The sequence below is a fragment of the Molossus molossus genome, unplaced genomic scaffold (assembly GCF_014108415.1).
Source record: "Molossus molossus isolate mMolMol1 unplaced genomic scaffold, mMolMol1.p scaffold_m16_p_13, whole genome shotgun sequence".
NCBI classification, from domain to species: Eukaryota; Metazoa; Chordata; class Mammalia; order Chiroptera; family Molossidae; genus Molossus; species Molossus molossus.
In genome coordinates, this window is record NW_023425348.1 from 68,558,833 (window position 1) to 68,630,921 (window position 72,089).

A 72,089-nucleotide genomic window follows, 5' to 3' on the forward strand; every position below is an offset into this window, starting at 1 on the left:
AAAGTGTCTGCAGGTTGGGTCCTTCTAGAAGCTCAAGGAGAAAATCTTTTTCCTCACCTTTCCACCTTCTAGAGGTCCTCACATTCCTGGGCTTACGTCCCCTTCCTGCATCTTCAATTATCACTCACATCTTGGCCCTCATTGTCACATTGTCTCCACTCTGCCTGACCCCTCTGTCTTCTTCTTATAAAGATCCTTGTAATTACACCGGGTCCACCTGGATAATCAATGATGATCTTTCTTTCTCACATCTTCAGAGTTCCTTTTGCCCTGTCAGGTACGTCTTCATAGTTTCTGGGGATTTGGATATGGGTGCTTTGGGGCACCGTTAGTTTAGTCAGCCTATGACACTGGCTTAGATTAAGAGATACTTATTTCATGTCATCTTGAAAAGCTAAATAGCATCAATTTAAAGAACAGAGAGAAACTTTGGATAAAACACTTGACAACCTTTCATCTTTCACTCACTCTACCCACATATTAGCTCACCAGGGTTACTATAAAATCTGATGTTCGTTAATTATCAACTTCTTGGCAGAAAGCTGCCTACTTAGGCTATAGTAGTCATTGAAATATAGTGAGAGATTCAAGACAACAAATGTTTGACTATAAATATTACAGGGTTAAAGGAGAACCATGATGATAACTTTAATTAAGGAGAAAAATAAACATTCCTTAAAGTTTATGGCTCAATCAAATTTGTGCTACATTTTTCAAAGCAGTTTCTAAAAAATGTGCTCAGATGATGATTTATCCCTATTCCCATATTTTAGGCTTTTGTTTTACAAAGCAATGAGAATACAAAGCAATTTTGCTGCAGCTTAGAGAAGTTTATAATTATATCTTTTGGATAAAGAAAAAATGTCTATCAGATCAAGTTCATAATCCAAGGTTGCAGGTGTTATAATCACTCTAAGGCCAGAGTTGAGAACCTAACAAGATCATAGAGAGATCAGCTGTCCCAGGTGAACATGAACTAGATTGGGATATTCAGTCAATAAAGACAAGAATTGAGAGTGGTTACAAGATTTATCTCTACAAAATCACTTTTGGCATGTATAGGGGGCCGATAAACATTATTGGCACATCTTATTACATTAGCAAAGGTACCACCCCTCTCCTAAGATTTAAAAGACATTACTTTAGGAAATTTTTCAAAAAGAGAACTCATACGAAACTAGAATTTTCAGAGAATGGGCTAGTTGACTTCATTAAATAGCATAACCAATTAAGTTTCATCAATTTCGAAGACATTAAACTTAACATTTAATATTAAAATGCCTACTGATTATTTCCACAAAAATATTTATCAGTGTCGAGTGTTTACCATGTGCTAAGAACTGTGGTAAATATTTTAAAAGCAAATATAAGTAAGATACCATTCTTATGTTCTAAGACTTCCAGAGCCCATCAGAAAGTCGTATCTAAACAAGCAAACCTCAGATTATACAAGACGGTGATATACACTCTGCTGGAGAAATCTATAGAGTATGAAAACACCTCGCCTCAGAACGGGCAAGGTGGCAGGGCCTCCTGTAGGTGCTGCTGGAGCTGAGACTCAAGGCAGGGCCTCCTGTAGGTGCTGCTGGAGCTGAGACTCAAGGCAGGGCCTCCTGTAGGTGCTGCTGGAGCTGAGACTCAAGGCAGGGCCTCCTGTAGGTACTGCTGGAGCTGAGACTCAAGGCAGGGCCTCCTGTAGGTACTGCTGGAGCTGAGACTCAAGGGGAGGAAGCAGTTGTCTCTGTAGAAGAGAAAAGTCTACATCACAATCAAAGGCAAAGAATGGCAGAATCGTTCCAGGAAACTATTGTGCATGGCAAGATAGAAGCCTGATAAGCTATGAGGACCACTAGCATTCGGTTGTGAATGATTTTTTTCCTGCTAAGTTAGAGAATTTGACTTCTATTTTGAAAGCAATCAATTCAAATTGAAGAATACAACCGTCATAGTTATGATTTGAGAGAAAAAAAATTAATCTGGCAGAATGCCAAGGCTGGATTAGCTAGTAGAGAGATTACATATGGGGGAAACGACTAAGTGAAATACTGTCTCAGTAACCAACTGACAAGTAGTAAGGATATTGATTTTAAAAATATGACTAGCAGTAGGCAAATAAAGATACGGTTGTAGATGCAAGAAAATAGGAAAAGCAAAGTGAAAGAGAGGAATTGGAGGTTTATTTTAGGCAGAAGATAACATAGTCACAAAAATGGGAAATACAGGGTTAAAAGGCACACTTTGTAGAAAGGATAATGAATACGTTTTTAGAACTATTTACTTTGTGTTCCTACAGGATATTACCATGGAAATGTCATCGATATAGTTGGATATATTGTCCTGGATGTCAGAAGGTACCTGAGAAGTCTGTGACATACATACATACATACGTACATACATACGTATATATGGTATCCAAAATAATTGAGGCCATAGGGGTGATTAAATTTCTTCAGGGTAAGTGAGGAGAGAAAATGATGTTGGATGAAGGCCCTGGAGAACACTCCCTTTCCTTTGGAAAAACATTAAAACTAAAATAAAGAGAAACCACTGAAAGGTCTAAATCCTGGTAAAACGGGAAGAAATAGGGGAATGTCTTTAGGATACGAGGCAAACATTATGGCAACCGTTACTCTCATTTTCTAACCCCAAAGTAGCAAAACCGATTGCCTGTGGGAGCGACAGGTAACTTAATGAGCAGAGAAGCCGGGGTGCAGGATAATGACGAGGGACTGTCACATGCCAGCAACCACCTTGTACACAGGCAGAAGCTGCTATCTGGGTCCTGCCTGTTATCGCCCTATGGGAATTTGGGTCAATGTTGCCAGATATTTGGCTTTTTCAAGAAAAGCTGAAACTTTATATTTTTATATGAACTCTGCCAATTTTTAAGTGTTGAAAGCCTCACAAAAAGTAGCTATGGGATTTTTTTCAGCCCACGGGCTGCCAGTTTGCAATTTTTGCCTCGGCATCGATGACAGGAATAATCCTGGACCAGGAGGCTCTCGGTTGGACCCACAATTGTAATCTTCCATTTCCATATTCATGAGTAGGCTCTCCCCGTAGATACCTGGATGAATACTTTTGACAATCTGTGCTACTCTATTTAAAGCTTGACAATGGAAAAATTAATAAGCAACTCGTAAAGACAGAGACATTCTAATCAATGCCTAAGAATGTTTTGTAACCTTTGCTAGCTACTGTCACATAGGACCTTGACTGTCTATAAATATGCTGAGCCTATTCAAACATGGGCACATTTGGGGTGAAAAGGGGTACTCTTTAGAGGTTTAAAATGAGATGTTTTGCCACCCTAAATATAAATACACATTACCAGTGTTGAGCTATCTATATCTTATTTACCCCTGTGAAGTCAATGTTCTTATTAAAGGGGACTCATTTTCTCAAAATTACTTAATCTTTCATATTTACCTCAAGGGTAGACCATGAGCATTTCAATATTTTTAAGTCTCACCTTCTAGTCATGTAATTTATCTGGGGCAAGAGCGATTTTACTGTGTATCAATTAGTGGTTTCTTTTGTTTAGGAATATATAATCCAAGTAACCTTAGAATAGGAAAAAAAAAATTAGGTCATGTCTCCTCACAGGTGGTGCATATAATTTTCTTATTTATAAATTGAACATCAAGTACTGCTCTTCCGCTGTATGTCAAAGGCCATTCAATTAGTAGGACTGATTTTCTCTGGCTTTATGTCAAGTTCTACTATTTGGCTTTGGGTTCTGAAGCAGACGACAAGTACATAAAAAAATGACTGCTTTTCTTTTTGTAGGGGATGAAATAGAATGATTTTGAATACATGAATAATAAGCCTTTTGTGCACCTTTATTCCTAAGATGGCATGCACACTTTTATATCCCACAATGAAGAGGTCAAGAAGGCACTCAACTTATATGAGCGTTGCTGGTTATTCTCTGCTGAATTATATTGGAAAGGCCTTGGGAAGAGGAAAACACAACATAATAATCCCACATCGGCTATTCTCCAAGGAATGTGATGCCAAAAGTATCTCTGCGCTGATTATAAGGAAAACTCCTCTTAGGATACTTTATTTGAAAGGGTTAGCCAGTAGCAGGGAAAGAAAATGTACTTAGAGCAAAAAAAACAGTAAAAGTAAATAAATAAGTAAAAAGGTTTCTTCTTACTGTGTTGTTACTGCAAGTGTGAGTCATGGAATTCACCAACTAAGGAGGTTTTAAATGTGTGTGTGGGACACCTTTTGAAATCTCATAAATATTTACCTATTTCAAAAGATGAGGTTGCAATATGTCCACGATAACTTTGGGTATAAAATGGATCAATGGCCTTTTAGTGCAGAAAATGGCCTTTGAGATTTTCCAAGTTCAATCCTTTCCCTCTGCTTGAACTTGAGAGGAGTTTGGTAAATCAGAAGACTAGTTTGTGGAAGTCAAATCCGGGGCCCCTTTTCCTAAGGTCAGTACATTTTCAATGATACATTTTTATGTTTTAACCACTCTTTTTTTTTTTTCTAATCCTCACCGGAGGACTTTTTTTTTTTTGCACTTATCTTCAGTTAGAGCTGGAAGGAGAGAGGGATGAAGAGAGAGAGAAACATCGACGCAAGAGAGACACATTGAGTGGTTGCCACCCACAATCCCAACCGGGGCTGAGGACAAACTGCAATCGAGGTACGTGCCCTTAGCGGGAACCAAACCTGGGTCTCTCTGGTTAGTGGGCTGACACTCTAACCACTGAGCAAGAGCCAGGGCCAACCACTGTTTATAATATAAATATTATTCAAATATCCAGGGAACCAAGGGAAGAAATCTTTGAATGTTTAAATTCACTTCCACATCATGAAGAAGTTTATTAATTTTAACATGATTTATCTACATGAAATGAAGACTTTTAGCCCTGGCCGGTTTGCTCAGCGGTTAGAGCATTGGCCTGTGGTCCAGAGAGACCCGGGTTCAGTTCGCGCTAAGGGCACGTACCTTGGTTGCAGTTTGTCCCCAACCCTGGTTGGGTTGAGTGGGTGGCGACCACTCAATGTGTCCCTTTCACGTCGATGTTTCTCTCTCTCTCTCTCTCTCACTCTATCTGAACAAAATATCAAAAAATGTCCTCAGGTGAAGATAAAAAATCAAAAACAAAAACAAACAAACAAAAAGAAATGAAGACTTTTATATTACCATTAAAACACACATATAAATATACACACAAATACTTTATCCGGTGTTGTTCATTCTCAGCATATATTCTGAACTACAGTAGTTATTTTGAGACTATTTGGTATTTATTTCTATTTTTGGTAATACCTGGAGGGATATTTAACTTGGTGCTTGCCTTGGTAAAAGGTTCCTAGGGACAAATATCTTTTAAGAAGTCCTGACTCTGAAATCTCTCCTAAGAAAATACCTCATCTTAGCAAAAGTTTGCTTTATTTAGTCATCAGATTCTCTCCTGAATTATTTAAAAGTCCTGGACTTGAGTTAAACACACACACACACACACACACACACACACACAAACTGGCAGTTGCAATTTACCACACAGCAGTCTGCATTTAGGTACAAAAGTGTTGCTTGAAAGGTATGATTGAGACTAGTGTGTACCTGCGTATTTACAAGGGTGTGAGTTTCCTGTGTCTGGCTGGTCCATCCCTAAGATGCCAGGCCACTTCAGAACTCCTTGGACCCCTTAAGGAGGAGCCAAATAATTATTTTTTTAGATATAAACTTGGTCAGTGCTCTCCATAAAATACTCACTTATTTAAGGAAGGAAGTCTATGATTACAGCTCTAGTCCTGAAAGTAGAAATTAAATTAATAACATAATTATGAATAGAAAATGTAAATACGAAATAATCATAAATCAATACAGAATTTTATGGAGAAAACTATGATTAAATAATAATAATCTCCTCATCACACTAGGAAAACTGCATAGTTTGTATCTAAATTAAGCATGATTATCTGGACAAACATGAGCACTATTAACTTGTTTGTTTTGGGATTTCTCTGTTGTGGCCTGATTTAGATTCATTATGTTGGATTATTCAGACTCCAGGATCATCTCCTTGGTCCCATGATGTTCCTTTCCAAGGGGGGATGTAATAGGTAGTCTGTAGGGTGGTCCCCAGGAATTCTTATCCCAGGCGTTCACATCCTTGCATAACCCTTCTCTGGAGAGAGTGCAGGCCATGACTCGCTGCTAACTAACAGACTATGACCAAGGTGAAGGAATGTGTATGGCTGTGTGAGCGTGATTACAATACATAAGATTATAATGCTCATCTTGCGGAGCCTTTTTTGTTTGGTTCATTCCTTGCTGGCTTTGAAGAGGCAAGCTGCTGTACTCTGAGCTGCTGAATGGGGAGCATCCACGGCAGGGAACGAGGTCAGGTCTGAGCTGACATCCAGCAAGAATTTTGAGGGCGTCCATCCAACAGCCTGCAAGACACTAAATTCTGCTCACAGTCCTGTGAGCTTGGGAGCAGATCTTTCCTATTTGAGCCTCAGATGTAACCGCCAAGCTGGCTGATTCCTTGATTGCAGCTTTGTGAGCCCCTGAAGCAGAAGACCCAAAGGAGGGGTGCCTGAACTCCTGACCCGTAGAAACGGATGGAATTATGTCTTTCGAACTGATACGTTTTTGGTAATATGGCTACTCAGCAATATATTACTAACACAGAGGCCTATGTTAGAATATTTGTTCCTCATATCAGAGTTTATTTGTTTAGTGATTTACTCCACAAAAGTTTGTAAAGCCCCTGTGATGTCTAAGGCTGCAAGATGTTCTAGTCAAAAAGGCGAAATAAATACTGTCAAGTCACATAGGTACTGTGATCGAGTTTGAGCACATCCAATAAAAACAAAGAAGAAAGTGCTCTGTTCAGTTTGACCAATTCAGTAAGAGAGAATAACATAGGCTGCTAGTAATAATCAAATCTAATAATTACAGGCTATGAATAATCTTATAAAGCACATAGAACATGATGGTAAATAATAATAAATAGTCATTGAGTACGTATAGTACGCCATGCTTTTCTTTCAAAAAATTTCTCATCCTGCACCCTGTTTTAGGCAATGCAGATGCATTTCTAAGCATTTTAAGTAAATCAATACATTTTTCTTACAATATTTCTCTTAGCATGTTCATGAAGAGACCAAGGGTCTGGCAGGTTTAAATATTTTCCATCGCCCCCGTTGAGCCAGTGGCAGGCCTGAGACGCTCTGGTGGTCTGGTTCACCTTCTTAACAGGGGCCCCCGATTTAGGTGCTGTGGTCTGGAATTCATGTTCGAGATGACCTTTAGTTAGTATGTAATAGATGGGAAGAACCCAAAGATGCAAATAGCTAGGGGAAGAGACATTCCAGCAGAGTGCACAAAAGGGGGAAAATCGTTAAGAGAGAAAAAGTTGACATATTCCAGGAGCCAACAGAATGCCAGTGGCACCAGACCTCAGTGAGCACTGACGATATGGAAGCGTCGGGTTATGCAAACTATTTTACTTTATTCTAAGTGGTGCCACACAGGAAAGGGAATTGGCTGCTGTGCAGAGAATGGTTTGGAAGAGACAGAAATGGACATGGAGAGGCGAATGAAGAGACAATTACAGTATTCCCCATGAGAGACAATGATGGCCCAGACCAGGATGGAGACAGGACGCAGCATGATGGAGAGACTCAAGGTCTATTCTCAAGGAAGAATGAGTGGATTTTCTGAAGCAGTTAGGATAAGGAAAAGGGAAGACTTAACAGTAAGAAGTTCATGGATGGATGATGGTACCCTAATAATTTACTGAGTATCCATTATGCACCAAAACTGTGCTAGGTCCTGTGTGTACTGTGGTGGTAGGTACAAAAATTCCTGTTTAATGGGCTTCTGTGAGAGAGAGAGAGAGAGAGAGAGAGAGGGAGAGAGAGAGAGAGAAATGAACAATGGAACATAACGTGACGTGATAAAACACAGAAGCATCCTAGTGCCATGGAAACATGGAAAAGTGAGTGATTCATTCCGCATGGTTTCCCAGGGCAGTCTGGGCTAACTCTCAAGGAAAGCTGTCCCGGGGAAAGGGTATTCGTGCAAGACCTTTGAGGTTCCTAAAGGAAGGGAGGGAAGGAAAGCAGAGGAAACCACCCAACAAGGGCACCAAGGATTTCTCTAAATAACTTCATTTGTTTATTTACACTTTCTCATTCCACAGAGAATTTGAAGTAATTCACTGAAGTACAAAACAGTACGAAATGCTTGGAGAATAAACACTAGTCTAGCATGGCTGAAAAATTGGAAGGCTGGTGGGAAGTAAACGTGTGAAGGAGCTGGTGGAGGATGTATTTGTGAAGATTTATGTGCAATGCTAGAAGGTTAATGTTCCTGCTCCTAAGATTTCATGGAGAACATCTTGTTAAGTACAAATGCATTAATTTGACTAAAAAGACTAATAAAATCCACAAACAAAAATAAAAACAACATACCATATATATATCTTTTTTACTACTTTGCAGAAGATCAAATTCTATATGTATTTATTTATTCAATAAATATTTAACAATATATTAGGACCTTATTAGTCATAACAAGATAAACATGATTATCGCACTTAGGGTGCTAACAAAGTAGGAAAGTTATCAAACTGATGAATTTAACAGAGTAATTAATTAGATTTCTGTAAAGTGCTAGAAAGGGAAAATTCAGGTTGCTATGACAATACTTAAAATGGAGAACTTAACCTAGTGAGGGAAGTCAAAGAATTGATAAGTAAGGTAATTAGGTCAAATGATGATGAATGCTCTGGTGTGTGAAAATGCCTATTTTATAAGGAAAAGGTAAGCAGCATTTGCATGTGTCTGATCATTTATTCATCCAACATATCAATTTAGATATGAAGCACTATGAGAGAAACAGGGACAAATAATGTAACACTTTACTTACAAATTCATTTTGCACTTAATAGTTTATAAGCCGTATTTTTAATCAAACACTAGTTCAACTACTCCACAAAACAAAACTCTGTAAATAGATACTTTTAAACATATTTTACGTGGAAGATAATACCAGGACCTTCTAAATGGGGTAAAGGGCCTTTCGGGGAAACTAGAAAGCAGCTAATAAAGGCACAGACCTCTCTGAGTTATGAGGGGAAAGCAATTTTATTATCAGTCCATTGCACCATAGGAACTAAGTTAAGGTTTCCCTTTTGTTCGATTTTGAACGAAGCATAAATAATTTAAATAACTGCAAGAACAATTTGAACAACTTCTCTCACTGTAACTCTCCTTTGTCTTCTTTATGTGCTAACTGTCCTATCACTCTTACAACCACAAGTGGTGGGGCTAATTCAGACACTTGTTCCCGGACAACTGAGACTCTGATATTCTCTCCTTGGAGACTCGGCAGCTTGTGGCCACCAGCATAAACCCCAAAGTACTAATGAATTCAGGTTTTCAGCGATATTGAATTATTCCATACAAAAGCCACAACGGGGTCTTCCCCTATGTGCATGAGCAATAGAAGAGTATACATTATATACACCAAGTATTAAAAGAAACATTAAGACAAGATAACTCTAATGTAAAGTGAATGTAAATCATTGCTGAGTGGGAAGGGACACTAGAGTGCCTCCCCCAATTCTGCTGAAAGTGACCTTTAACAGAAAGAGGATAAAGTGAGGCTCAGCAGGCATAATGATTTTCCAAAGGTTAGGTGCTCAGTGAATTGTTCATCTTACTCTTGAAGGTGAGTCTCATAGGCATACTACCTAAACTTGTCTTTAGATTACTTTAGGGCGCTATTCCCAAAAGAAAGGTGAAGTTTAGCAGGGGAGATAAGACATACATATAAATCACCAGAGTGTAAAGTGCAGTGTGGGAGATAAAGATAGAGTGATATTGATTATGTGGACTACTTTTCAATGGGAACTTATAGAGGCCCGTACGAAGGCAATGGGATTTGTTACACTGGGCTTCCATTCATGGCAAGGGAGCAATTGCTTTTGGCATAAAACATCTTTCAGTGTTTGAACCTCAGAGGAGCTGGCATAAAACTAAATATGTGCCAGGAATGGCTTTGCTGTTCTTACTTTATGTATTTTATTTTTAAAGGTTTTATTGGCAGCTTAAGCTCGATTCTGGGACTTCTACTTGACAAAAGTACTACTAGCTTGGCTGTATTTGGGACAATTTACTATGTGATAAAAATTGTCATTTGTAGATGCTTTTCCTGCCAATAGAGACTAAGGATTTCATTACCACCAAAATGCCTGTCTCACTATAAAGGTCAGAGACATACTGAAGTAAATGCTCTCATAGATTTAGCTGTCCTAAAATTGTTCCCTTACCACAAACTCTAGGACAGGTATTCTCTGAGGGTTCACCATTTATTGTACATAGCATGAACGTGGGGACTTGGTTATAGAAGATACCAACATTTTCAATGTGTGCGTTTTTCATTGGTGGAAAAAGATGGAGAGTTGTAACTTGCCCAATCTAGACGTTTATGGGCTAAAAGAGAGTTCATGTGCGGGGAGTGGGAGGCAGGAATGGGATAAATGGTTGCCCAGATCACTTCCTGCCGATCACTTCCAGCCCAACTCAGGAGATGGTACTTTGTGGAAACTAAATGATTAACAAGGCTTCCCCACAGGACCACCAACCCACCTGAACCATGACAGTATGTTACAGGTTACGATCTAGACTAGAGTAAGAGCAAATGTCCTCCGAGGCTATAATGACAATAGGAAACACCACAGAGCGTTCGAAATGACATCAGTGAGATATCGTACAAAAGAAAAAGAAACGAGTCAACGTGCTTTTGTCAGGATATTCTCTTTGTGCTGGGACTGTTTGGACTGTAGGTAATCAGAAAAAATAAAACATGGATCAGGTGCCTTGATGTTGAGGTAGAAGTAATGACGTCCCTTTAGCTCTCTTAGGATTGATTCCCTTTCCTCAAAAATGTTTGGACCTGTTTCCTTAGAACGGAAGAGGAGTAGGCTAATACATTTAGCTTCTGCACATGATAATAAAGCATGACCTAATTTGTGGGCATCTCTTGACATTTTTCTATATATACAATGGATTCCAATTATTCTAGGAATTGCTTCCCACAGATAAATAAGAAAAAACCTAGCCATGGAAAATGGCTTTGATGTTCCATTAAAAATATGGATTTTGACTTGGAGATAATGAATGCATTATCCTAAGACCACAAGTGAGTTAGTGACTGCATGTACCTCAAGGAAAAGGACACCATTATCTGAAATCAACATAGCCAGTTCCTCAACTCCAGATTCAGTGCTATAGATAGTAAGAGAGGATTCTGAATAGCCAATAGTCAACCACTAATGAAGAGAACACACACACACACACACACACACACACACACTCACAGCCACATGAGATACTAGCACTTTCTAAATCTTGATACTAGCACTTTCTTAACTTTGCAGATTAGTAAGTAACATCAGAGATGACTATTTCTTTGTCTTTAGATTTCTATCAAACATTACCATTCAATTACATTAATGTGGATTTTACAGGTGTATTAGTTTTTTACTGCTGCTATAACAAATTACTACTAATTGGCTTAAAACAACACAAATTTATTATCTTTCAGTTCTAGAGGTCAGAAGTCTGACATAGGACTCTGGGCTAAAGCCATGGTGTCATCAGGGCTGCCTTCCTTCTGGAGGCTCTAGGGAAAATTTTGTTTGTTTGCTCTTTTCAGCTAGAGGTCGGCAGTATTCCTTGATTCATAGACCTACCCCCAATGGTCAAAGTCCACAGCACAGCATCTTCAAGTTTCTCTGCCTCTGACGTTCTTTTCTATCATCCTCTTCTCCTTTAAAGGACCCTTGTGATTATATTGTACCCCTGGATAATTCAGGGTACTGTATTTTATTTTGAGGTCAGTTGGTTAGCAACCTTAATTCCTTCTGCAAATTTAGTCAGCCCTTGCTGTAACATATTGACAGGTGTAGGGCATGAAGACATGAACATCTTTGGGGAAGGACATTATTTTGCCCACCACAACATTTAATTGAATACTAAATTAACATATTTACATGCAGAGTATTTTCCATTTAAATTTACCTTGACAGAGACCACATCATCCAAGCTTCAGAATGTGTGCTAGTGCTGCATTATTATATGATTTGGAAACCTTAATCTATCAACACATCAACCAACTAAACCTCATCTACCTCTTTCTGAAAAATATACCTGCTCTGCCTGTAATATAGTCTGAGTGTATTGGTTTCGAATTTTTTCTTAAAGAAGATTTTGCTTCTCACCGATGGATTTGGTTGTCTCAGTAATTTTAAATCCATGTCTTCCTCCTTCCCCCACCCCATCTCTATTCATTAATTCTCATATTCAATAAGTCCACTGTGTGTCAGATCTCCTGCTAGCTATAGTATATTCAAAGACAGATAGAATACATAATCACTCCTGCTTAAATAAGATCTGAAGTGAAGATAGAGAAGGGGACTTAAAATTAAAGAACACCAATGTGGTTTAAAGTAAAATATTATGAACTATGAAATCAGAAAGAGAAGTCCTAACTCTGGTTGGCAAGGTCAGAAAACCTTCTCTGTAAATATGAACTTTGGACGTGGTGAGTGAGGACAGGGGGTGGTGGCGTTTTGGAGAGGGAGACCTACATGTCTCTTTTGCTCTTGATGCTTGTTCTTCAAATGTCCCCGCAACCTTCTGCCACAGCTTGATCCTTCTCCATTCCTGTCCCCATTCTCGGACCACCTGTCAAATCTCCATACCTGTTTTATTGAAAGAATAAGATGAGAACAGAGTCATGTCTTATTACATGATACATAAACTCCTTGTGATTTTTCTTGCTTATGTTTCCAAATAAATCATTTGCCCATATAAACCTAAATTGTAGATATTTCAGGTTTTATTTCATGTTTCCTTTTATAGATTTCATTGTGTAATGATGAGAGAAGAGACTTGGGAATCAGGAGGATTTTAGTGTGAATCCTAGATTGATCACCGACAAAGCATGTGATCTTGAATGAATTGCTTCATCACTCTCAACCCTTTATAGCAGGGATGTCATATGTTAATAAACATGTGACTGATTTATTGAGCAGACAGAACATGGTGGGGTTCAATTAGGAAACTTTTATTTTTGCCTTCTGTTGTACTTCCCTTATTCCTACAATACTTACAAAGATTTTATAGCATTAGATCATTTTAATAAGAATACATTTCATTTTGGTCATAAAGATTAAATTTCATCTATTTATAAAAGGTTTCCTTTAGACTTAAATCTAAATTCTAAACTTCAATCTCAATTTCATTTCATCTAGATTAGGGAAATAGCATGATTTCTCCTTTTAGTACTCTTCAATATTTTTCTACTCCATTTTCCTCTTTTTCACCCTTCAACTCCTCTGGGTTTAAGAAGAGGAGACAAGCCCTGGCTGGTTTGGCTCAGCAGTTAGAGCATTGGTCTGCAGTCTGGAGAGACCCAGGTTCGGTTCCTGCTAAGGGCATGTACCTCAGTTGCAGTTTGTCCCTGGCCCTGGATGGGTCGTGTGGGTGGCAACCACTCTATGTGTCCCTTTCACTCTGATGTTTCTCTCTCTCTCCTTCCCACTCTATCTGAACAAAATATCGAAAAATGTCCTTGGGTAAGGATAAAAAAAAAGAAGAGGAGACAAATTGGCAAAGTTAGTTTTATTTTTCTTGTCCTGTTTGAAGTTCTATCTTGACTTATACTATCTGCCATTTTCTCTGTTTTGACAAATGTTTAAATGCTTATGTTTTTGTAAGCCACAAATGTGTGGGTTGGTTGAATGCCCGCCACAGACTTTCACACTGAACAATTGCTGATATAAATGATGCATTCTAAACCTGGCCTGTCAAGTCCACTAAACAAGTCTGCCTCTTGTCCCAGGAGTTAACCTTACGGTACTTACAGTATCCCTTTTCATCGGTTAGTCTCAGTGATATGGCTGGAGCTGCTTATCCTCTGTGGAATCCCTCCAGCCCAAAGGAAGTCCTTCATCTTTCCCATGACTAATGTAGACACGCACAACCATTCTGTTGCCGCCCTCTCCTCTTGCACTCCATGGCACCTCTAGTCATCCTCCATCCTTCAGCATTTTCTGATGAAAAGCAGGCACAATTTTAATTTAGGACAAAATTCTAGAAGATACCTGCCAAGATATTGAGATGTTTCTCCCTGCACTGTACTCTCAAAACTGAGCTGGGCTTACGGGTTATTCCAGGTTATCAAACACCCAGGTTTAAAGGAAGATGTCTGTCTTCTTTTTCTCAGGCATCCCAGATGTCTGTGAGTTTTTAGTCCCTGTGTTCTATGTCTCTTGGCTTGTGGGCATTATAGAACCACATACCTCCTATATACCAGTAGGGACAAAAGTGGACTCACCCTTCACTAGGATGGCAACTCTCCTCCATCTGACCCTATATTAGTTGGACAAAGTGAAAGGAAGAAGGTTGAAGGACTGGTGTAGCCGCTTCTAGGACACCCAGGGTGACTGTTTAATATACTTCCTTTACTACCGCTTTTGGAATGCAGAGGGACACCTCCCATTGTCTGTACCTGTGTACTTTTTGCCAAAATTCTCAGACTACAGGAAAAAATTTATTATATCCAGGCTCATATATAAATTCCGTAGCACAGTGGCCTGGCACATTATGGGGTTTGGAAATGTTAGTTGTTCTTTTTTGTTGTTGTTGTTAATCCTACCCAAGGATATTCTTCCACTTTTTAAATAGAGTGGAAGGAAGGGAGAGGGAGGAGAGAAAGAACTATGAATATGAGAGAGACACATTGGTTGGTTAACTCCCACAGAACCCCAACCCGGGGCCGGGGATTGAACCTACAACCCAGGTATTTGCCTTTGACTTGAAATTGAACCCAAGAGCCTACAGTCCATGGGCCAATGCTCTAACTGCTGAGCCAAACTGGCCAGGACAGTTGTTCTTTTAAAAATTATTAGTGTTTTTATCTGAAAAGTCAATTGGGCATTTCTATAATGCCAACTACTTATATAACTTTTTAAGAGGTATTTAAACCTAACACATACTCTGTCGTTTTTTTTAAATGAGCAAGAAAGTAAAAAGAGAGGAAAAAAGGTAAACCTAAATTTTAAGAACTGCTTGGGGGAATGGAGAAAAGTAATACCTATAGGCACTGAGGTCTTTCTTTCTTCAGTTCAGAGAACCATGGGCCTCATTTGCCCTTGCTTTTTCCAGGAGCTAACTTGTAGCCCAGCTCACCTGCTTTTAGGAACAGGTTGATTCATTTTACCTTAGCATCCAGCTAGTGCATTTGAAATTGCTGATGAAAGGTACTGTCAAATCCCTGGTCTATTTTGATAATGATTTGCACTTGTAAGGCAATCTGCCCATTAGTGTAGAAAAGGAGAATTGGGTGAGCACCTTGCAAAATGATCTCTGAAAGCAAGCCTGGAGCCCCAGAGTCTGCTGGGCAGGAATTTATCCTCCTCTAGCATTTTGACTCAGCACACAAATGTGGGATGTGTGGGGGTGTTTTCATTCGGTGCCAGATTGTTTGCCTACACCAGAGGCTGTCCTAAGAGATTTGTTGTATCTGCCTTTGCTTACAGATTGCAATTTAGGGAGCCTTTATTTAAATGCTAAATTAGAGCACAGGGTTTCTCTACATTTTATCTATGCCTGCTCAGGTATAATCACCCACCAATGATCAGGGTATATCAAAATGTATCCAGCTGTCAGCCAATTAGATGGAATATCATCTGTCACTAACCTGCTCTTGGTAATGTACTCAACAATGGAACTACTAAATTAAAGGCTACTTGTGTATCACAATATGCAATGAAATCCTCCTTCAACCATCCAATAAACTCTGCCACTCTACCCCATATTTCACCTCAGAAAATGCTGTTATATTGAGAAAATGTAAAAACTATAATCTGAACTAAATTAGGTATGCATTTAAATTTTAAATTTTGTGAGTTTGAGTTAAAAAAAAAAAAAAAGACCTTTCTTTTTTTGAGTCATTTTCTGAGCTACATTTTAAAAGACATATGTCTTTGCCCTGGCTGGGTGGCTAAGTTGGTTGGAGTGTCATCTCGTACACCAAAAGGTTGTGGGTTCTTCCCTGGTTGGGGCCTCTTATGGGAGGAAACTGATTGATGTTTCTCTCTCACATCAGTGTTTCTCTCTCCCTCTCTCTCCCTGCGTCTCTCTCTCTCTCTCTTTGTGTCTCTCTCTTTGCGTCTCTCTCTCTCCCCCTTCCTCTCTCTCTAAAATCAATTTAAAAAATCCTCAGGTGAGGATTCTAAAGAAATTAAAAAAAAAAAAAAGATATATCTTCATGTGCTATGAGGGAAAAAATGAGGTACTACATGCATAGGGCCTATAACATTACTAGGCATGTAATAAGTGGTCAAGAAATATTCAGTGTCTTCTGACTTCAGCCCTAAGACAAGATTCACTTACCCTGTAGCTAGAACTGCCAATGAAGCATCAAAAAAAAAAAAAAAATAGATAGATAGATAGATAGATAGATAGATAAATATATAATATATATATATAAAGAGAGAAAGCAAGCAGTTGTTTCAGCTTTGGGTTTTAGGGCACCAGCATTTCCTTCAATGGCCAGTGCCTGGGGGAGAAGGTAGGAGGTGGCGGTTGCTGTTTCCAGCTCTCGTGTAGTTTCACTGAGATGTGTACAAGGGATGCCTCATCTACCTTACAGTCTTCTCTTCATGCCAGGAGTTTATGTTCATGAGGAAACAACATAAAGGGCTCTTTGTCTCTTCATGGTCAATTTTAAAGGTAAAGATGGTTGTTGGGGTTGTTGCCTCTTAATATTTTTAGGTAGACTTTTAAGAGCACTCGCACGATTAGAATTATGATCCTTTCATTCATTTTTCACTTCTTCCAGTTCTTTGAACAGTCAGATTCTTTCCTGTCTTAGGTCCTTTGTCCCTTCTAGAAGTTTCCTCTCTTGCAACATCCATCACACTTCTCCTATCTCTCTCCCGTCTTTCCAGACTCAGCTTAAGAATTTCTATTTATTTCAGAAAGACCTGTTCCAGGCTGATTACCCTCGCTCCCTTAGTCTCTTAATCTCAGCTCTCTGGTTTCTTTCTTCACCTATTGCGATTTTAATGAACATATTTATTGGTTTATTTGCTTATTTACCCTCCTAGTCCCTGCACTGAAACAAACTCTGTGAGTGTGGAAACTAGATCTGTTGTCTCAATATCCTAAAGCTAATGCCTCACACAATAGCATAGAGAAGGTGCTCAAAAATATTAATTAAAGCAATGGATAGCCTGACCAGTGTGGCTCAATGGATTGAGCGTCATCCCATGGACTGAGAGGTACCAGTTTGATTCCTGGTCAGGGCACATGCCCCAGTTGTGGGCTCGATCCCCAGTAGGTGGGGTGCAGGAGGCAGCTGATCTATTAGTCTCTCTCACATCAATGTTTATATCTCTCTCTCCCTCTAAAAAAATCAATAAAAAATATATATTTTTATAAAAGCAATGGATAAATATTTCCCAGCCTCAGTTTCTTCAAATGTAAATGGGGATAATTTAATAATAAATAATAATAATAATCCTAGGTGTGAGGTTTAAGTGAGATAAAAATGGGAAGGATCTAGCAGAGTGCCTGACCTAGCATTGACATTATCGTTCTAATACATGCGGTAATCTGTTATAGTCCAATAACTGTGCAAATTGGGCAAATTTCTTAGCCCTCTGGCCTCACTTACCTCATTTTACAAAAGAGAGTATTAGAGCCCTTCACCTATATAATTCCCTGTTAGCAAAGACAAAATCTATATCTGGACGTTTAAGCATACAAGACACCTTTTAATTAGACAATTAAAAATTATATGCCACAACATGCTAAAATATTTGAATTATTATGTAGTGAGAACATGAAACTCTTCCTTTTCTTCTGGGAAATTCATTACCATCCAAGAGAAAAGGGAAATATTTCACTGGTTGTAATTCTGTGAGGCTTACTAGCAATAAAGAGAGAAACTGGAAATGACACGATTTCTCTGCTGTGATAAAACATGTATAAAATTCACTGCAAAACAGCTTTTACCATTTATAAAAACTGCAACTGCTTCTCCCACATTTCTAGATTTTCTCTTTTGAGGGAGGGGGTTGGGAGGATCAATATTCTGATTTGGTACATTTAATTAAAATTGGAGGCTCAGGAGAATTGTCAAGAAAGCTCTCCTTTGCCAATGGTAACATAGCTCATTCCATTACTAGGCAGGGGGGAGGTTTTGCCTCCTTGCCCTGGTGTGACTTCTTGTTGCAACAGAACATACTGCAGTCCCCCAACTTTTGGGTCTTGTATCAAACTGCCAACCTGATCTTAATAACATGTCTTCCCAAGATGCCTTGGGGAGATGTGTTGCAAGACAAGATAGACTCTCTTGAGAACGTTCCTCCTTTATATTCTGTCCCTCTGTGACTTGGTGCATTTTGCCTCTATTTTCTACTGTTATAATAAAATGATGATGACAACAACAAAAGCTAACCATCACTAGTGTTTTGGGCACCGCATTAATGCATTAATTTATCTAGAATTTCGTCTGTTTTTTACAGAGGAATAAATAGGTTAAATAAGTTGTTCTGAATGATAATTAAGTAATAGAACCAGGATTTGAATGCAGGTAGTACGATTTCTATAATGTATGCTACCCACTCTATTTACAAATGTCCACCATCAGTGTGAACACCTGTAGTAATTACCCTCTAAAATGACCCCCCCCTTCCCCCCCCCCCACACACAATCCTTCAATTCTGGGATTCAATCCTTATGTCCTTATGTAATTTCCTCCTTCTCCCCTTGTATGAGGACTAGATCTAATGAGTTGCTTTAAATAGATACAATACAGCAAAAGTAATGAGATCAGGTTTAAAAAGTCAGTGACTTCCATCTTGTTCTCTCTCTCTCACTGTCTCTTTTTCTGGCTCTTCTTTCTGATGAAGCAAGTTGTCATGTTGCGAGCTGTCCTAAGGAGAAGCCCACTTGGCAAAGAACTAAGGGTGGCTGACAGCCAACAGCCATCAAGGAACTGAGGTTTTCAGTCCAATATCTAGTGAAGAACTCAATCCTGCCAACAACCATGCAAGTGATCTTGGAAGCGGATCCTTCCCTTATGAGGACTGCAGACTCAGTTAATACCTTAATTGTTCTCTCTTGTGAGATAACTTGAGCTAGAGAACCCAGTTATGCGGTACCTGGGTTTCTGACCCACCCGAACTCTGAAATAATAGACGTTTAGGTCACTAAGTTTTGCAGTGATTTGCTACATAGTGATAGATAACTGATTCAACGCTCTAGCAGTTAGTTATTCTTTCCTTCCCTTCCCCACCTCCTTCCCTTCCATCTTTTTGTCAATGTTTGCTGTGTGTCCGGCAGTATTTTCACATCTGTTGTCTCATTTAATTCTTACTACAACCCTATGAGGTATATATTATAATTTTTATTTTATAGGTCAGAAAACAGTCTCAGAGAAACCTCATAGCTAGTAAGTGGTAAAACCAGTGATAGCACCTCGGTCTCTGTGATTGCCTTATCTTTTATGAATTCATCATTTCTTCTATTAATTATTCCCTTTTTGAGTGATTTCTCAAACCCTAATCCTACAAACAGAGCTCATCACTTTCTTATCTATGTGATCTCTCTCTGCATCATTTAAATTAATGACTAGTAATAGAATTGTTGAGTGACTTTAATATTCTAGGCATTATGCTAAGGGCTTTGTTATCATTATCTTATTGTCATCTCATAACAATGTCTGAAACAGATTTTATCACTTTCCTTATTTTGCAAATGAAGAAATCGATGATTATAGATATTAAACAACTTATTCATAGTAATAGACCTATAACATTTGATGTTAACTTACTAGCTTTAATTGTAATATACATGCTGATTTTTCCAATGGACTTTGAGCTCCAAGAGGGCTTGCATTTTTGCAGACTATGGTACCCAACACAGAACCATCCCATATGGGTGATGAATAAATGTTTATTGAGCTGAAGTGAATTTTAACCTCAAGTACTCCATTCTGTGCATATGGAGCTCAAATTTATTCAGAGCAATATAAGTACCAAAAAAACCCACCTACTTTTGTATTTTAACTCATTCTGTACTTTATTGTGTGTGTGTGTGTTTGTGTGTTGTTTTGGCAATATGTTGGAGGAGAGAGTTGCATTGAATTATAGAAAAAAATTTGAGATTTATAGAAATCTGATAGCATTGCTTCCATAAAGTCTTTGGCTCACATAACATAGAATCACTCAAATCTTCTCCTTCACAATTTGTGTCTCTAGTTCACATGCTTTGCAACTAAAAGTGATATTTAGAATAGTGAATTCCCATAGTCTAAAGACTTTGTAGTTATAAAATAATTAAGTATATACCTTGAATACATTGCTCTTGCTCTAAGATTTGAAGGCAAGAAAACTGTATATAGAAGGAATTTCTAAACTAGGGTTCAAACCAAATGATTGCTTGTATATATTTGTAAATTAAAATGATGAGGTAACCATAAAACTTTTTAATTAACCTCCCACTTTTCAGTAAATTGAATAATTAATATAGTTTGTTTTGAAGGTTCTTATGGAATTGTTTCTAATTGCTTCATAACAATGCAACTTTTAAATTATCAACTTGATTAATTCATCCACTTTGTTAAGAAACATTAAATGAATGCTTACTAAAGCAAGACATTTTTTTTTTTTTGTAAACAATAATATAGAAATGAATGAAACATGGTTTCTATGCCAAGGGTCTTTCAGCATAGTGAATGAACTATATTTGCTATTACTAGTTACAGTAGCATCTAAGTGCAAAGATAGGTATATATTTTAGGAACACAGACAAAAGAGTTTATACTTTCAATGATAGACATATATCAAATAATATGTTGTATATAAATATTAATTCATTCATATGATTTTCATGTAATTCTACATTCTCTGGAATTTTCTTTAAATAAAGAAATAATTACAGAAACTACCAAATAAATGCAGACATGTTTAAAAGTTTGGGCTCTCCTGTAACAAATTCCTAGCAGCTAATGAGTCAGCCATAGATATGGCACATTTAATGCTCTATCTCTGTGCACTAACATTAGCACATAATCATCACACCAGGAGAAGTAAGAGTTTGAGAACCACAGGTACTTCGAACTCCCTAAATGTTTCTCAACTTCAGAAACACCTGTGCTAAATTACTTTGTGCATATCTGCTGTGATGACTCAAAGATTTTATAACTATGTGGGACTTTGTATTGCCAGATTTTCTTAATTTCGATTTAGAGAGAAACCTAGTGCTGCAGTATAGACTATAGAATTTATGAAGTCCAAATAGAATTACCCTCATTCCACAAGAAGCTTCCAACCTAATAGAATTACAAAACAAACTGACTTTTTAGACTAACAGTTAATCAGGGTCACATGATGACTACATTTTTAAACTATAATCCTAATATATTTTCTTTTAAGTTCATCTTATAAAAATGCTGTTATGTTCTTTGAAATAATAGGATAATTTTGTTAAGCAATAATCCTCGTATTTGTCTTACAGATCACAATTATTCCCTTTACTTTTGCAACTTACAATATTTTAACATACAACCCCCCATTTCTCATTATTAGCATCCTTTGGCCACTTTCTTGTCTATTGCTCTCTGTCTTTGAAGGCTTTTTTTCTTGCTGCATTATCTTTGCATTCCAAGCACTGCTATTATCATAGTTAACTTACATATCTACATGAACAGCATAAGTACTTCTGGTCTTTATAGATTCTTCTCCCTTTTAGTTTCTTTATTCTAGTCTCATAAAATACGATCAATTCTTTCTCAAAGATGTTTCTCCTTTTCACTTTTTCTTTCTTAGTTGTTGCTACAGCTGTATTCTTGTATTCTAGTCTCTTTCCCCTTAGATCCACCTCACATCACTTTCTCTATGTTCGCCATTCATTTTTGGCAAAGTACTCAAAAGATCACAACTGTATCTCATTTAGTCTTTTTTCCTTGATTATACTTATTACCCTTCTTTTATTATACAAGTTTATTTATTTATTTATTTATTTATTTATTTATTTATTTATTTATTGGTACGTGCCCCTAGCAGGAACCGAACCCGGGACTCTCTGGTCCGCAGGCCGACGCTCCAACTGCTGAGCCAAACTGGCCAGGGCTTACTATACAAGTTTTGCCTACTCATAGAAAATGTGGAAAGTATTGATATGTTAAAAAAAAATAGGCAAAAATTTATTTTCACTAGTTGCAATATTTGGTCTCCCCACTAAAAATATGGAATACCTACATTCCGTATTTAAATGTAAATTCCTCTTATATGTCTCTGGAAGGTTTTGTAGCCATCTATGTGAAGGTCTTACACACAGAGTGGGGCAAAAGTAGCTTTACAGTTGTTTGTATAGAAAATAAGACAAGAATTAATAAATAATATAAAATTAACTGTATCACACACTCATAACTGTAAACCTACTTTTGCCCACCCTGTATTCTTCTGTGTAGTGTTTCTAGATCATTTATTTTTACAGCTATATTAACTCAAAAGATTTTATTTGGTATTTCCAAACTGGTTATCATTGATTTATGATATATATATATATATATATATATATATGTGTGTGTGTGTGTGTGTGTGTGTGTGTATTTGTTAATTTAAAAATATTCTTACTCAACTCTCGCTGATTCTAGAAATTTTCAATTTATTTTCTTGACTTTTCTGGGCACATAATCATATATTCTTCAAATATCAGTAATTATTCTACCCCTTTCTTTTTAACATCTTATTAGATTTGGATAGAACTTCCAGAAAAGTGAGACCTAGCAATGAAAACAGTCTGCTTCATTGTCTTGCTTTTTGATGTCACTGAGAATGACTCTGGTCTTCCATTAAGTATCATGTGAGGTATTGTTTTATGATATTATGTTCATCACTAAATACCATCTTCTTCACTTTCTAAGACTTTTAATCAGGAGAAGGTGCTTGATTTTTTTTTTTTTTTTAATCAAATGTCTTTTTGCCATCGCCTGAAAGGGAAACGTGTTTTTTTCCTTTTAGTTATTTTTGCAATGTAATCTTTAATAATTTTTCTAATATAAAATGAATGTTCCTTGTCCCCACCAGCTTGTGAGTATGATTTAAGATATATTAATATTCGCAATCTAAAAGATGACAGCTCTTGATCAGGAGAACCTGCTCTGTAAAAGCTCTAACCTTGGTACACCCCACCCCAAATCTTCGTGATTTTGTGTTGTTTCCTGAAGGTAGTTAGTAGGTGTTCAGAAAAAGTTTAATCTCATGGCCTTCCACTCTGACCTCCTTATTGATGTCAAAACCTCTTGAGGAAGGTGTGTGGCCTTCCTCTCTCCTCTCCTGGTGGTTTCCTTTATAAGAAAGAGACCCTTTAAAGAAAGAAGTTTTCTTTGTTATGGATTCATACCACAGGTTCCCACAGATTAAAAATAAGGAAAGTGATAGAATCAAATTATTGTTATGAGAACAAAATAAGAAAATGTATATAAAGTTCTTAGCTTAGTGCCTGGCATATTAAAGTCACTCAAAAATTTTATCTGGTAATTATTTTACTAGTAATTATTTTAAACAATGCATAGAGAAGATATCAGACAAGAAAACAACTAGCAATATTTGTAGGATTAGGATTTGAGGACTGATTGAATTAAACAGGAGTGTTTGTACCTTGTGCTCTTGTCCAAGAACCCTCTGGGGTTTTGTTGTTTGTTTTTAATCTACCATGTGGCAGGGGAGGGCTAGGAGAGAAACATCTGGGTGCTCCAGTGTGAAGGCCCTTCCTCCCAGACTCATCCAAAAGGAGTTTAGCCCGGTGCTGGCGGGCTCCTTGATATTACCCCACCCCCTCATTCAGAGCCCAGCAGCGTCTCGCCAGAGGCCCAGACAGGTGTGGGGAACACGCTCCAGCTCAAATCGGAGCTTCACCTGGTAAAAGCCAGTAGAGGTCAGAACAAGGGAGTGAACTGCGCATGCGGGGCAGCAAGTATATAGCCTTCTGGGAACGCAAATTGGCTGGGGTAGCAAAGCCTCTTTGTAGCTGGAAACTCCTGGGCCCCAATCCGAGATCTGTGAAGGTCCTAGGCTGGAACACCGGTCTGCAGCTGTTTTTCAGGGAGCTGTGTGGTACCTAAAATTTGTCTAGAAAAATCCTCTCTGACTGTGCCTGGCACGTTTTCCTTGAAAGGCAGCCTCTCTGTTCCTGACCCATTCCATCTAGCAGCGATGGGGGACCTCGCTCCCCCACCCAATCTCCTTTATCAGGAAATAGTCTTGCTTTGAACACAGTCAGGGATGTCCGTGGGTGGGCCTGGGCTGGGACCTGGCCAGGGTGGGTGGATAATGGGATTTCCCAGGAAGGCAAACCGCGCATTTGGAGCCTGCAGGGTGTGTTATGTGACTTTGTCTCAGGTTCTTTGTCCATATTCCTGGGCCCAGTTTTGTTTCATTGATCTATATGTATGTTTTTATGCCAGTACCTATATACCTTTTAATTACTGTAGCTTTGTAGTATGTTTTGAGGTTAGGAACACTGGGTATAAGCTTTACTCTTGCACCCAAAGGAGAGGCCGCTGAGCAGTAAGCTTTGTCTGCTGTCCCTCTGGCCCTCAGGAACAACAGCAAGCCCCCAGTCACCTAAAGCTCACTGGGTCCCTTTAGTTTGTCACCATAGGCAAAACAGAAACCAGTTCCTTGGGCAGCCCTCCGAAAACTGAAACATTGAGGCAGGAGGTATCTTCCAACTTTTTCCCTCCCCAGGAAAAAGCCAGAAGTTGAGGGTTTCTTTCTTTTTTAAAATATGTTTTCATTGATTTTTTAGAGACAGAAGAAGGGAGAGATAGAAACATCAATGTGAGAGAGAAATATAGATCAGCTGCCTCCTGCACGCCCCCTACTGGGGATGGAGGCTGAAACCCGGAGATGTGCCCTGACCTGGGAATGCATCATGGAGCAGGGACCTCTCAGTCCAGGGCTCAATGGGGCTTTCTTCTCATTATGGGGGCAGGGACTATGGCTAGCAAGTGTGCGCTGTCCAAATTGCCACCTTAGTTCTCAGCAGCTCCCAAGCTGACACCTTTTCCTGTTAGTGCTTAGATCAGGCAAAACAGAAATCGGTCCCTTGGGCAGCCTCCTTCCCTGAAAGTATATTTCAGTCTTCTTTCCTCCCCAGGGAGAAGCCAGGAACTCTAAGTTTTCTCCTGATGGTGCCACGCTGAGCCAAGGAGAGGGACAATGGTAAGTGAGTGCCACGGATTTTCTTACCAGTTTTGATGCAGTTAATTTGGTCCTCATCGGGGGTGCAGGGACCTCTTCACTGGTTTATGGATATCTCATGCAGAGATTTCCTCCATGTGTTGTTGTTGAGTAGGTGTCTCCTGGAAAGGAGGATCTGAAGCTTCCTATTCTGCCATTTTGTTGACATCTGTATTTTATATTTTTAAGGTGCAAAATTCAATCCATATGCTTTAATTTAATAGTGTTAATTTATTATGTAAGTCCCCTGTGCCCTTATTTATGCTGTTTTAAAATAATTTTTCTGGTAATTTAGGAGAGAGAGATGCTAAATTCTATCTCAGGGATCCAGTATTTTCTTCTTGCATTTCAGGCTGTTTTTGATGTGCATATTTCAATGTTATATGCTTTTTAAAAAACTTATAAAAATCCATGAATGTATGGGCTTATATTACAAAACAGAATTGATTTATGGGAAATTTTTTCTTTTGCTTTTTACCTTGGATTCTAAGGATTTTGTCATAGATTCTACTTATTTAATATGTATGATTTAACCTTATTTTATTTTATGTTTACCTGAAACATATAATCATTATTTAATTTCAACCTTTCGGTATGATATTGTTTAGCTGTGCCTCTTCAGATTATTTATTTATTTGTTTGTTGACCTAGTGAAAATTTTGGTCTTTTTATAGAAAACTTTAAACCATATGTATTGAAATAATAATTATTTTATATATTAAAATATTATATAGTTAACAATCTTATATATTTTAAAATATATTTCAATATTCTCAATAGCTTTAGAAGCAAAACTTATGGTTGTAATTATGCTGGTTGTTTCCATAACTTCAGAGCATTTCCTAATCATTAAACTCACAAGTTTAATGTTCTCTTCGAATTCTTCTTATAGAAAACAAGGAGTTTGATAGAACTTTGCTTTGTCTACATCTCATTTTTATAAATATAACATTAATTTGTTTCCTTATACTATTATAATTAATTTTTTTTAGAATTAATTATGCTTTTATTAAATGAATATTAGTTATCTGGACAATTAATACTTCGAAATAACACTTGTAATCGCCATGCTAGTGAATCTGGATAGTCTGCTAAAATCCTTTCAGGGAAACAAACAAAATTATATGTGTGTGTATATATATATATAGTTTTTAAACACTAGACACAAAGAGTATAAATTCCTTTGTCTCCAGTTTCGCCCTTTCGTGTCCAGGTGTGGTGGTCAACTTCATGTGTCAGATAGACAGGACCACACAGTGTCCAAATATTTTGCCAAACATTCCAGGTTTTTCTGTGGCAATGATTTTGAGTGAGGTTAACATTTGGTCGGTAATCTGAGTAAAGCAGATTGTCCTTCCCAGAGTGGGTGGACGGGCTCATCCGATGTGGTGAAGGCCTGAGAACAGACAGATGACCCTCCCCGGGGAAGAGAGAATTCCTCCTGCCAGACTGGGGAATTTTCTTCAGAATGTATGTCTCCCATGCCTGATTATGCCTGGATGGACTCACAACACAGAGTTGCTCAGAACAAAGGTGGGCTCACCCGAAGTGCATGCTGCCCATGACCTTTCTAAAACACAACTTCAAGCAACCACCCCTTCTCTCTTTCTCCCTACCCTTCATCCTTCCGCTCCCCCCACTACATTGACAACATCACTAAATTTCAGAATTTTCTGCATTATGAAATCTTTTTTATTTTATTTTTATTTTATCTTATGAATTTTTATTTATTTTTTTGTTACAGATATTTTACCTTTTTACCCCATTGGCACCCCCCACCCCACCCCACCTCCGCCCCATCCCCGGCTTAGTTGTCCATGTCCATTGGTCATACATACATGCATATAAGTTCTGTGGTTTATCTCTTCCCACCTCCTCACCCCCCCCATCCCCTCTTCTGAGGGATGTCAGTCTGTGCCCTACTTCCATGTTTCTGGGTCTACTGTATTCCTCAGACTGTTATGTTCATTATATTCCGTATATAAGTGAGATCATGTGGTATTTGTCTTTTTCTGCTTGGCTTCTTTCACTTAGGATAATACTTTCCAGGTCCCTCCATGTCGTCTCAAAGGATAAGAGATCTTTCTTTCTTACAGCTGCATAGTACTCCATTGTGTATATGTACCAAAGCTTTTTTATCCATTCGTCTACTGGTGGACACTTGGGCTGTTTCCAGATCTTAGCTATTGTAAATAGTGCTGCTATGAACATGGGGGTACATATATTCTTCCTGATTGGTGTTTCAGGCTTCTTAGGGTATATTCCCAGCAGTGGGATCACTGGGTCAAATGGAAGTTCAATTTTCAATTTTTTGAGGTAGCACCATATTGTTTTCCATAGCGGCTGCACCAGTCTGGATTCCCACCAGCAGTGTATTAGAGTCCCCTTTTCTCCACACCCTCACCAACACTTGTTGTTTGATGATTTGTTGATGGCGGCCATTCTGACAGGTGTGAGGTGATACCTCATTGTTGTTTTAATTTGCATCTCTCTGATGATTAGTGATGTTGAGCATTTCTTCATATGTCTTTTGGCCATTTGTATGTCCTGTTTGGAGAGGTGTCTATTCAGCTCCTCTGCCCATTTTTTAATTGGGTTATTTGTCTTCCTTTTGTGGAGTTGTATGAGCACTCTCTATATATTGGAGATTAACCCCTTATCTGATACATCATTGGCAATGATGTTCTCCCATACAGTGGGTTGCCTTTCCATTTTGATGATTGTTTCTTTTGCTGTGCAGAAGCTTTTTAGTTTGATGTAGTCCCATGTGTTCATTTTCTCCTTTATTTCTGTTGCCTTAGGTGATGTATCAGTGAAAATTCTGCTCTGTATGATGTCCGAAATTTTGTTGCCTACATTTTCTTCTAGAATTTTTATGGATTCACGGGTTACGTTTAAGTCTTTTATCCATTTTGAGTTTATTTTTGTGTATGGTGTAAGTTGATGGTGTAGTTTCATTTTTTTGCATGTAGCTGTCCAATTTTCCCAACACCATTTATTAAAGAGGCTGTCTTTATTCCACTGTATGCTCTTGCCACCTTTGTCAAATATTAATTGAGCGTATTGCCTTGGATCCATTTCTGGGTTTTCAGTTCTGTTCCACTGGTCTATATGCCTGTTCTTGTGCCAGTACCAGGCTGTTTTGGTTACAGTTGCTTTGTAGTATAACCTGATATCTGGTATTGTGATCCCACTGTTCTTTTTTTTTCAAGATTGCTGTGGCTATTCGGGGTCTTTTTTGGTTCCATATGAACTTTTGAAGTATTTGTTCTAGTTCTATAAAATATGTCATTGGTATTTTGATGGGGATTGCATTGAATCTACAGATTGCTTTGGGTAGTATGGACATTTTAATGATGTTAATTCTTCCAATCCATGAACAGGGCATGTGCTTCCACTTTTTTATATCTTCCTCTTTTTCTTTTTTCAATGACCTGTAGTTTTCTGCAAATAGGTCCTTTACTTCTTTGGTTAAGTTTATTCCTAGGTATCATAATTTTTTTGGTGCGATGGTAAATGGGATTGTTTTTTCAGTTTCTCTTTCTGTGATTTCATCATTGGTGTACAAGAATGCCGTCGATTTCTTGACGTTAATTTTGTATCCTGCTACTTTCCCAAATTCATTTATTAAGTCTAGTAGATTTTTGATGGAGTCTTTAGGGTTTTCTATGTATAATATCATGTCATCTGCAAATAATGACAGTTTCACTTCCTCCTTTCCAATTTGGATATAATTAATTTTTAAAAATAATGTATATTTCCTTTTAATCTTAATTTTATCACATGTGCCATTTGAATTTGGGGTTCTATTTAAATTTAAAACAATTGTTTAGCATCTACTCTATTTAGTTTTACTGCTCACTTGCATTCCTTTCAATTAAAAAAATTCTGTTTTCAGATACATAATTTTGATCAATCCCTGGGCCATCTGGAGTCTGTCTTTAAGAAGGGTAAATGGGTATGTATTTCTTAGTCTTTGTTACTTTGATGGCGTCTTTCTCTTCTCTGCACATCTATTTTAGTCAAATTGATTGAGTTTCACATATGTCTTTCAAAATTCCATTTTGAAAAAGTTTTGTACTTCATTTTTTTCCTATAATATTACAGAAGGATCTGAAAAAAATTCTTACTTCCATTCTTATGTAGGCAATTCTGCTTATTTTTTATGAGGTTGGATATTATTCCATTCTATTTTTGTACTGTTACTAATTCTATTACGTCAATTCAATTATTTAAATTCTAATTTCTTCATTATTTTCTTTATCAATTCCAGCTCTCTTTTCATTTCATTCTATTGCATTTTATTCCCAACATCTATTTTCATGACTTTTTGATGTTATTTCAAAAATACTTGCTCCTTGCCCCACCTCAGTGGATTTATCCAAATCAAATTTGGACCAGCATCCAGGTGTAGAAATTATTTTTGGTCAACCTTTCTTATTCAGATGTTGGGTGACTCTCTTTCCAACAGATAACATTGGGTGGGAAGTTCTTGTGCAGGACTAACTCACATTTGCTTATATCCAGCTTCATAGTTTGGTTCTTAGAACTTTGAAAGAAATGGTGCATGAAATAAATAAATAAATAAATAAATAAATAAATAAATAAATAAATAACAAGACTAGAATCCTAAGTATATAACGCTTTTCAGTGCTTCTTTTTCTATATTCCCCCCTTATAATACTTGACTCTTAGGTTCTATACCTCTCAGGTTTATTGTTGTTGTTGTTGTTTTAATCTCCATAATTTTCTTGGAGTTGAAATCTGAATGTAGAAAATAAGATGCTGTGACAGATGGCACATAGAAACTTTTCTGGATACACATCTTGTTTTTTCTGTTGTTTTTTTTTTGGAGCCAGTGGAGAAGAAAGTAGAGACAAAGGATATTCTTGCTTACTTTCTGCAGGATTAGTGGACTATTAATCCCTCTTTCCATAAAATCTTCCATTCTTATAGTTTGTAGAAATCTTTCTAGATTTTGACAGTTGTTGAATGAGCAGTCGTCAGTCTTGCTACGAGATTTTGCTTTCATTTTTACTGTCTTTATATACGTTTTTAGTGGGAAATTGAGAGTGACTCTGTCTTGGAGAAGTAGCCAGTACTTTTATACCTCTCGCTTAATGCAATAATTTTGAATACCAAGGTCTTTTATAAAGTAAACTCACTTGCCCTTATCAAGTGATGTTTTCCACTGTTTTCCAGTAAACCCTTAGTGCACCAAAGAGAAGCAGTGAGGTGTGCTCTTTTCTTTATTGCTGTATCTTCTGTTTTTCTCATTGCCATCCTACCAACCCATTGAGGGTCAATTAATACATTCTTATGAAGGTTTACTAAACTCTCAAAATGTATTCTGGATACCACAGAGGGAATACTCTAAGTTCCTGTCTTTGTCTTCTGACTATTCCATATGTCTAATCTTAATTCCATGATTAGAATTCTCTGGCAACAGGATATATGCATTATGCTATATTTACTTATTAAATATTCTGAGAATACCCACAGTACATTGCAGTAGACTTTTTGAGGCTATTTAAGATAAAAATGTACTAGTTCCAGAGAATTTAAAGTCCAATAAAAAAAAAAATCCTTTGTAGATGTCTCCACAAATACTCAAAGTACTGCACTAAAAGATAACACATTATACATTTTATGTGATATTGTAGAGTCAAAGAGGGGTAAATAGCTTTTTCTGCTTTTAATCTGGCAGTGGCCTTAATAATGAATGAGGGAGGCGATGGGTTCAGAGGTATTTACGGACTGATTATTCTACTGAGAAAGTGCCTTGATCAGTTGCTTGTCGCATCCTACGCACATGTTTGGAGGATGAAAAAGAAAGAAAAGATCTTTGAAATTCACTAAAGAAAAGATGAAAAAATAAGCTAGGATGTGGTAATGTATTAGATTTATGAAGGGCAGCAATGGTTGTGGTCCCTGAGCTAACATATTTTAGGTGCAAAGACAACCAAGCTGCTAGTGGCAATATATTTTCTTCAAAACTAGCTTTGCCTGCTTCCTAACACTTGATAACGATGTTGTCCAATTAAGGGAGCAAAGTGATGCTGAATCACATCTGAAATCTGAATGTTGCTCATGAAGTGTTAGATTTTCACCTGAATTACAAATGTGTACCTGGATTCCATCTTCCCTTTATTGCAGTCTTGCCTGAGTGACACATGATAATCTGATTAATTACTCTAATGTGTCTTCAGCAAATCTTAATTTCACAGTTTCAGAATATATAGGTTGACACCGTCTAACAGCTGCACACCTAGTTATTGAGCACATGTGATACACTGCATTCACTATGATAATTCATGCAATGAAATCAGGGTGTAACAAATTAAAACACAAATGCTCAAACAACCGCAACATAAACTAAGCATGGTGCCTTCTTCTAGACTCCTTTGGACTGACAGCATTTGAGTCCTCCAATTTTATTGTTCCTTTTCAAGACTGTTTTGTCTCTTATTCCTCGAGATTTCATATAAACTTTAGGATCAGCTTGTTATTTTCTATAAAGAAGTTAACTGGAGCTCTGGGGGTTGCATTGATTCTGTGTATCGATTTTGGAAACATTGCCATCGTAACAATATTAAGTCTTCTGATACATGAAGAGTGAATTTATTTATTTATTTTTGTCTTCCTTAATTTATTTCAATGGCATTTTAAAAATAATCCTAACTATATTATGTTGCTGAAATGTGAAAAATCTAAATCTCTGATACACTGCTGTGTGGAGTACAACTGTGCCATCATTTAAAAAAACTGGCATCACCTAATAAAGTTGGACATTTGCATATCTTAAAGCCTAACACTTCTACTCTTTGGTAAATATACACATAAGTGCAACGTAGGAGATGTACAAGAAAGTTCGAAGTCATAGCATTGTTTGTAATAAACAGAAACTGGCAAAAACACTGAAGCCCATCAAAATAGAATGGATAAACACATTGTGGTATAGCCATACATGGAAAAACCATGGAGCAGTAACAAAAAACACAACAACCAAACAACTGTTTCAGTTAACAATGTGGATAAAGCTTAAAATCATAATATTGAGCAAAAGACAAAGAGACAAAAGCTTGCATATAAGATTTCACTGAAATGATGAGGGAATTTTATATTTGACAGAGAAAGTAGTATCAATAATGAAATAAGCTTCTCAATAAATAAGTGTTGGTTACATGTGCTCATATTGTAAAATATAAAATTAGGCATCTATATCGCAACATACAGAAAAATAAATTTTGCGTGAGAATTTAGGGCCTAAATCAGAAAAATAAATACATAACAATTTAGAAAGGTATTAGAGAACCCCTTTATGACATTAGATTAGGAAAGGATTTATTAAAATATATACACATATGTACATATTTGTACAGAAACTATAACAGTAAAGAAGGAAAGAAGATGCCTTAGCCAGTAACTCAGTGGTTAGAGCATGGCCTGTGGCTGAAGAGTTGCAGGTTCAATACCCAGTCAAGGGCACTAACATTGGTTGCAGGTTCGATCCTTGGCCCTGGTTAGGGTTGTGTGGTAGGCAGCCAATCGATATGTCTCTCTCACATAGATGTTTCCCTCTCTTTCTCTCTCCCTTCCTCCCTCCCATTCTATCTAAAAATCAATGAAAAAATATTCTTGGGTGACAACTTAAGAAAAAAAGAAAAAGAAAGGTGATAAATGTAATCACATTAAAATGAAAAGCTTATCTGTAAAACCGAAAGACTGGACCAAATGAAAAAAGCCATAAACTATTAGGAAATATTTGTAATTTATATGACTGATGAACAATGTTATACATTGTATAAAGAATTTTCAGAAATAAATGAAAAAGATTAACCAATACAATAGAAAAACTGACAAAAAGTAGAAACCTGAAATTTATAGCAGATGGAACTAAAAATAGTCATATATGTATTAAAAATGTTTAACATAACTAATAATTATGAAAATGCACATTAAAATAGTTCTCACTCATAATACTGGCAAAAAATAAGACCTGTAAACATCAAGCTTTTACATGGGTGTGGGAAAATGAGAACCCTTATATGGTGGTATGTTGAACATGGAAATTAATTTGGAACTACTCAATGATATTGAAGGACATGCATATATAGCAGTTCAGAGCCTTATGTCTTATTTGACATGCTTTTATATGTATGCACAAGGAGACGCATACAAGAGATATTATTTGAGAGTTAGTCACAGTGACAGAGAAGATACAACCAGAATATCTCTTCATCAGAAAATTATGTAACAAGTTTGGTTTAGTCATATTGTGAAATACTATAGAGCAGTCATATTAATAAACTAGAGCTACATAGATCAATGTGGGTAAATGAAAAAATATGATGTAAAGAAAAAAACCACTTATAAACATTTTAAAAATCCTACCAAACAATGAAGTCTATTTTTGAAAACATATTCTTAGTAAAAGCAAAATTTAAAAGTCATGGGAATAATACATGTCAATTTCTAGTTTTTAGGGCCTATGTTTTGGGAATTATTCTGGGTCCTCTTTTTCTCACATCCAACCCCCTTTCTTTAGGGAAATTTCTTAGCTATGCTCTAAAATATATTCATCATTCAACAGCTTTTACTACCCTCACTGGCCTAAGACAGTATCATCTTTTTTTTTTTTTTTTGTATGTGCCCCTAGCAGGAACCGATCCCAGGACTCTCTGGTCCGCAGGCTGACGCTCCAACCGCTGAGCCAAACCAGCCAGGGTGACAGTATCATCTCTGGATTATATCAGTTTCCTCCTAGCTGGTCTTCCTGCCTCCACCCTTACTCTCTTTCTGTCTATTCATAACATCAGAATGGTCCTTTTAAAATGTAAGTCAGACGAGGTCCTATCTCCTCACAGAACCTTCCAGTGGTTCCCCTTTTCTCTAAGAGTAAGTTCTAGCGGTGAATTAGAAGGTCCCTGTGATTAAATTCCTATCGTCTCTCTGACTTAGTTTTCTATCTGAAAGCCTTTTCTTCCTCTGCCGTAGCGCCAGCTTGCAGTTCTCAGACCGTGCAAGCTAAAACTTGGCCTTGTTTTTGTTGTTGTTTTTTGTTTTTCAAACATTATTCTACTTTCTTAGCAAATTTCAATTATATCACACATTGTTACCAACTATAGTTCTCATATCATACATTAGATTCTCAGACCTTATTCATCTCAGAGCTGAACGTTTGTACCTTTACCAACCTCTCCTACGTCCTTCACCCCTAGCCCCCGGTAAACACTTTTCTACTGTCTGTTTCTGAGTTTGATTTAAATTTTTTTTTTTTTTTTTTAGATTTCACATGTAAGTGATGCCATGCAATATTTATCTTTTTATGCCTGGCTTATTTAACTAGTATAATGCCCTCAAATTCTATCTATGTTGTTGCAAACAGTAAGATTGTTATTTCCTTCTTTTTACTAACTTTGGGCTTAGTTCTTTTTTATCTAGTTCCTTGTAGGGTAAAGTTCGAGTTTTTATTTGAGAATTTTCTTTTTCTTAATATAGGTACTTATCACTATGAACTTCCCTCTTAGAAATACTTTCGCTGCATTTTATGTTTTAGATGCATTTCCATTTTCATTTGTCTCAATATATATATTTTCTTTCTGTTTTGATCTCTTCCTTTACCCTTTGTTTGGGACCAGCCCCTGTGCCAGCAGCCACAGAAGCTGGCGCAGCAGACATGCACACAAGCCCCTTCCCAGGGAGTTACTGGCCACTTGGAGTGGGCTCAAGTGAAAAGGCAGAGAGGTGTTTGCTGGCTTCCCCATCCTCCAAGGGGCATTGCCATCAACCCCTCCACACGTTACATGAGAAGACTGACCCTCAGGTAGCAGTAATAGGCCTCTTTCAGGAAAAGACTGTGATGGGCATTTTTTCCTTCCATTTCTGAGCTGGGTTCTGGGGTACAGCTATGGTGAGCCCGGGTGAGCTCCTTAACTGTCTCTGTTTGCTGTATCATCTTTGGGTCTCCTGGACACAAGCCCTGCTGGCTTTCAAAGCTAGGTGTTCTGGGGCCTGCATGTGGGAGTCTTGATGTGGGATGCAAACACTTTGTTTCTCAGGGGGAAGCTGGGGTTGGGAGTTCCCTCCTAATCGTGCGGTGCTTTGCTGGGGGTGGGATTTACAGTGAGAGTATCTCAGCATTTCTTTACCATTTTGATATGGGTATGCTGTTGACCTGATGTGTAGGAGTGGCTCAGCTTGTTTCTGGATTTCATTCGGGGAAAACTGCTCTGTGTGTCACTATGGATTCTGTGTGTCCATGGCAGGAGGTGAGTTCAGGAGGCTACTACGTTGCTATCATGAATGGGAAACCTCCGTACAGTCTGTTTGTCTATCCCCTCTGCCAGGAAAGTACTATCTCTATCCATTAAGCTCACTTCCTTCTGTCTCAATTATTTGCTCTTTGCTCTAATATCACCTTTCAATTAACAGCTGTGCCCTCCCCACCCCCACCAGCTCCCAGACTCTCTTATTCTGCTCCACTGTTTCATTTTTTCACAGCCTTGGTCACTCTTTCACATAATATGAGATGTACTTATTGCTGGTTGCAATCTGTCTTATCTTGCTCTGTGTAGAGCTGTGGAAGGTCAGTAATCTTTGTCTCTTTAGTTCACTGATGTACTTCAAATACAGGGACTGTGTCTAGCACCCAGTAAGCATTTATTAAATATTTGTTGAATGAGTAAATTAATATTTGAAGAATATTGGCTATTATTGAGGAGAAAGGGAAGAAGGCTAAAAGGGATGTAAAAAGGTGTGTCTTTACCTGTAACTATATGAGAGAGAGAGAGAGAGAGAGAGAGAGAGAGAGAGAGAGAGAAGATATGGTGAAATGTTAAGACATGACCTGCACTTACCACTGTGCAATGAATGACTCTAAGCTTCTTTGATCTTTTACAAAACTGATAGAGTTCTTTTGGCCAAAGAGTACAGGTCACTATTAAGATTAATAGAACACATTTCTGTCTATCTCTTTTTCTCTTCTTGTTTTTTTGGTTTAAATGCTTATTTCTTTCTTGCTCTGTGTGTGTGTGTGTGTGCATTGAACCAGGGGGATCAAGGAGTTTTATTTCCATCCTTAATGAAATTATGATGTTATGATGTTTGGTTTCTCAGGAAATCAATGGAGGCTTTATAAACTTTGCCTTTTAATGTAGCTTTATATAACCCACTCCACTTAATGATTGCCCTAAAAATTTATATACATGAAAATATTATTCTTTGAGCAAATATAGTATAAATCATGGTTAATATCCCTTTCTTGTCTAAATTCCTTGGAGGAGGGGGAACAAAGAATGACTCTGGAATTATATACTTCTAGCTATTTCATGTGGCCCAGGCATACATATTTAGAAGAAAAAAATCATGTTAGAAATGGTTCATGCCCTTGGCTGTTTTGCTGATGCAGCCGTGGTCATTGGGAAAAGTATGTGACAGTACTAGAAAGACCGACAGAAACGTCCCAGCCCAAGCAATGCCTGGAAGAACTGTCCTTGAAGGCTGCCACCCGTTAGTTAATGGGCATTGGGTACATACCAGGCCCTGTGCTGTGTGCTTTATATACATATTTTTTAATAACCCTGAAAGATAGAAAACATTTTAATGTGAATGTGCTGTTATCTTCATTTCAGAGGTGAAATTCACAGAAGTTAAGTGACTTCTCAGGTTTTAAAAGCAGTAAGTAACAAAAGCCTGATTCAAATCCATGTTTCTTTTTTTGAATGTATCTTTATTGTTGAAATTGTTACAGATGTCCCCCCTCCCTTCCCCCATCGCCCCCCTCCACCCTTCTCCCACTCCCAAAGGCTTCACTGCACTACTGTCTGTGTCCTTGGGGATACATACATGCATATACGTTCTTCGGTTAATCTCCCCTCCCCAAGCATGGAACAGACTGACAAATCCATTTTTATTGACTCTAAAGACCACACCCAGTGGCACAAGGTAATACTTTTATTTCTGTCCACTTCAACTGTTTTAACAATGGATTTCAGAAAACTGTACATATTCTGTTTTGTGACTATGAAAGAGAATATTTCTCTTTTCTTCTATATAAAGTCTATGGTGACCTGTGTTTTTGGAAGGGAATTTGTCCTCAATTGACTATATAGTAGCACCAGAAAAAATAAGAGGCTTGGAAATTACTAGCTCATTAATTGATTATGTTAGGGTTAGAAGCTTGGTTTCCTCACAGCTCAGACAAGGAAAAAAAATTGTTTTGAAAGAGAAGTTACTGAGATATTTTTTAAATCACAGTTCAGTTTTGGGTTTTCTCAGTGGTTGTTGGTGGCCACATACTCTGGACAATGAAAGAACACCATTTTTAGATTCCCTCACTGCCTATGAGAATTCTTCTTAGGATCACAGGAAATAGACATGACTAGAACTTGAAAATTTATTGTTCTCAAGCATAAGTAGAAATTTGTACAACTTTAAACATTTACCATAAAATCATGTTAGATCATCCTATCACTAGAGGGGAAAAATCCTTTTTAAACAAAAATGTGTTATATGCACTATGTATCCTAATTCTGATATTCTTATCTTTTAATATGTGTATTCCAAAAGGAAAATTAAAGATTAATTTCTTTCCTTATCCTCACCTGTTATTTTAATTGATTTAATTGATTTTAGAAAGAAGGGAGGTAAGGAGAGAGAGGTTGGAGAGAGAGAGGGAGAGAGACAGAGAAACATCGATGTGAGAAACATCGATCAGTTGTCTTCCAATGAAGGACCCTCCATCGATAAAACCCACAACCTTTTGGTGTATAGGATGACATTCTGACCAACTGAGCCACCCAGGTAGGACTTACAGATGATTTTTATCACATGGATGAAATTAATCTGAACCAAATGATGCCCGAACAGACTGAGCTGTGCTCTAGTGTAAAAATGATGCTCTCGGCATCATTTGAAGGGTACCTAAATGCCTAAGGCTTAGATGATTCTACACCTTATTAAAATGCATTAAAGTCCTCTATTACACTATTAGTTTGTATTGGATAATTGAGGAGAATTGTTTTAAAACTCTATTGAAACAAATGCAGGGCAAGATTCTTAATTTATTGGGTTATTATTTATAAAGTGCCTATATTAATTTATTATTTTATTTAGTTTTTTTTTTAATTCAATGATACTTTTGAAAAATTTGAGGCAGTTCATAGTAAAAGATATGCAAACCAAAAGGCCTTTCTCCCTAAGCATAAATTACATGTTTCAATGGTAGTAATATCTCTGAATAATGGACAGGAGGTAAGTAACCAAACAGGAGCAGTCACATGATACTTAATACTGACACCAAAGAGCAGATCTCAGATTCATTTTTTTTCCTCTGAGGGGAGAAGATACTTTTTTTTAGACAGTCAGAAAGCCATTTTCCCCACCAAAACCCACCTTACCACCACAGCATCTGTAGAATAGAACCTAGAAAAGGCAGGACGTCTTTGAATGGCTGAAACAGACACAAGCCATTTCTATGTGATAAGCAACTGACAGCAGATAATCTCTAGATTTGAGAGAAGGCAGTAATACCTTTTATCATTTTTATCATTGGTAAAAATTTGACTTAAAGACAATTTAAGTCATGGTATTTGCATCGATAGATAATGTTCTACAATTTAAATTCAGATACACGCACAGAAGATTATAATGTTTGGGACAAAATATTGTGACCTTGACTGGGTGCTATGGTAGAAGAGAGACAGGCATAAACCAATCTGATAGAGGTGTCAGAGAATAGAAAAATCTCTCTGGGAGAAGCAATAGCAGAGGTAAATCTTGAGGACTATCTTGAGTAGAATTTACTTAACAAAAAAGAGTAAATGCTTTTGAGACAAAGGGAATTTTGTGTGTAAAGGGAAAGCATGGCATATTCAGAAGAGTGAAAGTTGTTCAGAGTGGTAGGAGCCTGTCTGGAATGGAGGGGATTGGACAGATAGGAAGCTAGGGAAAGAGACAAGGGTCAGATTTAGGAGGGCACTGAGTGCTATGTTAATGTGTTTGAGTGTTGTTTTTTCTTCTTCTCCCCTTAGTGTGGTATCAGGCTATAAAAGAATTTTAAGCAGGGAAATGGTATAATTATATTTTTTATTTTAGAAAAATATATTTCAAAAGCATCGAGAATAATGGATGTATAGGTATTGGGAGAAATCTTTTGAGTGTCTTGTAAAAATTTCAAGGTGAGATGGTGAAAGACTGAAGATAGCAAGTGGCAAGAGAGAAATGGAGATAGGATGGAAGAAATAGATACAAATGTTCAAGTGACAGGATGTAAAAGTCGATCGACGATAGGGAAAAAAGAATCTTAGAGAACAAGGAGGACTTAATGATGCTCATGAACATAATGATGTGCAGACCATTCTGCTTGGTGTTTGGGGAATGATAGATTGGACTGTAATGGTGCTGACTTAAATTGCTGTGGCACATCAGATGAGGATGCTCTGTATGTACCTACAGATACGACATTCGTGAGAGCTGCACAGGAAATACAGATTTCAGAGATGGTTCTTGGGTATGAATCCGATAACTCAGAAGAATGATAAGAAAATGCAAAGGTCCTGGCAAAAATTGGGGGAGTAGGGAGTGGGCTCAAGGAAGAGAATTGGGAGCATTACTAAAAACAAGCCTATAGGGACAATTTGTTACACCTCACCGAAGGAGGTCACTGTCTCCAGAATTCACATGCAATGCATTTTTAACTCATCAGCTTCAAACTAAAGGAACAAGAGCTGAAAGAAAATTGATTGGTCATGAGTGACCACGTATCTGAATATTAGAACTATATTAACAGTCTGGGTATATTAACCAGTCAGATTTTTAGGATCAGCTGAAGTTGCTGGGATTAAGGACATGGGGGAGAGATGAGTACGAGGTGTAAGGCCCACAAAAGCACTTTTGAAAGATGAACAACAAGAGTTGGTAATAATTTAAGGGACAAGAAAAAGGAACAGAAGGGTTGGCACCTCAAAGAGGTGAAAAGATTTGATTTCCCTTTGCATTAGCTCAGGAAAGGGTGCTATTGGTCCAGCACCACACTCTGGCCCTTGGTAACAAGCTGTAGCCAAGAACATGTAAAACTGTTGTTTGAAAAACATCTGGGGAGAAATCATTCCATAGTATTCTAAGAAGCAAAATTACGGTAATATGCCTGATGTCCTAAATCTTTAGAATTTTATCATAATAGAGAAAATGCGTTTTCGTCAGTGTTCTGTTTTCAGTGCCCTGGAAATCTCCCGTGTGGATCTGTCTTCTCTACTCAGAGAAGAGAGTTCTTCTGATTTTATTACATTATGATTTCACCCCATAAACGAGGATTCATGATTCAGATAATAGAATAGTCATCTTTTCATTGAATCTATGACAGCTGAACTAATACACTATATATGTTTTGTGGTTTCAAATATATCATATCTGGTTAACTAAACCAACTATAAAATTTACAGGCTGAATAGCATCATAATTTCAATTGATACCAGACAGATGTGCGTACAAATTCTGGGCCAGGTGTTAAAGTTCTGAAATCTTGGGCAAGTTTCTTTAATCACTGATACTCAGTGTCTTCATGTGAAAAATAGTTGTGTAGTAGTTGTGGGAATACAATAAAATAGTATGTATATGTAAAGGGTTTAAAAAAGCACCTGGTTTACATTCAAAAATTATGATTCTTGTATCATTATTAATCAATTACTAATAATAACAATTAATAATTATCATATCATTATTAATGGTGACTAGTACAGTATGATAAAGATAAATGGCTTGCTACCGAGTCTTCCTTTTTCTTCTTGTTATTTAATAAAGACTTTATGCCTGTGGATATTAGTGATGCCTTCCCTTAATAAGCAGCACATGAGATTATTTTTTTTACAAGCCTTCATAAAAATGGAAAACTTAAGTTTTGCATTCTAGTTCAAAAGCATATGGGAAAACAGTTTCAGAAGCTTTAAATATTAACAAGAGGAACACGGCATAATGATACAGGGAAAAAGTGGGAGCATGAATGCTCAGAATTGCTTTTAGTGGGAAAAAGCAGCCAGCATTTGTGGAGAGCGAAAGCTTTTTTTTTTTTTTTTTAAATAGATCCGAGTTTAATTGGCAGGACTTGGCATCACTTACAGGAAAATATGTTTTATTTATTTCAGTTTAAATATATTTCAAACACTATTTTAAAATAAAGTTCTGCCAATTGATGGGGCAGCTGTTAAGTGGTTCAAGATTTAATGCCCTAGTTAGCCTTTCACCTCCGAGGCCCTTGATCTATCTCCATGTAATTACGCTCCTACATTAAATGAGTTTTATGGGCTCAGCGAGCCCTGGGTGGAATGTGGACACTTCATACTAGGAGGCCATCTTGGACCATGGGCAGCTTCAGCATGGAGTGGGAGCACATGGGTGTTGTGAGTTCACATGGGATCAGCAAAAATAAATACCAGTGATGAAACTGAACTTTTTCTTCCTCTTCTTAATAGGGCCAACCTGAGGCAAAATTATAACATAGATATAGAATGTTTTCATTGGGATTCCATCTCTGTCTGTTTTTCCTCCCTCTCTCCTCTACGTTCAAGGAGATTGGAAATGCACACATCTGTGAGATGTAATTTCTCACTGGGGCTCCCCCACCACAGGGCTACACCACAGACTTAACCATACTCCAGATTTAACTACTATTTGCAATTCTCTGTGCCATACAGATCCATAGTCTGCCTTTCCTTGGGCTGTTGCCTCTGCTTAGAATGACAGTCCCTTGTCCCTTGTCCCCAGGACTCCCTGATGAACATACTATTATATCTTTCAAAAACAGAAACAAGAGTACCTTCTTGGATGACACTCCAGGTGGAATTAGACAATCCAGGCAGATTAGCCTCATCTCGGCCCCTCTTTATCCTGTACAGGTTTCTGCTGTTGTATCAGAATATCAGTCAGGATGGAGCAAGTCATGGCACCTTGCATGTCTGATGTTGTTGGTGGGCGACTTTCCTTTGCACGGCCAGTCACTCAGGGACCGAGGCTGCAAGAAGCTCTGCTATCTTAGGTGGGCGCCAAATTTATAGCTGGCTGCCTTGATCAGGAAAGAGAAAGTGTGGAAAACTCCCGTGTACTTCTACATGCCCTGGACCAAAGTGGCAAAGTCACTTCTGTTTTTGGCCTGGCGGTCAGAATGGACCTAACTACAAGGGCTACAAGTTAGGACAAGTGTGGGCAAGGCATCGGCCTGACCGCAGGAGGCTGGGAGATGCAGGCATGTACATGAACTGGGCGAGCATCCCTTTCTCATACAGGTGAGGACACTGTCACAAGTGAGAGCTCATGTTTACATGACTGCTTTCTCTATAACCCCTGTCTTATGTCCTCAGGGACTGGAAATGTGTCCTTGTACCATCGTCCCCTATTGTCAATACAATTATTTCACATTAGAGAGTTACTGTTAGAGAGCTGGCCCATCGGAAAGAGAGAAGAGAAGAAAATCCTTCACACGCATGAGCTCATTAAATTCTCACAGAAGGATAAGACAGCGTTGCTCTCTTCATTTCACAGCTAGGACACGAGGGCTCAGATTTCTTAAATGAATTATCACAGAGTTGGAATTCCAACTCAGGCTGACTCAAATATATGCTACATTTAAAATTTTGAAATGTCTCATTACTAAAGGAGATATCTGGAAAGACGAAAACAGAAAGAAATGAATTTCTCATGGTTTAATTTACTCTGTGAGGAGGGGGAAGTTTGGTGTGCGTGACAAAGAACATAAGGGGAGGCTTTGAATCATCATGTCAGTGTGGCCCTGTCCGGGGTTCCAGCGCTCCAGGACGAGTCCGTGTTCAGTGTTTCGACAATCTGGCCTTTCTCTTTGGTCCACCTGATTGTGAATACAATCTCATGGGGCTTTGGAGAAGGAAAACGGAGCCCCGAGGTTTGTCAAGTGCCTTGGATCATGTCTGGCACCAAGCAAACACCCCACATTGTGGTTTCTGTATCTGCCTGATTTTCTTCCACCTTGGCTGAATTAGACCCTTTGCTCATTGTGCAAAGCGTATACAGCTTTTAGGCTCACATGCAGAAATATCAGAGATGACTGTTCCATCTGAATGGGAGTATTGTAAAATATACATCTGAAGGGGCTGTGGCATACAGGCGAGGAAAGAGATTCAGATGTGGCTTCTTCAAGGTCACGAATGTGACAGTAACAGGAGTAGTCCCAATTTCTACTTCAGCATGCTTCCTTTTGCTGAGCAGTGAGCAGGTGTTCAGTGATAGATACTTGTCAGTGATGGATTGATTAAGAATATTAAATTTCTTCCATTTGGTTGTGTGTGTGTTAGGGGTTGTTGGAGTCTGCATGGGGGGAGGAGAAATCTCATTTGAAGTAGATTCAGCCTATTTGGTCTCTATCTTTAGAAAAATACTCCTCTAACCAATGTTTTCGATAAAATAATTGCACTGGGTTCATAATCAATTCTGACTCTTTTCAGCAACTGTTTTTTTTTCCCATGTGAGAAGCCTGGTGAGCATTTCTATTCCATCTTGAAATAATATTTTCATTTTCAAGCCTAAACATAGTAACTAGGGTAAAGCCTTAGTTTAAACTTAGCTGCTAATAGCCTGGGTTGTTAAATTTGTCATTACAATAATTCTTTTTTTTTCCTGAGTGCAAAACTACCGCAAAGATGAAACAGTCTTTTGTTAGATCCAAACCTATTGCTTTAAGCCATATAATTTCCCCCAAATAAAAAGGGCACCATAGCCTATTTTACCTCTTGTTGATAGATGGCATAGTTACAATGTTTGCATTGAGGTGGAGGGAAGAGTTGGCAGAAATTACATTATGTGATGGGATTCTAACCAGGAATCTCTTTCAAGGGGACTGATATCCTTGTAAGGAGGAGGGCATATATTTTGCATAGTTTATCATGCACCATACTGTGACAGGAAAGTAAAAGACTTTCTTGATATTATTTTCTGATTTACTCTGCCCTCTAAGTGTGAGCGTAAATTTATAATAAAATCATCTTGAAACATAATGCTTTCTCCGACTCCCTTAAACTTGTGTACGGTCATAAACATCAAGTGCAGTCAAAACATCACCAGAGAGAAAGATAGGTAGGAGGTTAACTCATTTGTCTCCTTAATTTTTTCCAGGATCACATGTAAGTCATCCAGGCAAGTGACATTTTTCTTCAACTCAAATAGCTCTCACCTCTTTTGGTAAAGTGCCTTCCCTTCTCATAGGGGACATCCCAATGTTCAGAATATTTCTGTAGGGGTTTGGATAACAAACCAAATGGGAAGGTTATAATATGCAAAGGTGCATCTGAGGGTCTAAGACTGCCTCAGGGTTGCAGATTCTCAGACATTATTTTCAAACAAGTGTTGAGGATGGGCTTCATCTGTTTCAGTAGGGGTTGCTCAGCCCTATTTGATACCTTTACACCATCCCTCCCACACCAAACTCTGTATAATATGAAAAAAGATTTGTTCTCTCATAGCTGTCCCTCTCTCCTGACCAGCCTTGGATCCTTTAGTCTATTATTGTAGCGACTCTATCTCTTACCCCTGTGCTCTGTGATAGACTCAGAGGTGACCTGTCGAGATCCCCCTAATTGGAAGGACTTGCTGACCACTGGAGGGCATGCCACCCTGTAGCAGCACTATTTACAATAGCTAAGATCTGGCAACAGCCCAAATGTCCATCAGTAGACGAATAGATAAAAAAGCTGTGGTACATATACACAATGGAGTACTATGCAGCTGTAAGAAAGAAAGATCTCTTATCCTTTGAGATGACATGGAGGGACCTGGAAAGTATCATCCTAAGTGAAACAAGCCAAACAAAGAAAGACAAGTATTATATGATTCATTTATTTGTGGACTATAATGAACATAACAGTCTGAGGAATAGGGTAGTCCCAGAGACGTGGAAGTGGGGTACAGAGTGACAATGCCCAGAAGAGGGGTTGGTAGGGGAGAGATAAACCACAGAACTTGTATGCATGTATGCATGAACAATGGACATGGACAATAAGGCTGGGGACAGGGCGGGGAGGGTGGGGGAGGGGGGAATCAGTGGGAGGAAAAGGAGAAATATCTGTAACAAAAATAAATTAATTAATTTTAAAAAATCAGCTTCTGCTTTCAGCTCCTTTAAAGTCGGCTCCACTGCAGAATCACCTTGCCCAAAATATCACCCCTGCCTGGGTAATCCTTCTCTATTGACTGAGCAAGGCAAGTGTATCCAGGATAGCTAGCCATCTCTGCCTGATGTGATGCCATGGAAAAACCCCAGTGGCAAATATTGGCTCCAGGGCTCCCCACCAGGTTCACCAAATTTCTTATTTCTACACTTCAGAGGAACTCCTCTGTCTGCTGAATCCTGCATCCTCCCTCTTCCTTTCATTAGGCTGATTCCTAATAAGCATCTTTCACCACACACTTCATGTCAGCATCTGCCCCTAGAGAACTTAACACTCTTAATGTATGTACTCTTCGATTTCTCTATCTTCCATGCCTGATTAAGCCTTACTCAGATAAACCCAATTATTTTTGTCTTTTTCCAAGCAGAAAAAATTGGTCTGGAGAAAAACACACAACCATGCGGGTTGACTTGAAATCCAGGATCATCCGTCTCAAAGGGGCACTCAGCCCTGCCCGCTGACCCTGCTCTGCTTCCTTGCCTATGCTCTCTGGGATACTCTTCATTTTTGTTTTTTATTTCTCCTCTAATCTCAAAACACCAGCACCCCTTTCTCTTCACAGTTTGGTGGGAAAGATCTAGAGTCTAGATTCTAGACGATCTCACTTTATGGTTTAGTGAGATGGAAAGATGCATCTGATAATGCTTTTCTGTTCCCTCCACCAAACTGTCTACATCCAGACCCAAGCTCTCCCCTTCCCTTGGGGCGAGGAGTCCCCGTCCTTTTCTACACCATTCTGCTTTGTATGTCCTTCAACCTTGCCTTCTTGAGGACTTTGTTTCTGACGTGTTCCTCTCTTTCTCTGGCAACTGGCTGATATCACCAGCATACTAATACCTGTATTACAGCAGACGAGTAGAATGATGGACAATGCACAGGAGAGGTTAAAATTCTGAGCTCTTTAGTCAGGCTGCCTGGGTTTAAACACGGGCTCCCGCGATCACCAGGTGAAGCACGTAACTCCACCCTTCCCTGTCTCCCCTCATCTATAAATTGGGGATTGTAACAGCATTTACCTCATAGGGATTTTGTGAGGATTGCAAATAAAATCAGGAAAGGCATTTAGAAGAGAAGCTCGCACATCGTAATCACAAAAGAAATAGTAGGCAGGAATAGGATTTCTCTCCTGTTTCAACTAACATCCACACAAACCAAGAAACGCTTTTCACCAGTCTCCTGCGAGATCTGATTCCATTTCTCTGTTCTTCACAGCAGAACTTACAGGTTACGCATCTCTCTACTTCCTCATGTCCCGTGTTCTTCTCAGAGCGCTCTGGTTGGGCTTCATTCGCTACCTCTTCCCTGTCCGCTCCCTGCTGACTCCTCTTTGAAGAGCCAGCAACCACATAGCCAGATTCAATGCCATTTTTCTGCTGCTTTACAGGATTCCTCCGTGTGTTTCGACTCAGCATCCACACCATTCTTTTTCCAACACTGTGTTTTTCTCTTATCACTGTGATACCACAACTCCCTGGTTTTCCAGGCACCTTTTGGAGGGCACCTTCTCTGAATCCTTTGCAATATCCTCTTCTGTTCACCCTTTAACAGTTGGTTTTCCTCTTGGCTTAGCACTAGGCTCTCCTACTTTGCCTCAGTTGCAATTTTTCTTAGGTTATCTCATCTCTCTTTGTGGTTTTCACTATCATTCAGTGAGTGGGTGACTTCCCAATGTAAACGTTTCCTGTTCTGGCTTGTCTACTTGGTTGCAAATATTTACAGCTTGGTATCGGCACTGGGATGGCTAAAACAAACTCTTTTATTTTCCTCTCCACGTAAACCCGTTTCTCCTCCTTTCTTCTCCATTTTAGCAGGTGGTAACACCTAGTTATTCAAGTCCCAAACAAAATAATCTTGTTGGTTTTTTTCTTTGTAGCACACCTACATGTCATCTGTCAACAAATTCTGTTTCCAAAGAATAACCTCAGGTAGTCCATTTCTCTGAATCTTTACCACCTGCGTCCGAGATGTTATCTTACTTTCTAGAATCCTGGCAGGGCCTCATCACTGTTTCCTGTGGTATTTGCTGTGATTTGTCATTTGAATTTAGATTTACAGAAGTCAATTGAGGAAAAATTTTTACCGCATGTGTAACCCAATGATAGGTTTTATTAATCATTAAATCAGGTCCTTGCTTACAGTTAATTCCATGTATATCAGACAGGTGGAGTTCAGGTTCTGTCTGCTCAAGGCTTCAGGGCAAGTGATCCAAGCTTGATTCTCCAGGGAATCGGGAGCCTCTGATAATAGTCTTCTCTTTCCCCTGGCTTCTATTTCTAATGTTCATGACTCATTTTGTGAGTTCCTTAGAGGTTCTAGCTAATTGCAGACACTCATATCTTGCACATGTTTACTCGGTGCCTGGTTGTGGTAGTATCCTTGTTTTCCACCCTATATAACCAGGCAGCTCCCTACTCTTTGTTTCTCCCTACACAACTGCAGCACTGTAATTTTCCAAGAGGTATGTCACCTCATCTCCCTGCAGAAAACCATTTTTCTTATTATCAGGAGAGCTCATTCATTTGCCCTGTGCATTTCTGGCAGGAGAGATTAGCTCTTGGGTGAGAAATGCAGATTCCCCAGGGAAAACCATACGGATGCTTTCCCAGTTATTATTTTAACTGTTTGCTCAATCTCAACCTCACTCATAAGCAAACTGTACTGACAACAATATTATTATTATTATAAAAATTTAAAGTAATTATTGAGAATTCAGAATGTGCAGGCAATATACTAGATATGTTACAAACATGATTTCATTCCATTCTCAACCCTACAAGGAGATTTTATTATTATCCACCTGTTTCATAGATTTGGATGATAAACACAGAGGGCGTAAGTGGCTTGGTCCTGATCACACAACTAGTGCCATGGGAGCCGGGGTTTTAATACAGACGGTGACTCCACAGTCCACACACTTAACGACTCCAAAATTCTCTCTTGCATTGTCATTTCTTCTAACCATGTCCTAGGCCGTCCCCTCTGCAGGTCTATGGCTGGTATGTCTTCAAGGCTTATGTATAATTTTTTTCCTGTGTGCTCATTGGTGAGTTGATTTTTCTTTGTAAACAGAGAATCCAGATGATATTTACAAGGCAAGGATGATTAGAATAATAGAGAGCATTGGCTTTTTGTTTTTTATTTATTTTTAAATAGGTTTTTATAGATTTTTTTAGAGTGAGAGAGAAACATTGATCAGTCACCCCCTGTATGCCCCCCACCAGGGATCGAGCCCACAACCTGGGCATGTGCCCTGACTGGGAATCGAACCAAGACTTCTCAGTCCATGGGATGACACTCAGTCCACTGAGCCACACTGGCCAGCAGAGAATGTTGTTTTTTTTAGATCACAATATTAATCATAGAAAATATTTATTGACATGTGTTAGGCATAACACACAAATTTGCACAAATTCTTTCCACAATACCAAGGAATAAATATTTCATTTAAAAAATAAGGACATTAGCTGGACTGCTGTGACTCAGTGGATTCAACATCCTCCCATGGACCCAGAGGTCCTAGTTTGATTCCCAATCAGGGCACATGAAGGCTGGATCCCCTGTGAGGGGGCATGCAGGAGGCAGTTGATCGATGTCTCTCTCCCACGTCGATATTTCTATGTCTCTCTCCCATCCTCTAAAAAATCAACAAAACATATTTATAAATAAATAAATAAATAAATAAAATAAAATAAAATAAGGACATTAGTTTTAGAGTGGTTAGGTGATTTATCCAAACTCACAGAGATAATAAGTGGATGCAAATGAAATCTATGCAAAATGTCCACAATTCATAATATTTCTACTGTGTTCAACAGAAGTGTCTCAAAAAGATGGCACTGAAGAAGGACTTGAAATTATGGAAGGTTCAGTAGATGGAATCTATTTTAGAAATAGCTATAATAACAATCACATCAGTAGTAGCATCCAAGGATATCATGGGAAGAAGAACCAGCATCTACTGAATTTCTGGGAGAGCTGATGACCGTCACTCTGTAGCTCGCTATCCAGATGAGTATTGCTGGTTAGTGAGGCACTTTTTCACGTGTTTGCAGTGTGTTTTTGTCTTACTTATTATTTGCCTTCTGTAACACATCTTACTGGATCTTTTCAAGGACATTTACAAAATATAGGATATATCCTCAATTCAATGAATAGTTATGTACTAGGTGCAATAGCAGGATTTTTGCAGGGTTCAAGCAGGGGTGGGGAATCGTTTTTTTGCCAAGAGCCATTTGGATATTTATAACATCATTCTTGGGTCATATAAAATTTTCAACTGAAAAATTAGCCTGCTATATTTGGTCGGTCTAATTTGGTGAGGGGTGTGATGTTAGCTGGTATTGATTTCGCAGGCTTTATGTGGCCCTAAGGCTGGACGTTACCCACCCCTGGTTCAAAGCGTGACAAGAGTATCCAAATTCTGCTTCCTCCACTTAATGTCTAACCCAAGGCAGGATACTTAATGCCTTAGATTCTCAATTTTCTTATATGTAAAATATGATAATGTCTACCTCATAGGGTTGTGGTAAGGATTAAATGAGGTACCCTATCACAGCACCTAGAATATAGCAGGAATGAAATAAATGTCTTTTTTTTTTTTTTTCTTACTTGCTTATTTTTAAAGAGAATACAATACAGGAAGGAAATAAGACAATTCATTGTAGTGGTTCACAAGAAAATAAATAATGTCACGCATGACTCATTTTTTTATAGATTGAGGTAGTGGACAAATAAATAAATACATGAAACCTTGGGATTACAAAAAGAATGAACATATTGTGTTACACTCACACAATGGGATACGACAGCCATAAAAAGAAACAAACTGTTGTTACATCCAGTAATCACATAAAAGAATCTCAAAATATCATGCTGAGCAAAAGAAACCGGGCACAACAGAGTACATACTATATGATTTCATTTATATGACGTTTTATAGCAGACAAAACCATTACTATAGAATTCGTAACAGTGGCTGCCTCTGAGGCAGAGGGACTTGCTGGAAAGGGGCATGACGATATTTCCTGGTATGGTAGGACCAATCTATCCCTCAGTTAGGGTGGCAGTTCCCTGGGTCAAAACTCACTAAGCTGAATCCCTACAATGTACACATTTATATATGTAAATCAGAACATTTTTAAAAAGTACACATGTCTATGGTGATGTGAAAGTGGAAGAAAGTAAGGCTACTCGAAAGCGTAGGGTTTCTTTAAAAGGTTCATGTAGAAGGCAGAATGACTGAGGGTTAAACGGAAGTGGAGAGGGTGTTCAGGTAAGAGAAGAATGGGGAAGACATGCAGGAGGAAGAGTTCGGGGTAAAATGGAGGGAGGTATTTTTTTGAGATGATGTTTGGGGCCAGATTATAAAAGGCCTTACATACCAGTCTGGAGGTTTTTCCTAATTCACTGGGTGAGAGGGAGGGCCACAGGAAAGTTTCATAAGAGATGGGTATGCTTGAAACAATGTGTTAGAAATTACCTGCCGACTAAGTTGGAAGCAGAGAAAACATGCATTGGGCAACTTGGCAGAGATAAGTGGAATAGAGACCATGTAGGGGAACCTATATCATGCTATTCAGGAAGGAATAAAGTGCTTCTCATGGCCTACAGGTAAGTTTTCTGGTAAGCAAACTGATCAAGTGTTTATAGTTTGTGAGATAGCAAGTATGTCAATGGCTCTAGCTAGTTTTACTCAACAACACTGACATCTGTCTAGTTTTGAACTCTGAGAAAGGAAAAATGTTCTCCAGCATGTGATGATGCAGACGTATTACTGTAAGTCTAGCTGGATGACTGCCAAGAGATCTTACAAGGTAGTATCTTTTCCTGGTGAAGTTGCTGTACATCAGGGTGTGGGCATTATGTACACACTTACAGACTAATTATTATTTTTTTATATCTAAGAAATCAGATTTGGATCCTGACTTTTCTAACTAATTTTACAGAAAATTGGTGTTTAAACAATACCACTTTAATTGAATACATATATGTATATCAATATCAGAGAGTACAGCACCACACAGGAAATATAGATTGAGAAGGAGGAAGGAGTAGGGAAGTTTGAGGATTCTCCCGCGTAATCAGAGCCCACTATGGAAACAAGATACCATTCTCCTTGCAGCTAATGCAAAGACTATTTATGATTCCCCCAGCCACCCTTAGAGAGGCCCCCTTCAAACTTTAAATAAGAAACTAGCGGTGCAGGAACAGGAATTGTGCAACATCCATTCTAAAGTGCCTGGTTCGGTGGCAGCCACGTCCAGTGTAGAGAGACAGCAGTTGTAGAGTCCCTGCGCTGGTGGTATGAGCAGTCAGAGCTGAGGTCTGCCCCATGAGGCTGTCTGTGGAAGCAATGCTGTTTTTACTTGAATAGTTTTGCAGTATGATTTTGCTTGTCATTCCTGCTCACAAAGCCCACTCTCCAGCCATGAGGCTGTCCATCTCTATGTAGTTAACCCTGGGTATAATGGAGATAGTGTTAATGTCAGTAAGTAAGGAGATAAAGAGTTTCTCTGCAATATCCACATTTTTTACCTGCAGAGAAATCACAAATCCATACAGTGTTAGAGCTTGAATAAACTTTAGAAACTTTTCCCACACTTGCTAAAAATTGAGTTTTAGCTGTATAGGGGACCGTACCTTAATTATCTATCTTTATCTCCCTCCTTGCCCGATGCAGTGCTAGGCATTGGCATATACTCAATAAATGCATTTTGAGTGAGGAAACTATCTAGTTCCTGCGTGGCAAGTCCCTGCCAAACTACCTTGCCAGGTCAGGTGCAATCACTCCAACATGCACAGCAGTTCTCATTAACTGATCAAGTTCATGTTCTTTCCAGCCAGTCTTATGTATGACCTCGGAGCTCTTCCCAACATAAAATCACCTGGAGTTGGCATCAAATTCACCATTTTTGAAGAAGTTCAATATTGTCCATAGAGATGAGAAAACTGAGACATAAAGTGTTAAATATTTTGAGAAGTGTCTCATGGTTGGTTAGTGACAGAACGGGAATAAAATTCAAGCTTTTGATTCCTAGACTAGTATTTTCCTCTTTTTCACATTGCCTATTCATTTGTAATGGGTTTGGGTAGTCAAGAATCTCTTTGTCTTTGAAATTGAGAAAACTAAGGGATTCATATATTTAATGATAGATCTAAGTGAAAGAGAATCCAATAAGCTACATATCTTAATAAAATAATGTACTTAAGGGGCTAAAATTTTCCATAGTGTTATTGGCATGTCACTATAGATAATTAGGAGGTTATAAAATTTTTTTTTACCAAGTTTATAATTCTCCTTCTCTGGAGACTGACAGCATTTACCTTATAACCATGCTTGTACAACATGACCTTGGCTACTGTTGATTGGAGAAGGGATACATACTTGGGATAAGCTGGGCCAGTCATATTTTAGGATCTTGGCAGTTTTCTCCCAGAAGAGTTATTATACAACTGGCAGAATTATAGAAATAAAATCCTAAACCTCATTGTTGATTCTCTGGGGGTTTCTAGTCTTCCTATTTCCTGATAATTTGTTGCTCAGCCCACCCCCCCCCCGAATTACATTATATCCCTAAAAATACAATTTTTCTCCCTTAAATTTTTTGAATCATTTCATTACTAATACTTCTCTCGAAACAAGCAAAAACTTACTAACTCATACTTTTAAAACCAGCTTAGTCTCTGGGTCTTTATTTACCTTTTTTTAAAAAAAATCTGAACCCACTCCTTTGGAAGTGTCATCCAGTCTCATGATCTACGTGGGGATGATTCCAAAATTTAAATCTATACTCCAGGCCTCTTTCCGGATCTTCAGGCTCATAGATTTAAATGCCAACTCATCATTCAGATGTCCAGCAGACATGTCAACTTGATCGTGTCCAAAATCAAACACTTAGCCTTCTTTCCACCGTTCTTCCAGTTCGCTTAAACTTCATCTGCGTGGAGCAATCTTTGCTGCTACTCCTCCAAACCTCACATCAAATATGTCAACAAGCCTTTGAGCCTACCTTTAAAATGTGCCCCCAGTCTGATGACTACTCTCCAACTTCACTGCTTTTATTCTTTTATTCTAGCATCACTTCTTGCTTAGTTTCTCCAAAAGTCCTTTTCCATCTTTGTTTCTGTTCAGGCTCTGCTCAGCAAAGCAGCTAGGATGATGTTCTGTTAAAAAATAAAAAAAAAAATCCACATCATGTGAGACAGATAAAAGCCAACGTCTCCACAATGTTGTTTGCATCTCATTATCTCATCTACATTACCTCTTTGACATTATCTTTTACATAGATCCCTAGATGAATGATTTGGGGGCAAATTACTGATTCCAGGCCTCAATTTTCTTATTTTTAAAATAGAGATGATAATGGCCACCTGCCTTATTGCATTGTTATGGGGATAAAATTAATTATTTTAAAGAAAATATTTAGAATGTTGCCTGGCATATGGTAAACATTGAGTAAATATCAGTTCTTATTAGCAATAGAATGCCAGAGATCATGTCAGCATGATAGCAAAACTACCTTTTTTAGCTCATCCTAGGATCTTAATAAACATTAGTCAGATAAATCTATTTTTAAATATATTTGGTAGCCTCTGTTTATAAATGCACATATATGCATTCTTTTGCCCTGTTAAACACATACTGTCGAGCATATGCTCAGGGAGTGGCATGGTGGACCTACTAGTAAATTACTTGTTTTTTTCTTACCAGTTTCACAGAGCCCACGATTTAAATTTACATCTCTGGAAAAATAATCACAGATCACCTGTCAGGGACCTCTGGGCTTGCATGGGAATAGTAAACTCAAGAAACATAAAGTGTTTTTATGCGAAGCATTCACTGTGTTGTGCTGCTACACAATGGCTGTCCCTCACCACCACTTTGTGTGGCCTAAGACGTATGTAAAAACTGACTTTTTCTCTCTCTGGTTTTCCACCCTTATCAGTCACTAGAAATAATCTATCTTGAAAAGATGAACAACAGGCCATGGAATAAATTAGCATAAATAAACGAAACCCAAACGTGATGAGTGTTAATAACAAGGCCCCCGCTGGAGCTGACATTAGATGAGAAACATCCAGAGTACGAAGGCTCTGGGCCTAGGGCAGCTCTCCTGTTTCTGAGAAATGAAGGCAGCTCATGTCAGCCATTTACGGGCACTAGCTACCTTCTTGCAGGAAAAAGGACCAAATGTAGCCAGCGTATTCACACTTGTACTATTTCCTTATGAAAAAAATCCATAGCTCCCTTAAGAAATAAAATTAATATTAAATATTCCATTGGCTGAATCCCATGCAGACACTAATGGGAATCTGAAAAGAGCCCTGCTTTTGGTAAGCAGTCTTGATCTTTGTTTCTTTTCATAATGTTAAAAAGAGATGCATCTTGTTCTCATCTCTTTCTTCCTTAGGAATCTATCTTATATCCTTCGGCTATAAATAAGCATAATTAGACAATTTATGGAAAAAAAGGACAACACAGCTCAGTTTTTCTAAGACCCTCCTTGTCCAGCTGAATAGGCAGCTATACTATAAGTGAAAGCAAGCGTCAACATCAAATATGAATGTCAATGTAATGGTATTGCCTGCTAACTTCATCTCTAATCTATGCTAGTCTACAAGTCAGCTTCAGTATTTGAAGTTCCTCTCTTATATTTATATCATCAATAGTATTACTTATCATTAATTATCCATTATAATCAATTAATAATTAATAAAAATGAAGAGGCAACCAAACGCACTGGTTCTCTTTTAGCTTGTCACCACTTTGATAACTCATCTTTTATACTGTACTGATGCCCAACCAGACTTTCTGACTTTCCTTCCTCTGGTGGCTTCAAACCCTTCGATACAAAAGCTAACAATTACCCCTGGTGCATTTTATTCTTTCTCTGATAGACTATTTTTCTAATTCATCACATGTTCAATTGAATTATCTTTCTTTTATCCTGAGTTACAGGCAACCATATTCAATTTAATGTCATCTACTGATTGTATGGCATACTTTTAATGCTTTTATTGAGGTCATTGGTAAGGATAAAATCATTATCTATGTTCTAGGAGTATTTTCTTATGAAGAAAGGTCAGAGAAAAATCCTTTATATACAATTACCCCTTTATGCAACACCCACATTTCACTCTTAAAATCAAATTAAATAACTTTCATCAAGTTCCTCATGAACTGATCATCTTGCTGAAGTTCCAGTCATTGAAATTGTTGCATGTTCCAAGAGGAAAAATAGCTGCTTTTATCAAACTATACAATTAAACCATCTATTATAGTTAATTTGGCTCTACCCCACAGCTCAAATCAGATATATAAGTACATTCATTATTGTGTTGTATGAGAAACAGTCACAGAACCAGTAGAGTTGGGATGAAGGTGCACCTTTGGGGGACATTAGTTGTACAGGCATTATGGTTGATTTCAAACATTGGAAATACTAGCTAACAAGTGAAGAGATCTTATTCTTTATTGCCATAAAGAGCAAAACTAACCCTCAATAGTGAAAGACACATTCTAGTAGAATTATTTATGTACTCCTGACTTGTTTCATAAAGCTTTTCAGAAAATATATGAGGAATGTGTTTTCCTCAGAATATATGGGGTAGCAGGCAGGAATGGTGCTAAGTTTCTTGTCAAGCGGGCATCCAAAAATTGACATGAAGATTACTTTCTGAGGCTCTTGTTGAATGAAATTAAGGCTCAGGATGGAGGTTTCACTAAATGGCCCACATGTTTCCTTCTAACCCTGGTGATCCACGGTTCTGTGAAGTACGTCATCTGCATTCCTTGACTCCAGTTACATCCCATTTACTCCTCAACGTCTTGCAATCTGACTGTGCTTATTATTCCTCAATTTATTACTCTCACTAAAGCCACTATTTTAGATTGCACTAATGGTCCTGGTTTTTTATCCACCTTGTATCTTTAATCTTTGCTATGTGACTTTGCAGTTCCTACCACTAACAGGAATATATTTCCCTGCCACTTGACTTGAATTTGACTATGGGGCTTGCTTTAGCTGATGTGATATTAGGAGGGATGATGTGCCCTCCCCCCCCCCAAAAAAAAAATCTTAAAAATTTCTGTGTGAAATTACCTTCTCATGCTCCTGATACTTCCATGAGAATGACATGTCTGGAGTAGCTTGCTGGTCCCAGGAGGAGGATGAAAGACATATGGAGCAAGTCTGAACCATCCCCACTATTCTCAGCGTAGATCAGTAGATCCACAGTAAATCTACATTTTCTGAAAATACTGCTTAATTTTTAGATAGTTCATAATATATATTTTCTTGAAATAGTAGCTAAGTGATATGAAAGAAATACCTAAAAATGGGGTTCTTCCATATTAAATACTTAACATTTTTGGCACGAGTTTTGGGTACCAAGTCAATGATGAGGAAACGATTAGAGGAGGCTCAATAAATAACAACCTACACTGTGTAAAATGAGATCAGTAAAATTGTCTGTTATAGTAACAAAGAAGTTAGAAAATATACTTAAATTAATTTTTGTTCTTGGACAAGTAGAACTCTTGGGAAAACATTGAAAGCATATGCTGATATTTTTACTAGTATTTTTCAAAAAGTAAGACATGAGGTTAGGAAAATACTGAGAAAATTGTAAGTTGATATGTACTAGGCCTCCAATCAGAGACCAACTAAGGGTTATGACAAAGGTCTTATAGACCTATAGTCAAAGTCTATAGATCTTTGATAACACCTTTTAACAATATTTAGGGTGTTACCTTTTAGAGTTTCTTTATTAGACCAAAGAGCTTTAGGAGGGTTAAGACTATGACCCTACAACAGCCTAATGTTCCAAAATATACAGTTAAGTCTTAGCTATTTTGTTCTGCTTGGTAGCTACTAGCCACATGTATCTATTAAAATTAATTATAATTATATATTTGGTTCACAGTCATACTGCCTACATTTTAACTACTCAATAGCCACATGTGGCTGATGGTTACCTTATTGGGCAGCACAGATTAAGCACATTTTTGTCATTGTAGACAGTGCTGTGGACAGCTCTGGTTGAACTATCTGAAACACAATCCAGTAAGGTTTTAAAGAAAGCAATTAGCATATTTGCTAATATTCTAGACTAAAAGTTACTGAGACTGTTCAAAATGTAAGAAGATCATTGGACCCCAGCTTTTTCAGGCAGGAAGTTGCTCAACCACAAGGAATGTCATATTTTCAAAACTCCTCATAAGTAGCCAAGGAGATATGATAAAAAATATTACTGAAATAAGGGATTTGTTTACCTGTACTCGCAAAAGCCCAATTAAACACTAACATGAGTTTGGAGCCAAGAAAATATGGTCAAACCCAGATTCATAGGTGAGGCCGTACTTAAAGACCTGGCTCCCAGTGGTTTCTGGGGATGAGTACATGGAGGGAAAAGTTATTAATCATAATGGAGTTAGGATCGTGGTCTCTGTCGATTGGTTGGCACCAGGGTAGAGGGTAGTTGATCATTGCATCTGGTTCTGATGTCAGCCATGGCATCACTCTGTCTGGTTTTGCAAGGGTGTGATTGGTGGGGTCATTTGCTTTTCTGGGTTTGAAGCTGAAACACAACTGAGGCCTATATGTTGTCTCTAGTTTGAAACTCTGTCTCTGTGGTCAATAGACCTGAAGCTCAGTTTCTAAGATAATTTTGTGCTGACCAAAACCTTATTGTCCTGTGGGCTTAATGATTAAGGGAGTGGATGTGCAAGGGAGAGGGAGGTGGATGAGTCAGGGTAAATGAGGCCAGTTTGAATCAAGAGGAAAGAAAGGAGAGCCCTGGCCAGTTTTTCTCAGTGGTTAGAGCGTCGGCCTGCAGACCAAAGAATCGAGGGTTCAATTCCGGTCAAGGGCACATACCTTGATTGCAGTTCATCCCCGGCCCTGGTCAGGGTTGTGTGGGAGGCAACCAATTGATATGTCCCGCTCATGTCAATATTTCTCTCTCTCTGTCTCTCTCTCTCTCCATCTCTCCCTCCCACTCTGTCTGAAGATAAATAGAAAAAATATCCTTGAGTGAGGATTTAAAAAAAAGAAAGGAGAAAAGTTCTTATTTAATAAATGAAGTTTCGGTGTGGTTACAGAGAGAAGGGTGCTTCAGAGTTCAGAAGCATGGACAAAGAGCTCTGGTCAAAGAACAGTGTACTGGGAGTCCCTCCCAGAGAGCAGACTAGTGCCTAGGAAACATTCCTTGTCCCAAGAATAGGAGAATCAGATGACATATTTGAGTGTGATTTTTAGAAATGCAGTACTCAAATAGCTGCTATCCCATCTCTTTTTTAGTGGAAGTATTTATTGCTCATATCTTGCCCTTATTACTGTTGTATATTGGTTAGTGTAGGGTAGGTACCATATTTTTTTAGATCAAGAGAATTCACATATGAATCTGATATAATAGATCATAAGATCCTGGTACAGTTTGACGAATAGTTGCATGAAAATTTGTGTTCCTGAGATGGGGATTAGCATACTTTGCATGTGAGAAGGATGTGAAAAATGTAGGTGGAAAGGCAGACTGTAATAGACTACTTTATTGGCCCTAAAGCTCCTCCCCTCCCTGTGTCCAGATCTTTGTACTGCAACTATAGTTCCTATAACTAAGGAGCAGAGTACATGCCCCTTTCCTTTTTTAAATTAAATTATTTATTTTTGTTACAGATGTTTCTCTTTTTTCCCCCATTGACACCCTCATCCCCACCCTCCCCACCCTGTCCCCAGCTTTGTTGTCCATGTCCATTGGTCATGTATACATGCATATAAGTTCTGTGGTTTATCTCCCCCCCACACACACCCTCTTCTGGGAATTGTCAGTCTGTACTCCACTTCCACTTCTCTGGGACTACCCTGTTACTCAGACTGTTATGTTCATTATATTCCACAAATAAGTGAGATCATGTGATATTTGTCTTTCTCAGCTTGGCTTTTTTTGCTTAGGATAATAATCTCCAGGTCCCTCCATGTCGTTTCAAAGGATAAGAGATCTTTCTTTCTTACAACTGCATAGTACTCCATTGTGTGTATGTACCACAGACTTTTTATCCATTCGTCTACTGATAGAAATTTGGGCTGTTTCCAGATTTTAGCTGTTATAAATAGTGCTGTTATGAACATGGGGGTACATATATTCTTTCTGATTGGTGTTTCAGGTTTCTTCTTCTTCTTTCATATATATATATATATATATATATTTTAAATCTTTATTGTTGGATGTAAAATGAATTACAGATGTTCCACATTTTCCCCCCATTGACCCCCTCCTCCCCACTCCTGCCCCCCTCCCGCCTTTTCCCACACTATTGTCTGTGTCCATTGGTTATGCATATAAGTTCTTTGGTTTATTTCTTCCCACCCCCCAACCCCTTTCCCTTTGAGGTTTGTCAGTCTAGCAATGAATTTTTACTTCTTAATCTCTTCACCTTTTTCACCCATTCCCCCAACCCCCCTCCCAACTGGCAACCAACAAAATGTTCTCTGTATCGATGAGAATGTTTCTGTTCTACTTGTTCATTTTGTTTGTAGATTCCATTGTTGATAGATATGTATTCATTGCCATTTTGTTTGTTCATATATTTTATCTTTTTCTTCAAAAAGACCCTTCATCATTTCATATAATAACGGTTTGGTGGTGATGAACTCCTTTAACTTTTCCTTGTCTGGGAAAGTCTTTATATGGCCATCGATTCTAAATGACAGCTTTGCAGGATAGAGTAATCTTGGTTGTAGGTTCTTGCTTTCCATCACTCTGAATATTTCTTGCCACTCCCTTCTGGCCTGCAAAGTTTCTTTTGAGAAATCAGCTGACAGCCTAATGGGAACTCCCTTGTAGGTAACTAGCTACCTTTCTCTTGCTGCTTTTAAGATTTTCTCTTTGTCCTGAACCTTTTGCATTTTGATGATGATGTGTCTTGGTGTGGGCCTCTTGGGGTTCATCTTGTTTGGGACTCTCTGTGCTTCCTGGACTTGTATGTTTGTTTCCTTCACCAAGTTAGGGAAGTTTTCTGCCATTATTGTTTCAAATAGGTTTTCAATTTCCTGTTCTCTCTCTTCTCCTTCGGGCACCCCCAAGATGCGAATGTTGGCATGCTTGAGTTGTCCCAGAGGCTCCTTACACTATCCTCATTTTTTTGGATTCTTTTTTCTTTTTGCTGTTCTGATTGGGGATTTTTTGCTTCCTTATATTCCAGATCGATGGTTTCCTCCTTGTATTTACGTACTCTATTATTGAAGCTGTGTACATTATTCTTTATTTCAGTTAATGCCTCCTTCAATTCTAACTGTGCATCCATGATTTCTGACTTGTCCTTTTTTATGCTCTTGAGGCCCTCACTAAGTTCACTGAGGTTCTCATTAAGTTCATTGAGCATCCTTATGAGCAGTATTTTGAACTCAGCATCTGTTAGGTTGCTTATCTCCATTTCGCTTAGTTCTTTTCTTGGGGTTTTGTTCTGTTCTTTCATTTGGGACCTGTTTCTTTGTCTCCTCATTTTGGCTGCCTCCCTGTGTTTGTTTCAGTGTATTACTTAACGAGAGGTATGGGGCTAGCTGAGACCATATGCTGCTCGTTTGAAAGAATTTAGGAAATACCTGAAGCAGGATCCAAGACAGGCAAATACTATGGTTAAGCAAGTGGCAACAGCTTGAGTGGGCCTGAAAGTTGGGTGGGGCGGGGCCTCAGGGAGTCTCCAGGGCGGGGCTACCAGTGTGAGCCAGGTTGCTGGAGTCCCAGATATGGCTTCTGTCTGCCGCCCCAGAGAAGGACTCACCAAAGGAACAAAGACCTCTTATAGCACGTTTGTCCCGGAGAAAGCCCCCTCTCCAGCTCTCGCTCCAGTGCCAAACAGCTCAGTTCTTCGCTGTATGTTTCTGGTGCCCCTCGAGCTGCCTCCCCTCCAAGCTTAGAGGGAGAGAGTCCGATAAGTCCGTGCACGGGCCCTTTAAGGAGCTGCCTGGGGCTCCAGCTAGTTCAGCTTCCCTGAGCCTCAGTTCCCACTGGTTTTTCCAGCCAGAAGTTATGGGGACTTCTCTTCCTGGCACTGGAACCCTGAGCAGGGCACCTGGTGTGGGATGGGGACCCCTCAGTCCTCAAGAAGGACCTTCCCAGCCGCAGGAGCCTCCTGATTTTTATCCGCCACATGTGGGTGTGGGCCCAGCCCGTCCCCTCCGCCCTCCTACCAGTCTGGATGCAGCTGCTGCTTTAATTCCGTAGTTGTAGGACTTTTATCCAGCTTGATTTCAGGCGGTTTTGAATGATGGTTGTTCTGTAGTTTAGTTGTAACTTTGATGTGGTTGTGGGAGGAATAGATATTGCATTTACCTACCCGCCATCTTGACTGGAAGTCCTGTTTCAGGTTTCTTAGGGTATATTCCTAGAAGTGGGATCACTGGGTCAAATGGCAGTTCAATTTTTAATCTTTTGCAGTAACACCATAGTGTTTTCCATAGTGGCTGTACCAGTCTGCATTCCCACCAGCAGTGTACTAGAGTCCCCTTTTCTCTACACCCTCGCCAACACTTATTGTTTGATGATTTGTTGATGGAGGCCATTCTGACAGGTGTGAGGTGATACCTCATTGTTGTTTTAATTTGCATCTCTCTGATGATTAGTGATGTTGAGCCTTTCTTCATATGTCTGGCTATTTGTATGTCCTGTTTGAAGAGGTATTTATTTAGGTCCTCTGCCCATTTTTCAATTGGGTTCTTTATCTTCCCTTTGTTGATCTGTGTGAGCACTCTATATATTTTGGAAATTAACCCCTTATCTGATGCATCATTGGCAATTATGTTCTCCCATAGAGTGGGTTGCCTTTCCATTTTTGGTGGTTCTTTTGCTATGCAGAAGCTTTTGAGTTCGATATAGTGCCATGTGTTCATTTTCTCCTTTATATTTGTTGCCTCAGGTGATGTATCAGTGAAAATTCTGCTGTGTATGATGTCCAAAATTTTGTTGCCTGCATTTTCTTCTAGGATTTTTATGGATTCATGAGTCACATTTAAGCCTTTTATTCATTTTGAGTTTATTCTTGTGTATGGTGTAAGTTGATGGTTTAGTTTCTTTCTTTCTTTTTTTTTTTTTTTTTTTGCATGTAGCTGTCCAATTTTTCCAACACCATTTATTAAAGAGGCTGTCTTTACTCCACTGTATGCTCTTGTCCCCTTTGTCAAATATTAATTGGGCATATTGTCTTGGGTTCATTTCTGAGTTCTCTATTTTCTTTCATTCATCTATCTGCCTGTTTTGTGCCAGTACCAGGCTATTTTTATTATAGTGGCTTTGTAGTATAACCTGAAATCTGGTAAAGTGATTCCTACAACTTTGTTATTCTTTTTCAAGATTGATGTGGTTATTTGGGGTCTTTTTTGGTTCCATATGAACTTTTAAAGTATTTATTCTAGTTCTGTGAATTATGTCTTTGATATTTTGCTGGGGATTGCATTGAATCTATAGATTGCTTTGGGTAGTATGGACTTTATAATTATGCTAATTCTTCCAATCCATGAACAAGGTATGTACTTCTTTTTTATATCTTCCTCTATTTCTTTTTTTCAATGTCCTATAGTTTTCTGTGAATAGGTCCTTTATTTTTTTTTGGTTAAGTTTATTCCTAGGTATCTTAATTTTTTGGCCGCGATGGTAAATGTGATTATTTTTTTAGTTTCTTTATCTCTGAGTTCATCATTGTTGTATAAGAATGCCATCAATTTCTTGATGTTAATTTTGTATCCTGCTACTTTGCCAAATTTATTTATTAAGTCTAGTATATTTTTGATGGAGTCTTTGGGGTTTTCTACGTATAATATCATGTCATCTGCAAATAATGACAATTTTACGTCCTCTTTTTCAATTTGGATCCCTTTTATTTTTTCTTCCTGTCTGATTGCTGTGGCCAAGACTTCCAGCACTATGTTAAATAAGTGTGGCGAAAGTGAGCATCCTTGTCTTGTTCCTGTTCTTAGGGAAATGCTTTTAATTTTTGCCCACTGAGTATGATGTTGGTTGTAGGTCTTTCATATATAGTCTTTATTATGTCGAGATATGATCCCTCCCTTCCTAGATTGCTGAGTGTTTTTATCAGGAATTGGTGCTGGATTTTGTCAAATGCTTTTTCAGCATCTATTGATATGATTATATGATTTTTTTTTTTTTTTTATCCTCACCCGAGGACATTTTTCCATTTTTTGTTCAGGTAGAGTGTGTGTGTGTGGGGGGGGGAGAGGAACAGAGAGAGAGAGAGAAACATCGATGTGAAAGGGACACATCGAGTGGCTGCCACCCGCACAACTGACCAGGGCCGGGGACAAACTGCAACCGAGGTACGTGCCCCTAGCGGGAACCGAACCCGGGTCTCTCAGGACCGCAGGCCGACGCTCTAACCGCTGAGCCAAACCGGCCAGGGCTGATTATATGATTTTTATCTTTCATTTGGTTTATGTGGCGTATCACATTTATTGATTTGCGAATATTGTACCAGCCTTGCATCCCTGGGATGAATCCCACTTGGTCATGGTGTATAATATTTTTGATGTATTGCTGGATCCGATTTGCTAGCATTTTGTTCAGGATTTTGGCATCTATGTTCATCAGGGATATTGGCCTATAGTTTTCTTTCTTTTTTTTTTTTTATCCTCACCCGAGGACATTTTTCCGTTTTTTTTTTTGTTCAGGTAGAGTGGGAGGGAGAGAGAGGAAGAGAGAGAGAGAGAGAAACATCGATGTGAAGGGACACATTGAGTGGCTGCCACCCGCACGACCAACCAGGGCCGGGGACAAACTGCAACCGAGGCACGTGCCCTTAGCGGGAACCGAACCCGGGTCTCTCTATACCACAGGCCGACGCTCTAACCGCTGAGCCAAACTGGCCAGGGCTCTTTCTTTGTAGTGTCTTTTTCTGGTTTTGGAATTGGAATTATTCTGGCCTCATAAAAGGAGTTTGGAAGTCTTCCTTCTTCTTGAATTTTTTGAAATAGTTTGAGGAAAATTGGTGTTAGTTCTTCTTTGAATGTTCGGTAAAACTCCCCCGTTAAGCCATTTGGGCCTGGGCTTTTGTTTGCTGGGAGAGTCTTGATTACGTCTTCAATTTCCTTAGTTGTTATTGGTCTTTTCAAGCTTTCTGTCTCTTCCCAGTTAAGTTTTGGGAGAGTATGTGTTTCTAGAAATTTGTCCATTTCGCTTAGATTGTCGAATTTATTGCTGTTTAACTGTTCATAATATTTGTTAATGATCCTTTGTATTTCTGTGGTGTCAGTTTTCATTTCTCCTCTTTCATTCTGATTTTATGTATTTGGGTTCTCTCTCTTTGTTTCTTGGTGAGTCTAGCTAAGGGTCCATCAATCTTGTTTATCTTTTCAAGGAACCAGCTCTTTGTTTCATTGATCCTTTGAATTGTTTTTTTGGTCTCCATGTCATTTATTTCTTCTCTAATCTTTACTGTTTTCTTCCTTCTCCTTGCTCTGGGGTTTTCTTTTTGTTTGCTTTCTAGTTCTTTAAGTTGTGAGGTTAGGTGGTCTATTAGATATTTTTCTTGTTTCTTGAGGTAGGCCTGTAGTGCTTGAACTTCCCTCTTAGAACTGCTTTAGCTGCATCCCATAGATTTTGTGTTGTTGTATGTTCATTTTCATTGATTTCCAGGAAGTTTTTAATTTCTTCCTTGATCTCCATGGTAACCCATTCATTGTTCAATAGCATGCTGTTTAGCCTCCATGTTTTTAAACGTCTTTGCCTGTTCTTGTTGCAGTTGATTTCTAGTTTCATGCCATTGTGATCTGAGAAGATGCTCAATATGATTTCAATCTTCTTGAACTTGTAGAGACTTAGTTTGTGTCCTATCATGTGGTCTGTCTTTGAGAATGTCCCATGTGCACTTGAGGAGAATGTGAATTCTGCAGTTTTGGGGTGTAATTCTCTATAGATATTTTATAAATTAATTTGATCTAGCACTTTGTTTTGAGTCTGTGTTTTCTTGTTAATTTTTTGTCTTGATGATCTGTCCAGTGATGTCAGTGGGGTGTTGAATTCCCTTGCTATGATTGTATTGCTGTTGATTTCTCCTCTGAAGTCCTCCAAAAATTTTTTAATATATGTCGGTGCTCCTAAATTGGGTGCATATATGTTTATCAAGGTTATATCTTCCTGTTGGATAGATCATTTCAATATTATGTAGTGGCCTTCTTTTGTCTCTAGCTATGGCCTTCATTTTGAAATCTACTTTATCAGATATGAGTATTGCTACCCCAGTTTTTTTCCCTTTCCATTTGCTTGAAAGATTTTTTTTTTCCATCCCTGCACTTTCAACCTATGTGAATCTTTTGTTGTGATGTGGGTCTCTTGTAAACAACATATATGTGAGTCAAGCTTTTTTATCCAGGCAGATACTCTGTGTCTTTTTATTGGAGCATTCAAACCATATACATTTAAGGTAATTATTGACATGTACTTATTTATTGCCATTTTTGTTTAGTGTGGTTATATTTTTCTTCCCATTTCTTCTACTAATTACAGCAATCCTTTTAGCATATCTTGAAGTGCTGGTTTGGTGCTAATATATTCCCTTAGCATTTTTTTTTTTTTTTTTTGGTCTGGGAAGCTCTCTGTTTGACCTTTTATTTTGAATTATAGCCTTGCTGGATAGAGTAATCTTGGTTCGGATCCTTGTTTTTCATGACCTTGATTACTTCATGCCCATCTCTTCTGGCCTGTAGTATTTCTGTTGAGAAGTCAAGTGAGAGCCTTATGGGAGTTACTTAGTAGGTAACCTGTTGCTTATCTCTTGCTGCCTTTAGAACTTTCTCTTTGTCTTTAATTTTTGGCATTTTAATTATTATGTGTGGGCCTGTTTGGGTTCTTTATTTGAGACTCTCTGTGCCTCTTGAACCTGAATGCCTTCTTCCTTCACCAAATTAGGAAAGTTTTCTGTCACTATTTCTTCAAATATATTCTCTAGCCCTTGCCCATTTTCTTCCTCTTCGGGGACTCCTATGATGCAAATGTTATTATGTTTCCAATTGTCCCACAGCTCTCTTAAGCTGTCTTCCTGTTTTTTAATTGTTTTTTTTTTTTTCCTTTTGGTTTTCTAATTGGTTGATTTTTTTGTACTCTGTCTTCTAATTCACAGATCTGGTCCTCAGCTTCATCAACTCTGCTGGTTAGTCCTTCCAATGTGTTCTTTATTTCTGCTATGTCATTCTTTATTTCCACTTGGTTGATCTTCAATGTTTCTATATCTTTACTCATGGTGCTGATGTCCTTACTCATGCTGTTGAGCTTCCTCAAGATCATGGCTCTGAACTCTACCTCTGATAATTTGCTTAGCTGCATTTCATTGATCTCATCTTTGGTAGCATTCTCTTGTTCTTTCATTTGGGATTTGTTTCTTTGTTTCACCATTTTGGCTATCTCAGTGTGTTTTGGAGCCTGCCAAATTTTCCCCGTGGGTGTTGGTGTTCTGCTGTTTGTGGCTCCCTCTACTGGGTTTGGATGAGCCTGGGTGGGCCCATGTTAAACACCACTGTCAAGTCTTACTTTACTGGGTAGATTTGCAAGCCCAGGAAAGGTTCAGTTATTCTCTAGCTTTTTTCCTGGAGTCTAGTAATCTCAGTTACTCAGGGCCTTGGAATATAGCCCTGGTGTTCAGCATAAGAGGATTTCTAGAGGGTGGGATAGATTCTGGTTTTTAATGAGCCTCAATTTGCATTTCTTTGCCTCAACAGTAAAAAGCTGAATCTGTGAGGAGGGTGGGCTGCTGCTTTCCCCCACAGCTCTGGGAAGGTGCAAACTGACCACAGTGCTTTTGGCTGTGACTCAGCAAAAATTCTGAGCACCCTCCAAATTCTGGGTGTCCCCACAGAGTAGTCTGCCCTTCCTGTGCCGGAGCACCAGGTGAGTGGCTGTGGCAATTTTATTGCTCTGTTCCTGCTCTCCACTGTAGAGCAGGCTTGAGGATTTAACCTGGAGAGTGCTGCTCACAGCTCAGGCAGCTGCTGTCCATGGGCTCCCAGCCCACCACCCTCTCATGCCTCTGCAAATCCTACTGGTGTCCCTGGTTATATGGTCCTGTTCCACTGCTTTTCTCCAAAGATTTGTCTTTATTTTAGGTGTAATTCCCATTTGGTCCTGGGAGATTGCCGCCATTTTACCATCCCCCATATGTCCCTTTCCTTTGACTTAGGATTTAACCATATTACTTGCTGTGGCCAATGAAATGTTATTGAGTGTTAGAAGACTAAATGTTTGAAAGTGTTTATTTGATTGTGTTTATCCTCTTGACCCCTGATAATGCCATGAAAATAATGTTCCTGGACTAGCTTTATGGCTACAGGAAGTGCATGAACAGATATGAATGGCTCCCGATGAGTTCAGAGTAGATCAGCTGATCTTCCAAGAACATGCAGAACAGTGTTGTTTTAAGCATCCAATTTGGGGACTATTTGTCATTTTGAATTTTATGTTAATTGTGAACTGATAAACTCACCAGAGATCTCTTATTTATTGAATTCAATAAGTATTTCTTAATCTTCATCCAAATGTCTCTGCAAGTCATTCATCCAGTGTCACTGTTGAACATTCCCTCTTCTTGTGACTTGATTTCCATGACCCACTTGTTTTCCACCTACCTACTTTCATGGTTGCTCTTTCTTAGCTTTCCTTTGTCAATATTGTCTCTTCTTGTTTCTTAAATCCAGGTTCCTTTCACTCTTGATCTTGTCACTCAATGTACTATGCTTGGATGATACGTCTGTCTTCTTGACATAATTCTCTTGTACCAACTTACACTGCACAGATATCTACATTCTACTGGGACCTCCCTGTGCCCTAGACTATTTAACCATTAGAGAACTACTTTCACGTGCATGCATCACTGGATCTGTCTAAGCACAGATTCCTCATCTTTATTCTTAAATATGTACCACTTCACATGATTTTTTAGCTCAGTGGATATCTAGTTGCTCGGGCCAGGAACCTGGGTTACTTGGATCTTCCTTCTTCCTTGCTTCCCACATCTAATTAATTGCAATGTCATGTCACTTCTGTGCCCCGAATATATTTTATCTGCATTCACTTCATTTAAATCCTCTAGCCTCTATGTTATTTTAGGTCCATATTATCCCTTGCCTAGATTTCCACAGCTTTCTTTCAACTGTTTTTTATGCCTTCAATTTTGTATTCGCTCAAGACATTCCTCTCACTGCTATCAGGCTGATTGCTTAATTAGTGCTCTTCACGAGGGTTCCTTAGTGGTAAAGTCATCTCTAGCTAACTAAAGTGAAAAGGTGATATTTTAGAAAGAATTGGAAAAACTGTAGGTGGAAGTTTAAAGATAGAAGCACATTTTAAAAAAAATTAAACTTAGAATGGGCATAAACTAATTACTATCAGTAGGAATTACTCCATAGGGTTGCCTAGGCACACTTGCTGGAAATGAAAAAAGAATGTGTTTTTTTTTCCTTTGATTGGCTGGGCTTAGACGTTTCTTTTGTTTAGAGTGGTTGTCATCAAGTAGTGAAAGAAAGGATGTGACATTTGGAGTCTCCCATGATTCTTTCAATTTTGAGGAACAGAAGAGCTGGGAATTATAATCTCTTTCTCCATTTTTCTTACCTTGCTTAAAAACATTTTAATCTTCATATCCCCCAAGGTAAATCCCATAGTCCTGCCATAACAGGTGAACCTTTTCCTGAGCTATTTTTATGTCCTCAACCTCATACTACTCTGTATCATGAGAATCAACAGAACATTTGGCCAGACTACTTGTACCTCTTCTAACAAACCATGTTCTTACCCGTTTCAGGGACCTTGGTTTCTGCTACTTCCCAGGTCTGCTCCCAGCTATGCCTAGCTAAATCTGTGTAGTCCTTCAGAACTCCCTTAGAATTCAACTCTTCCAAACACTGAGATGATGGTGTGTCTCCCATGAGCTCATATAAGGCCCCACCCTTGCTTCTAGAAAAGGACTTACTGTACTGAGTTTTAGTTGACTTAGAGAAGCTGGCTTGATTCCCACTTAATTTTTACTTTCCTGTGGCTCATACTATAGTTGGCACATAGTAGGCACTCAGAACATTTGTAGAAACTTCAGAAATGTGTTCCACATTTCTTTGGTACATTATGTGCAAGCACCATTAAAATGGTAGTAACATTAACCACACATGGCAAAGATACAAGATAGCAAGGCTTTGAATTAATGAAATCCACCCACTCTGGCCTCATAAATCACACTGCAACATCATATTCCAGGTTCCACAGGTGCAATGCTTACATTTAATTGCACTGATCAAGCTCTCCTTATGCTGAAATCCTGTATATATCATCCTCTATGTAGGATCAACTGAGCAGTTTCAAATCCATTTGTTTCAAAATCCCAGGAGGACTCTTTGTCCTTGTGTGACTTTGTGTGACTTCCTGATGACTCATGGAGGGTAAGAGCAATGAAAGTAGATGCTGCGTAAATAAATTCTCCTGGGGAGAAAATTCTTCTTTAAATCAATTTAATTTTCCAAGTTTTTTTTTTTTTGAAATGTGAGCTAAGTATGTTGTATCTTTCTGTTAAGAAGCTCAAACCTATTTACAAATATTTGGTTCTTTATTCTTAAAGCATTCTCTTAAAGCCAAGGTAACTGGCTTCAGCTTCCAGGTTTTATAATTCCCTGTAGTGTGGTAACTGTATCAAAAGCTAGAATCCATTGTTTTGCTTTCACAGACAGATTAGTGGTATATTAGGAAAATAATAATAAAAGCAAATACCAATAAGTTGGACTTCTACAGAGCATGTTTCTGCTACAGAACTAAAAATCCTTTCCCATATACTATGTTATCATAGTTGACTTCTTCTGTCTATAGGGCGTAAATGGTAGAAATAAAATGGCTGGGGACACAGAGGCATAAAAATAATTCTGTTCACTCAGGTCTCCAGGTTTAGTTTCCTGTTTATAATCTTGAAAGCATCTTGTTGTCCCACCCATATTGAAACTGTTGGCTCACGATCATTTGGCTATCACAATTTTTATACTGGCAAATTTCTCCAAGTTTTCCTCTGGCTAGTGTGCTTTAGGATAGAATGACTCCCAATTGATCAGTGCTATGTTTTGAATACGCACTATAATGAAGCAATTTACACAAGCAAACATTGGCTTCCCTTACACTGATTTGATTTTCTGAAACTTACCAAATAAAGGCCTGAATTCATGAGCTTGGTTTTCTAAGTCTTCTGCCATCAGATCCCCTAAGCACTCTCCATCTCTTTAACCAAGTACTCTTCAATTTATATTCATTGAATATTAGTCCTTTTAAATATTATGGGAAGGAAGTGAATTCCAGAGTAAAGTAAGTTTATTAATGGCTTTGTACAACATTAACCTCTCAAGGATTTATAATGCAAATTAGCATATTAAAAGCTCTGAGAAATCTTTTAATAAAGAAGCTGCTTCCATTTTGTTCAACCAGGAGTTTCCCAAACTTAGTGGACCACATGCCACTTTGACTTTTTTTTTTCTTTATTGATTTTTTGAGAGAGAGGAAGGGAGAGGGAGAGAGAGAGATAGAAACATTGATGAGAGAGAACATCAATTGGCTGCCTCCTGCATGCTTCCCACTGGGGATTGGGCCCACCACCTGGGCATGTGCCCTGACTGGAATTGACCTGGTGACCTCTTGGTGCATGGGTCAGCGCTCAACCACTGAGCCACACCGGCAGGGCCCATTTTGGCTTTGTTAGAAGACAGCTCCATTCCATGAAATGCATTCTGAGAAGCCTTGCTTTAGCCACACCGAGCTGGTGCCCAACAGTTTATTTGTCCATCCAGTCTCTCGCCTGGAATATCTCATCCATCATTTCTAAATATCTTTCAAAACGAATGATGCGTGCCATCCTTTCTCTTTCCCAGGCTTCCCAGGCAGATGTGTCCTCTCCCGCTTCTGAGTTCCCATCGCATGTAATGTGGCTCTCTCCCATAGCACTGCTTAGTCTATATGCTGAGTAATCACAAAAACCAGTTTAATCACTTCCTCTGCACTTTGGACTCTGTGAGGACAGAGCCCAGTTTTAATCATCACTCCGGCATCTGAAGTGTAGATACTGTTTCATCCGTTGTACTTATTCTAGAACATAAATGCTGTTGAGCAAACAACAAAACAAAGGAATAAATGAAGGAATGGATTCACGCATGATTAACTTTATACATCATTAATCAAATGTCACTGTTAGTGTTGTGGCTGCATTGAACTCTGTAAAAATAATGTTGATAGGTAAGATGACTGGAATATATAATTTAAAGACATTAACATTTGATTGGAAGTTTAATTTGCATAGGGATCAGCTATCCATGAGCAGCCTTGACCCTCCATTTTAGGCCTAATATTGCTACATGTCTTTTTGGTAAACATAAATCTTCAAGAACCAGCCCTGGCCGGTTTGGCTCAGCGGTTGGAGCATCGGCCTGTGGACCAGAGAGTCCCAGGTTCAGTTCCCGCTAGGGGCATGTGCCAAAAAAAAAGAACCAGCCTGGTTTTGGGGCATCTCCTATATTAGGTTCCTCTTATTTCAACCTTTGACTGTCTTTCCTTGGAAAAGTCTAGG